Genomic DNA, 72,089 nt, shown 5'->3' with positions numbered 1-72,089 from the left:
GTCACCCACGCACTCATCACCAGCAGACTAGACTACAGCAACGCCCTCTAAGCCAAAATCAACAAAACCCTCCTGCGTAGACTCCGGACCATCCAAATCGCTGCAGCCAGACTCGTCCTCGGAACACTGCGCCACAAGCACATGACCCAACCCCTAAAACCTTCACTGGCTCCCAGTCGAGAAGAGGGTCACCATAAAACTCCTCACCCGCGCCTACAAGTCCCTACACAACATTGGACCCAAATACCTCAACAAGAGAGTATCCTTCAACATACCCAAAAGGAACCTCTGCTCCGCCGACCTCGCCCTGGTAGAGATCCCCTGAAATCTCATCCCACTACTCTAAATGCAGTCCAGTTCTATTAATCTCAGCCTTGACTCATCTAGGAAAGGCAGGACAGCTCAGATAAGTCCCCAGTACAGTTACCTGCTCCCCTGTAGGTATCGGGGGCATCCCCCTCAAGGGCAGCCTCCGCCCGGACTGTGGGAACTTCAGGGTAGATTTTCATTCACCCCCCTGCCTATTCTCTTGGCTTGAACCCGGGTCGCTATTTAAGGCTCCAGGTCCTTCTGATCACCCTTACCGGCCGCCATTGACCAAGTGGTCACGCATGCCCACTCTGGTAACCCAAGCATCTCCAGGTAAGACCTGATCTCAAATTCTTCCACAAGGCTGCTCCAGGTCATTACCTAGCAGACAATCTAGAGGCATGGTAGGATTCACAACCACCCTCCAGAGACCTTAAACCCCCCCCATTCAAAGGGAACCTTCACCACCTTACACTGGTGCTGAGTTGTCCACAGCAACTACTTGGTGGATGCCCCGGGGACTACTTGCTCCTCAGAGACCAAGTGACACTGGACTGAGGTCACACTGGCTCCAGTATCTTTGAGAGCCACTACCCTTCTCCCATTGATCGTCACCCAGGCGCTGTATTTCTCAGTATTAGCAGGCACCTGGTTTCCTGGGACCATCTCACTGTCCTCCCAGTGAGACAGGTGTACAATCAACCAATCGTGTTTTGATTGTACACCTGTCCTGATTTTTGGAATAAAGAAAACCACAACTATAAGAAACTTACGTCTGTGACTATTGATATCAGATATTTAGATTTATGTGGTGCACCTTTGCTTTTTTGTATGAATTTACTAAGTTCTTGATTGAACCTACACTGTGACAGTGGGTGTTAATCAGTGTGCACACATATTGCCCACACAAACTATCTAGGGCTTATTTTCTCCTTTTCCATAAAAATACCTTGGAGAAATTTGAGTTAGGTGCTGTAATTAGGAAGTTTCCACTGTCTCTCCTTTTGTTCACAGAGCATTGTGATACTGAGGGGTGAGGAAACTCGAGGCTCCACGTAGATGGAAGATCACAACCTGATCGGATCCTTTTCTAAAATGGTGACCAGAGGGCAAGCTGATCGCGGTGTGACATGCCTGTTGCACCGCGCATAGAAGACACTAACGGCTGGCTGATGGTGTGGGGACACCCGTGCGGCTCCTGGGTGAAAGCAGAACCTCGGATGGTTGAGAACTGCGGGGGCGCCGCAATGCGAGGCTGAACAATGCGGACAGAACGCACCTTCCGGGGAGGCACCCAGGCGACCTTGACATTCTGCACAGTGCGGCGCAGCTGAATAGACCTTGAGGAAGTAACGAGAAGAACCAGCAGGCGAGCGGACACCGGAGGCATTTCCCTGCGGTCCCTGGTGAGTGTTTGTGGTGCGGGCCTGAAGCCGGTGCTACGGAGGTGGGGGCGGGGGCAGGTCCACGGCGCTGCGCTGAAGGGGAGCGGGGGAGCGCGGCCAGCGACATCGGACAGTAGGACTAAACCTGGGAGTGGAGGGTGACGGGACACGGAAGAGTGAAGGACAGGGCCTACTCTGCCCAGATAACGAACGGGAGGGCCTTCGCTGGGGGCGTGTGAGCGCCCAACAGAGCATAGGCTCTCGCTGATCAATGGGCAGCACCCTGGCCGTGGGCGCACAAGAAATATAGGAAGTGTGATCGAGGCACTGGACTTCTACGAGGCAATACCAACAGGCCCGCGGCAGGAACTGAGCAGTGGCTGGTGGAGACAGTGTGAGCCAGACGGTAAACAAGGCCCACGAAGGTAGCACAGGGAATGGTGTTGAACGTGGCTGACTGGCGCCGCTCTGCAACTGGTAGCGGATTGTGCAGGGAGGAGGGCTGGTGCTCCTCGCTGTAGATGCAGAAATTGAAAGGCCTGGGGCTAACGGACAAAGGGGCCATGCAATATAATATTGCACCAGGTGGCGCAACCACCGGCCGATCACCCACACAGTCTCTAACTGAAGGTAACTACACGGAGAGGAGTTAATCAGTTGAGCAGTGGCACGCATAAGGATTCAAGATGAAGCCAAAGAATAGGAAGGAGAAGGCCGCAGGGCAGAACGAAGACCGTGATGAGGGTGGTGCATTGGAGGCCACGGCCTCGGAACAGAGACTAAATAAACGCTTGGATAAAATCCTGGAGGCTATAGCGGTGACAAAGGACTCCCTACACCAGGACATAGCGCAACTCGCAACGGGGTTGGGACTCCTGAGGGCAGACCATTCGAAGTTTGCAGACAGGGTGAAAGAGAATAAACTGGTCATTCAAGATTTGAAACCATCACTGGTGATGGTGGAACGCAAATTGGGTGGTGCGCTGGAATGCTTAGCTACTCTAGAGAAACGGGCCAAAGATTCCGAAATTCGAAATCGGCACAACAACGTCGAGGACAAGAGAAAGTCGGGCACTTAGCTATCGGACACAGACAGCACCAAGGGCCCGGAGGTCACGCGCGGAACAACTGACGGTATGCTAGACGAATAACCCTTCGTGCAGGACTCTCCTTATAATCTGTCTCTGGAGGCGCAGCCGCACCTGATGATATCTGTGAACACTATAACTATGACATATTTTCATGTGGGATCAAGGGACCAGGGGTGAAGGCGAAGGCTGTCACCTGTTGGGGCTGAACCACCCTCCCACAGCCCTTAAGGCAACCTGTAGTGGCTACTGCAGGATAGAATTGTGTGATTTGTTATGAAAGTTTGGATGGGGGCTAATAGTTTGTTATTGGGTCCTGTTCTTGTTTTGCGGCAAGTTAAGAATTGGGGCTTAAGCAGCATCGGTGTGGGCAGGCGAAACATAAAGGTGGAGAAGTTGGGGAACAATGACAATGGGGACTTTACCTGAATTGAAATGTCTTACATGGAACATACGTGGATTGCATACCATGACCAGACGCCATAGGGTGCATGCATATTTGGTGCGACGCGGGATCCAGATAGCGCTGCTTCAGGAGACCATCTCACCAAAGTAGAGTGCATTGCCTTACAGCAGAGATGGCAGGGCCAGGTGTTTGGCACGGCCTATTCTGAGTTTGCCTGGGGAACCCTGATATGGGTGAGGGCGGGGGTCCCTTTCCAGGCCACGAATCAGGTTGTTGACTCAGAAGGTAGATATGTAGCAGTAGAGGGAAGATTGTACAGAAGAGATGTGGTGCTCTGTAGTGTTTATGCTCCGAATGTAGATCAAGCCCGTTTCCTAGATAAAATATCAGGGACATTAGCGCATTATCTGGCGGGCCAGGTGATATTGGGAGGGGATTTCAATACAATTACTGATGTAACATTAGATAGGTCACATCCTCCACTGGCTGATTCTCCAGTCCGTAGGCTTGCTACACAGAGGTCGAACTGGCAAGACAGATGGGGACTCGCTGATGTATGGCGAGGGCACCACCCTGGTGATAGAGATTATTCCTTCTTCTCGGCACTCCATGAACTGCATGTTAGAATTGACACCATCTTGTGCAGTCATTCGATAGCTTCCCTGGCAACACACTCAGAATATTTGGCTAGAACCATTTCCGATCACAACCCCCAATTGGTGTCCTTTAAATGGCAACGCATGAGGACGGCGATCCCCACCTGGCGATTGCGACCGGAAACCCTTGAAGATCAAGCATTTTGCGCAGAAATTCGGCAGGGCATTGAACATTACTTCACCGAGAATAGGGGGACAGCAACTATCAGGGCAGTAGAATGGATGCATTTAAGGTAGTGTTGAGAGGGCTATGCATTAGTAAATATTCAGGCGAAAGAACGGTGGTACTTGCTGATGTACAAAAAGCAGAGGGCGCACTGAGGGACATAGAGAAGCAGAGACCAGAGCTGCCGGCTCTGCAAATGCAGCTACGAGAGGCTCAGGAACGAGTGGCTGCAGAGACAGAGAGATTGCGGAGTTATGATTATAGACAATATGTGGCGAAGGTCCATGCTGAAGGGGATAAGGTGGGCACACTCCTGGCGAGGTTAGCTAGCCCGACTCCTAGAGGTTGCTCAATTATGAGCGTAAGTACGGCAACGGGAGAACTGGTTTATTCCCAAACTGCAGTCCTCTTGCGCTTCTTAGACTATTATATGTCTCTTTATCGAAGTAGCCTGGAGGCTGCAGAGGCGGACATGGTAGCCTATCTGGCAGGGATTCAGCTCCCGCGACTGGATGAAGAGTGTGCTAAGACACTGGGTCAAAACATAACATTGTCGGAGATTAGGGGTGCGATCAAGCAAATGGCCCGGAATAAGACACCGGGAGTGGATGGCCTGCCAATAGAAATTTATGCAAAATATATAGAAGTTTTGGCACCTCACTTATTGGAGATCTATACGGAAGCAGCGGAGTTGGGTCACCTGCCTAGATCAATGAGAGAGGCGTTGATCGTTCCCCTTTTAAAGCCTGGGAAAGAGAAAAATGATGTGACTTCCTACAGACCGCTGTCAATGCTGATGGTGGACTATAAAATTCTGAGCCGCATATTGGCCACCAGCCTGCTACCGTACATGACCACGTTGATCCACGAGGATCAGGCTGGGTTTATCCCAACCAGGAATACCTCGACTAATATCCGTTGCCTGCTGCGGGTACTGGGGCACGACCTAGGGGCAGAACGGACGTCAGCCGTGCTATCAATAGATATAGAAAAGGCTTTTGATAGCCTGGAATGGCAGTACCTTCATAAGGTGCTGGAGAAGTTTGGTTTGGGTGCTCAATTTGGGCGTTGGACGAAAGTGTTATACTCCTCAGCGACTGCCAGGGTGCGACTGGGTACGGTGATATCTTCTGATTATCCTGTATGGAGAGGAAGGAGACAGGGATGTTCGCTATCCCCATTGTTGTTCGCTCTGGTGATTGAGCCTTTGGCAGCCCAGGCTAGGACAGGGATGGAATTTAGGGGCCTGGACTGATGTGGGTCTCCGCAATACATATTGTTATATGCGGACGACCTGTTGCTGTTCTTAGAGGACACAGAAATGGCGTTGCAGGGGGCGATCGGCATGTTGTCGAGGTTTGGGAACTATCGGGCCTTAGAGTTAATTGAAGTAAAACATGCCTTTTCCCGATACGAGCAGAGACGCCCCAACCACAGCCAGCTGGGGACATTATATGGGAGCGGTTGTGTTTCACCTATCTGGGAGTCCGTATTTATCACGGAGTTGCCGAGATGCTTGAAGGAAACATAGGACGCTGTATAAGAGCCCTGAGAGGTTGAATGGCATTCTGGACAGCTCTTTCCCTTTCGGTAGTGGGGAGAGTGGCACTGCTCAAAATGGAGGCCTTGCCCCGGCTGCTCTACTAATTCCGCACGCTGCCGATATGGATCCCTCAGCGGATATTTAGGGAATTAAACACACTAATCACGGAATTTTTATGGGGGCACGGAAGGCGACGGGTAGCATTAGCCACGCTGATGAGGCCTAAAGCGGAGGGGGCAATGGCAGTTCCGAATTTTGAACCTTATTATTTGGCAGCGCAACTGCAGATCCTTACACAAAATGTCGCAACAGAGTTCAGGGGCCCTGATCCGGCCCGAGGGGCCAGAATACAGAGACATGTTCTCTCGTATATAATAATGCAGCAGAAATTGGACGTACTGGAGCTAACATTGGAGGAGAAGACCTTAAGATTATGTTGGAACAGAAGCCAGAGGAGAGCAGGGGTAGCACATCCGTATGCCCCAGAAATTCCTCTGTGTATGCTGACGGCGCTGCCGCACGGTGGGGACTGGACCTCGCTCATGGACTGGAAAGAGTTAGGTATTCAGATGGTAGGCGATCTCTACGCAGATGGCGAGTTGTTGCCATTTCAGGTGTTGCAGGATCAATTTGGTATGCCTGATGGGAGTTTCCTATTGCATGCGGCTATCACAACGGCCATCCGGAAGCACTGGAAGACCGGGCAGACGGAACCACTAACCACCATGGCTTGCCAGTATGTAGTAATGGCGGCGGGAACATTCAAAGCAGTGACTTGCTTGCATTCTAGGATGTTAAATGAGGGCATGGCGCCACTGACGACACTGAAATTAAAGTGGGGCGATCCATACCGGACACAGCATTTCTACACCCTTTCCATGTCCTGAAGAGGACATGGAAAGGGTGTAGAAATGCTAGGTTTCAGCAAGTACATTATTTCATAGTGCACAGAGCATACCTCACCCCAGGGAAGATTCTGCAATATTTTCACACACAGGACGCAGCGTGCCCTAGATGCCTGATGCCTGATGCAGAATTGGATCATATGCTGTGGGACTGTCCGAAGCTGGGGAAGTACTGGTCTGAGGTGGGGGCGCTTCTTAATGAAGTTACAGACAGGCAGGTGGAATACGACATGGCGACGTGTCTGTTGCTCTGGTTTCCTCACACGACCAAAACGAAAATTACTAGCAAGTTTATTGACTTAGGCCTAATCCTAGCCCAGAGGGAAATAACCTGGCACTGGAAGTCGAGGGAGGGTCCATCTAGTAGGAGGTGGACAACTGAATTATATAAATCGGCCCGCAGTGAAAGTACTGTCAGACTAAGGCAAGCCACCCGAACAGCAAATGAGAAGAGTTTAGATATGGCAAGAGCATGGGAGACGTTAGTGCAGGCGCTAAGGAATACTCAGGGGGAAGTTGAAGAGTAGGGGGAATGAGCTGTATTAAAGTTCCATGGGTTGCAGCTGTAGATGAGTACAGATCCTTTAGGATTCTACTAACTATTAAAATATATGCTTGAACTATGCCCACACCAACAGCAGCAGGGGGGAGGGTTGTCTGAGGGGTTAGCTGGGGGTGGTACTGAAGACATATGGGATGATTACATGTATAACATGTCTTGTGTTGACCCTTATTTACCCAATAAAATATGTTTTCAACAAAAAAAGTTTGATTATGGTGCATACATTGGACCATAAGAGGCAAACTAGGAAGCAGTTGATAAGTGAGTATTAGCACCCTCATTGCAGACATTTTAATGCATTAAAATGCATTCCTGGAGGTTTTTTTTTTAAAACTCCTGCACATGAAAAGACGTCAGTTGTCCGAGAACAAGCATCACTCTCTGTATGTAGCACGAGGTACATCAGCAGTCCCGCACCAATCAAGACTTCAGAGAGAAAAATCATACAAGATGGAAAAAAAATGACTGTAGAACACGCACAGAACTGAAAGCATGGAATGGGGAAACAAAAGAAAATTACAGGAGAGAGGGCCCGATTCACAGAACTAACTTAAGACAAAATCCTAAACTTACTACTTTTGGTATTCACAGAAGTTAGGATTTTGTCTTAAGTTTGTCTTAAAACAGACTTAAGACAAAATCCTAACTTCTGTGAATACCAAAAGTAGTAAGTTTAGGATTTTGTCTTAAGTTAGTTCTGTGAATCAGGCCCAGAGAGTTTGATGAAAAATGCCCAACAAGAATTTATGCTATTGAACAAGATACAATTTTGCCAGGACCAGAGCTGTCAGATGAAAAACAATTTACAGTCAGAACCCGGAAGTTAATCATGTTAAGTTGGACTGGTGCCCATCATTTTAAGCCATACTGTGTTGTGCCGCCACAAACGGCGAGCCTTCTCATTCGCCAGACTTTCTACCTACATCTGTCGAGCTAAGGCAGTGTTCTAGAAGAAAAACCTCTCAAGTTATCAATACTTCTCTTCATTCCCAACAAGGCCATCTAAGTCCTTACAACACACTGCTTATTTTACTTTGGATTCCTGTAAAACTATTCACCAAGGTAAACTGATTAATAAGTATACGTTTTTAACTTATTTTTGCATCTTGCAGGAATTCACAAACGCATTACTGGAGGGCACACATCTATTTACTTACGCAGATTTCTTCGTCATCAGTTAAGACAAAACTGTATTAGTAAATTCCACTTTAAGGGTGAGAAATGGGCATCTCAAAGGCATGGTTACCCTTGAAAGATTTCGGGTGCCCACAAACATGCACATTTGAGAACATTATAAAACTCCTCTGTGACCTTTTTGCACCCTGGAAATGGTCAGAGAGTTACACTCCCCTTCTAGGAGACATCTGAGAATTTGAGTCGATAGCAAAAAAAACATAACAATGATGAGGCCTTTAAAATGTTGCATTTTGTAGAGTGGAATGGTATGTTAGTGCAGGCACACAGGCATCTATCTGGCAAACCCATTTAAGCATTTTCTATATGTCTCTGTTTGTGTCCGACATTGTTAGAAAACACTTACATTTTTTTTCTTTAAAGGAGAGTGGCCAGGTTAAAAAAAGGCAACGTTTTTCTCGTATCCTTTCTGAAGAGAGCGAATGAAAATTGCTTGAGTACAAAAGAACTGTAGCTTAAAAGCTGGAGTACAAGAACCCTTTCCTCATAGAGTGAAACAACAAAAAAACATTCTCAGTAGTATAATTTTATGTTGTTATAGAAATCTTATAGTATATCAAAAATTGCAAAAATTGCAAAAATCGAGGTCTCGTTCACATGCTTCTATTTTGTATCCCACATTGTTTTTATCTCTCAAGCAGACCTCTGTTTACTCTTTTTAATCGCAATAATGAGCCCCATTGCAGACAGAACACTGGAAAAATCAGAAGATTACACATTATATCAATGTTTCTCAATTAATTTCCTGTGGAAAATTCTAATGAGCATCAACATAATTTAAGTACCTAACACTCCATCTGAATTTCACATGGTAATTATCAAGTTTGTTATTCACAAGAACTGTTAAGTTTCATTGCATTCGAATAGTTTTCCTACCAAGTTAATCACACACAGGCTCAAGATTATTCTTCTGCTCTGCAATTGAGTGTTATATGACTATTTTAGCCTAGAGACTGAATAAATATTTTTTTTCTCTGCTCTCCCTGGCAACCGTACAAAGTTGCTATTATTGTTGTACAAAGTGATAAAATGGAGCAGATGATGTAAATGTAGTTTTCTCACCAACTTAATTGAAAGTATGGTTGCAGAAAGAAGTGGTGAGCATTGGAGACTGATAATGCTGTTTTTTCAGCTTACACATTGGGGCACTGCTGTCCAAGTCCCAACTGTGGGTTGCCATGAAAATACGTTAGAAAATTTACTCACCAGATATCTGAGGTAGGCGTTTATGACCTGTAAAGTGTTCTTATAAGGCTTGAATTGCGATGTGTGTGGGGAAATTAAGATATACTTTGTTAAGGTTCCCCTTTGGTGTAAAATTTGCGAGGGTCTTTTTGCGGCCAAAATATCACACAATTCGCAATGGACCTAAATGCAACCTATATAACATGATTAAAATTCTAATTTAAATAAATAGTAAACTTTGTTGTCCTCTTTTGATTCAGAACCAGCCCATTGGAATAAAGAACTTAAGGATTCGCCTCTATCTCCGATTAACTAAACACACTATAATCTGCACGTGATAAAGTGCGTAGAAAGTCTTGCCACAGGAATAAATAAGGTACATCTTTATTACAGAGCAGTTAGGATTAAAACTAAAAGCATATAGCTGGATATTAATATCTAAAAATGGGTACTTACTTATTTTTCAGCACTAGTGACTCGATACAAATGAAATTAAACCTGTCGCCATAGGAACCGAAGTGTTAAACTGTCAACCTGCCCATTGTTGTGTAAGTAGGAATGGCTATACTCCGTTATTTTATAGGTAAAGGTAACTTTAGCATGAGTGTAAAAGGCTGTTTATCTGTGTCTACATCTATTCTGCTTCTGGATCTCTTTCCTCTTGAAACTTTAGTGTCTAATATGGAACTGTTGGTAAAAAATCCTTTCAGCAAAACTATTACTTTTAGAAATGCAACAATAAGGGATATAGTCTAAGTGACGGTCTCTAACTTAACCAATACAGAACAAGAATTATCAAATAGATACCTATGTGTCTGTAAAGCAACAAATTAGATAGTCTGGCATTATGTATAATTAGGTCGCTGTACGGAGATGATAAACATTGTATATATATGCATCTGTATTGAAACTGTTATAGACCCTAAAAATATAGAAATAGAAATTGCTTGTAAATAGATAAAATGATTATGTGTGTCTGAGCTGTTGATATATTTATATTTTCTCTGTTTTGTCTGTTTAGGTTATATCACCTGTTTTATTTATTTATAATATACGAATGACGGTCACCTGACGAAGGCCTTGGGCCGAAACGCGCGTAGTTCTATTCAACCGCATTGCCTTCATCAATTATTCCAACGACTGAATATCTCGTATATCACTGGGTTATTTTGCTTTTGTAATTGTGTTTATGTAATTTTTTCTGTCCTCACCTATTGTCCTTATTTGTAAATCAAAAATTTTTTTTGCATCTGTCTAAAGACTATATATTATATATCAATGTTCTTTTTAAATGTGAACAATGAATTAAGTAAGTAATTGAAATTTATGCAAATGACAAAAATAACAAACTAAATATACTAAAAACAAAACAAATAAATCGAAGAATTTTTGTATAAATTATTGTTTCAGCACACAGTTATTTGAATGTGTTGGAGGGTCTATTATTTTGTTTAGATAATGTTCTAGGGATTATCCATGCCCTTAGAGTTTGCTACACATTCTTTCTCTACATAGCTTATCTTCCCTACGAGTAGCAAACTTTGTACATTGTAGGGGCCCCCTTTTTTCTCATAGAGCATTGGAGACTGATAATGCTGTTTTTTCAGCTTACACATTGGGGCACTGCTGTCCAAGTCCCAACGTTACTTCTCTAACCTCTAAAGTCTTGTAAAATTTGCTAAACCGATAGTGGCATATTTAACTTTCCAGTAAAGTCATGGTATATGCCATAGGAAATACACAAATGGCAACAAAGTTAGTTATTACTTTTTTGAATTCAGCATTTAAAGGCCATTCACCAAGCTGGCTAGAAAAAAACATGTTTTCAGGCCCACTTGTATGACCCGACTACTGTAACTTAAATGCCTGCAGTTGGATACCTGTTCAAATAAACCTCTTTTTAAAACATGCTTTTAAATACTAAATAAGTTACTCCAAACAAGGCATTTTAGACCACTTGACAAAGTGATTAGTATTTAAAAGTGGAATAGGTAGAAATGAAAGGTTGTTATGTTCTTAAATTGACTATTGTCCAAAAGCTACATACTATATATGTGCTGTGACTTTTTTATGAGAAAAGCTAAAGAACAATAAAAATGCTTTTTCATAATCTTGGTTGAGAAAAGGTTCCAGAGTACATTTAATCATTGCATATGTTATAAATAAAAAATTTTAATTGTAAAGTTGGGTTCTTAATGAAGATTAAGGAAAACTGTTTTTTTAGAAAGTTATCCTTTCCCTGCATGAATATCCTACAAGTTGAGCATTAGCCTGCTTGAACTGCTCTGAGTAGGTGTGAAACTGCTCCTTGTGTTGGAACAACGGCTTAGGCCATTTTAGAAGGACAGCATGGGTGTCAGCTATGTAGCTGAGCTTTTGTTAGGAAGGGCCAATTGTCAGGGTCCAGGAACTTCATTAACCTTAAAGGGACCAGGATGAGGCCAACAATGAACCAGAAGCCTTCTAAACCCAATGAGCTGACCGGGTCAAAGGTTTTACCTTTGCACTTAGTCTTTATTTCTGGATGCCCAAATCCTCCAAGAGGGAAAGTTTGAAAACTATATCTGACGGAGTCCTTAAGTATCTAGGCTTGAGATTTGGCTAAAAAAGCGATTTAGATGAAATATGCGGACAAAACAAATCCCCATCAGTTGCCATTAATACGGGCACCTGGCAATTTTATTTATTTATTTATTTTCCAAGGTTTTACATAGCGCTACTGGACCCGGGGGTATCAGAGCGCTTTACATGATAGGTAAACAATTACAACAAAATAAAACAATATGCATTAAAGCATGAGTTACATAAAATAGGGTAATTGAATGAACTGGGGGGTAGGGGGGATGGAGATCAATAGGGGGGAGTGTCGAAGTTCAGAGGGAGAAGGGAGTGTAGAAAAGGGGAGAGGAAGAATGAGAGGCGGGGAAGGGGTTGAGAAGGAGGCGAGAATCAGGGAGGAAGGAGTGTAGAGACTCAGACACCAGTGAGGTTACGTTCCCCAATATTTGTTGTGAAGGAGTATTTTCAGTCTCTTTTTGAAGAGAGGGTAGGAGGGGTTGCATCGAAGAACTTTGGGGAGAGAGTTCCAGATCGTGGTAGCGTACCCAGATGCGGCGGTCCCAATCAGGCAAGAGCACCAGTAACCAACTAAGGTGACACAATGCCCAACAGAAGCAGAGGCACTGCTGGACAAAGAATTGTTGCCACTGAAATGATGTCCCAACGTGCGGTATACCACAGGTAGGTTTATCCATCTCCGTCCTCACAACAACTGCCGATCCCCGGAACCTCCAGTCCAACCCCCGTTCCGGGCTCCATGCAGGTAACCAGCAACCCCAACATTCCATCCCTACACATCTGCACTATACTGCCAGTATATTGAAGGGCCACTCTCCTGGATGGAAGTCTGTTTATGTTAATCTGTCCACTCTTGCTATGTGTGCATGAATTTAGTGTGCTTATGTGCATCATTGGGTGACCCTAGGCTCCTTCTTTGCAGTAAGTAACAATTATTGATAGCTTTGCAAAGGTGTTTAGTTAACCATTACATTCCAGTCAGATATTTGCGCATTGAAAAATCAGACCAAGTTAGAAAGAGTGAACAAATTCAAACATAAACTGGAGACTTGATTGTATGCTTCCTTTCTCCGAGCGCCCTCATATTGCTGCTGCACAATAAACATCTGATGCAGGTGTACTTGTATTTGTTGCAAATGTGCCAGTTGTGTTGGTTAACTTTCTTTGTGCCAAATAGTCTAACAATGATTCCCCTTAGTTGCACTTCCACTAATTGCTGCAATGTCTGAGTCACATAACCAGTTTGTTTCGGTGCTACTACCCTTACGTAATCATGAGTACCTCTGCTGCAAGCCAGTCCTGTTTACAAGCACTGTCGCCAGTATTGTGGTATTATTTGTATGTAATAGCAGTGCTTAATTTGAGCCAGGGCTTTCCGGTGCTCAGCACCGGCACCTACTTTTCAGCACCAATGCTTATAGCACAAATTAAAGACTCACTCATTTTCAAGGCACATGATTTTCCCTAGAATCACAGGAATTTTGAGCCATGCCGAGACTCAAACCTGGTTCCTCAGCTCCGCAAACGGCAGCTCTAGCCATTAGGCCAAGTCCTCTCCAGAATAATAAGTGCCAGGGTTCTAGTCAGGAGGCAGTTTGCACCAGCACATTTCTCCTGTTAGCTCTGCTTCCTGAGAAGAGCCCCGGCACTTTTTATTTTCCAAATTAACCACTGCGTAATAGTGTCGTCCATAGTACGTTATCATTGGCCAGTCATTCCTTGGGTGTAACATCAGTTCTGAGTCCTCTTGAATAGCTGCTTAGAAAGTTAACAGAAAGTTACATTAAAAAGGGGTTTCACTTTGTAATAGCTCGCCTCTGTCTAATTAATTACTGATGCATTGTCTGGATACGTGGCACTGACACTCCAGCAATGATATGCGTTTAGGACTTGCAATTTAATCTGTGTAGCACCGCTCTGACGTGTTAGCTTTGGATATTTTAGTTTCTTCAAATATAATTCTGCACAAGTATGAAAGAAGGCATGATAGAACTTGCTTGACATTAAATAAACTATGTGCTGTCATCAAAAGAGGGTAGCATTATTCACTACCTGAATGAAGAGCATAGACTCTCATTACATTTTTAAGTGCTATATATGGTACAGCATACACAGTCAGCAGCACACTGTCCGAGTTGCTCGTGACAAAGCGCAAGCTGGAGAGCAGAGCCATTACTTTTTTACATTACTTACACTGACCTGGAAATACAAGAAATACAGTTTCTCATGAGCATTGGTACATGCAACTTCCCTTAGGGCCATATGTATCAAGCCTTTTGTGAATCGCAAAGGCCGAAATTCGCAGAATTTCGGCCTTTGCGAATCGCAAAAGGCTATTTTGCATGATTTGATATGTATGAAACAATCGCATCTTAAGGAATCGCAAATACTTGTGATTTCTTAATTTGCCATAGCATTTAAGGAATCGCAATTTTGCGATTCCTTAAATTCTATGTATGATGCTTTGAAGAATTGCGATTTCAGGTTTAGAAATCGCAAATGACCACCAACTTGTAGTTGGTGGTAATTTGTGATTTCTTGTAAATATGCACAATTGTGCATTTGTGAGGGTGGCATATGACGCACATACATGCCCTTTGGGCATGTATGTGCGCCATATGCACACACATGTAATTTACAGGGGTGCAGCAGGGTGTCCTTGAGACACCCCTGCCCCCTTGCAATAATTCTCAAATTGCGATTAGCAAATTGCGAATTCGCAATTTGAGAACTATTTGGAAATCATTCCTATGGGCCTCCTGGCCCATAGGAATGCATTGGAAATTATTCCTTAATTGCGAATTCGCAAAATGCGAATTTGCAAAATTTTATTTTATGTATTTTACCAACGTGACAGCAAGGGGCAGCAGTGACATGAGGTATGGGGCAGTGCAGAGTAGTCGTCGCAAGAGTGTGCAGCAGCCGGGTAGGGGAGAAGAGTGGTGCAGCAATAAAGGATTCCCATAATAATGTGATTTAAACACAGATAAGATTTGATGGGGATGTGGAGGAGGAGAAGCAATATGCAAGAAGTATTTCTCTAAACAAATGGTTCTGTTTATCAAAAAGGAGAACAGGAAAACTATGCAGTGAAAATGTAAAAAGCCACTATTTGAATCCATTTTTTTTCAAAATTGTCTTCTCCCCCCACCCCCTTTGCACTTTGGGCACGCTTGCTCATTTTCTCCCCACCACTTTGAAAATCCACCAGCAGCCATTAGTGATGTCACTGAGTGCTTTCGGATGACAGGTGGCCAATTACACCATGCATGGTTGCCAGGAGTATAATGTGCCATGTCATCGCTGTAACAAATGAAACTTGAAATGTGGCTTTTGCATCCACTATGGGTTTAAATCCGTAATTAGTTATACACCGTTCATGTAATTACTATGAATAAGATTTTCTTTGTATTTCCTAAAATGGATGTTAGCTACAATAACTGTATGATTTCATGGATGGTTAATGTTAGACCTGGCCCTCTCTGCTGAGTCACTGCCAAACATTTTGTTTTTACCCTCCGTTTCTATGCTGAATTCTTTTTTGCTGGCCTTACGTCTCTGTGTTTCCACTGCTGACTAGTACTCACTCTCCTAAACATGGTTAAATTAGTTTATACGTGATTGTCACATTTAATTTACTTATGAGTTCCTTGTGGATTGGTATACCATATACCCAGGGCCCGTAAAAAAATGCTGCTAGTGGTCCTTCAGCACATATTGTGCCACCCACTTAGGTAGCCCCTTAAAACATGCCCCAGGTCTGCCACTGCTGCCTGAATGCAGTTTTAAACAGCTAGTTCGAATTAGCAATATAACTCCCCTTGCCAAGCGTTAAACTCCCCATTTATTGCACATGTCACCTCTAAGGTGGGTCCTAGGTAGCCCATAGGGAAGGATGCATTGTAAATATAAGGGTGGACATGTACTTTGAAGATTTACAAGTCCATGTAGTGAAAAACTCTTAAATGTGTTTTGAGTAACAGGTATGCATTTTATTTTTCGCATCAACAAAATTGGAATTAGGAATCCTTTTTAATGGTAAAGTCGGGTATTAAATCACAATTTAGAAAATGCCACTTTAAGAAAGTTAGCTCTTAGTCATGTGCTGCCTGCAGCCTCCTCTAGGACATATGACTGGGTGTAACTGACAGTTATACTTTGTGAATTCCTCCCACCAAGTCATAAAATAAAGGGATTAGGTGAACCTGAACGGTCTATCTTCTTCCAGGATGGGGGCAGAACAAGGTACAGCCTCACATACAACTGATTAGACTGTGCTCTGCCTTCACACAAAAGGGTTGTCACCTCAACATTGTCTCTACAGACAGCTTAGAGTCAGGACAGGGGAGTCAGGAAATTCCAAGCGCTTGAAAGCGAAACCTATAGAAACTGCTCCAAACTTCAAAGAAGGCACCAGGTATAAAAATAGGGCCCTCAGACCCACTCTTCAGTTCACTTCTGGGCCTGCGGGAGATCTCTCAAAGAACTGCCTGCTTCTGTGGCCTGCTGTGTACTAAACAAGACTGATTTGGTGCCCCTGCAGGATTGCATTTGCTGCTTGGAGCCCACTTTGTACCCTTAGAGGCCAGCCCTACCCTACTGTTTGAGCTCTGCATCTTCACCTGAACCCAGGACTACCAGCGTGACTTCAAGGGCTAGTTTGCAGGACTCAGATTCAGAGCCACAGGACATAAAATGCTCCCACCATCTTGAACCCCTAACTTGAACCAGCCTGAGTGAGTCCAAACCCATAAGTGGTTCAACACCAGTCGTAGACCCTCGGCTGTGGTGCTAAAGGGGCCCAAGTAGGCGAAATCCAAATCCTGGGGAACGTTTTTGGCTAAAAACTGCTCTGAGACCAAAGGGAGAACAAGAACCAACCTGCTTGTCAATCCACCCAAGGTGCCTCACCAGTGGGCCTAACTTCGTATCAGCTCGAGCTACGTTCTTCTCCCCAGCAGCAATTTATGTTCAGTGGTCCCTCACCAAAGGTGTATCTGACCTCCTGGGACTGTCTTTGGCTACAGCCTCCTGTCGCATCCTGCTGCAGATTTTCAATTTCCCCAAAAGGATGACTAACTCTAGAGGCTGCCCAATAATGAAGCGCCCTCCTCAGACACAATCTGCAGCCTTTTTTCCCTGCTGAACTCCATCCTCTCTGTGCTTTTTTCTTGAAAATTCTTCTACTTCTGAAGGTAAGTGCCGACATGGCCAAGTCCACTTTTTACATCCGACTGAAGTTCCATAATGGTCGGCCATTTTTTTGACTTTCCACTAGATGTCTGTGGTTGGTGCTTTTATCTTCTAGGTGCTAGCTTTTCCTAAAAACTTTAACATTTCATAACTCAGGTTCTACTGATTGGCGTTTTGTCATTTTGGTGTCAAATAATTTAATAAAATGTATTCTATTTTCCCAAATTGGAGCGGGAGTTTTCTTGTGTAAATACTATACGCATTGCCTCTAAGGTAAGTCGGACTGTTTTTTTTACCAAGCTACCCAGGATTAAGCGCAGGTTAATAGTGTGACTTTATGTACTCCACCCTGCCTGGGATTTTTGACTGTGATTGACAAGGGTCAACCAACCCCAGTACACCAACAACTCACTTTCTCACAGTCACTCATTAAAATGCTAAAGGGAGCTGAAGTGGCAGCACTTCTTAAGACATCACTGGGATGATCGTTTGCTTTTCCCATTTATAGGCCCTCCAAAGCCTAGTATTTGCTGCTTAGAGGTTTGCTGAATGGCAAGAATAGAAATTAGAGAGGGAATAACGTTTTTAGAGCTCTGTTTACTTTTTTTCTGATGCAGCCTCCATTAACAGTTATACCAGGTACCAAAGCCCATGACAGGGATTGCAGCTGCCATCCCTGGTGGCAGCCATGTTTGAATTCCAAGGTGTATATTCAATTTCTGTTTAAATATGAAGTATCACAAACGTTATGCGCTGTATGCTCATTCCTTTGTATACTGAACAAACACAAAGTGCACGTTTTACTTTAAATCCAGACACTGTTACTTCCAGGGATAAAACCACTGAACGGTTTAATGACATTTCTGTATTGATTTTCTTGACAAGCTCAAATAACACAGCCCTATTAATGGCTTGAAAGACACTCCTGGGGTCAGTTCGAATTTGTCTTCTTCAAGATAAGCAAACATGGTAATTACAGTATCGATGACTCTTCAGGTCAATAATATTTTTGTAAATATGACACCATTGCCTATTCTAATTAGTTATAATAGTAAATTTGTTTAACATTGATGACATATTTGTTAGCTATACTAATATATTTTTGTTAAATTATTAACTAAAGAACACTTGTCAATTCCTCCTACAGATAAAAATGTGTATATTTCTCGAGCAATGTAGTTCTTAAATGGATTGTGTTGCTGTTTGGATAGAATTAATTTGTCATGGACAAAACTCAATCAGCATGTGTGCTGCAAGACCAGTCATTATACAATTTCACAAAAATGACTTATTTTCTCATTCCAGGAACGCTACAGCCAAGCAACAGCTGCTTGTGTTTCAATACACTGCACCTGCATTGACTGCTATTTTCAATGGGAACGGTTTGACATTACCAATTTTCGAAGAACTTTAGCACTTACAGTAAAATTTCCTATATGTGCGATGTACATATTCATTAAAATGTTTGTGCATCCATTCAGCGTGATCAACGCAGATCATAAAGTATTGGAAAATTACCTAGCATTTAATTGTACAGAAAAATACGATTTTATGGGCATGAATATATGTTGTTGGCAGACTGCTGATCAAGGCTCGGTGCCCCTTTCCCACCAAATAATTAATTAATTGTGGGTTTGTAATGCGCTAGAATCGACTCCCGAAGGAGTATTTCTGCGCAGTAGACCGCTGGGAACCCGTCCTGGCTTTCCCTGTGAGATGGTCCCTACTGGGTATCTCCAAGGTGAAACCAGGCATCCCCGGCGTATGTGGGGGGCCGTTGTGGAGATGAGGCAAGCTAATGCCCAGAGTTGCCGAGTGTGATCCCTGGTTAGAGTAGGCACCGAGATGAGAATTATCGAGTCCGCTGACCCTGGTCCAAGACCCTGCAGCGTTGGGAATTGAACCCTGGTCCCTGGCCGTCTTCTGCTCTCGGGTCTGCCGCCTCTAATCAGTGAGCCACACCACTCCACCAATGCACTGATTTAGGAACATGCATGTGTTATACAGCCCCCATCTCTAACACCAGATTCACAGACAAACTTTTGGCAGGAAATGTGTTCAGGGTTCACCTTCAAATGCAAATGATGGATTCCTAAATTGATGAACACCTGTGCATTGAGTACAACATACCACAAGTAGACAGGCACTTGTGACCACTTGAGAAAGCAGTTTTAGGTTCACATGGAGGCTAAGGAAGATAAATGAAATCTTGAGACTTTAGAGTGAGTTTCTCCTCCCCCTTGCTTCCGCAGCAAATCACTCAAAAGAGGTGCTTCCACCAGGGAACATAATGGGGGAACACGACTTCCACATTCAGAACACACCAACAGTTTTCCCCATGTAAGGAGGGGAAGAGCAAGAGGCACACCTGCAATCTCCCTGCCAAGAGAGGCAATTGCACACTAGACCCCATTGATTTGTATAGGTCTGACATATGGAACCTACATATGCACAAGCAGCCGCGGTCTGTGCAGGTAAAAGCGGTGGGGCAGTGGCAAAATTAATTATTTAGTTAATTTCCCTTCTGCATCGTCCCTCGAAATCCCCCCCCCCCAACGCAGCCCCACCGCTGTTACCTGCACGGACAGCAGCTGTGCACACGTATGCTTCTAACCGCCATGCAGCTCCTCAATGGCTGACAATCTCTTTTATTGTCCCAACAGGGATTAAAATGGGAGTGTAGCCTCTCAATCCCAGCGGCTGATAGCCCGAGTTCTCAGACACCAGAATCTGTTCATCTCCACTTTAGAGTCAGAGAGGGCATTACCCTTTCATCTGTATGCTGGACTCCTTTTTCAAATCAAAAATTCTAGCTAAAAACTAGGCTTAGCAACGATTTTTTTATCGCTAAGCATCGCCGGAAATTATCGCTGAGATATCGTGCTATTAACTACGTTTACCTCCAAAACGATAATTTTTCCGGCGATAGCGTCAATATCGCAGAGAATACAGCGATATTCACGCATTAGCGACTAAATGTTCTTAGCCATGTTATCCACCTCCCATTGGATAACATGGCTAAGAACTGGTCTGGGCAGGTGTAAGTTTTGGCGATATTCGCGCTTAGCGCGAAAATTGCCATCGCTAAGCCTGCCTTGTTAATAGGCGTAAGCGACGTTAGCGACTGCTTTGAGTCGCTAACGGGTTGGGAACGCCTACTTTGCATGTCATTAGCGATAAATTATCGCAAACATGCAAAGCGGGCCCCAACCCCCTCGCTATCTCCTACAAGCTGTCGCTAACTGCTGTTAGCAACAGCTTGCTAATAGGGCAATAGAATTTTCGCTAAAGCAGCGAAAATTGCCTATCGCCCCCCCTTGATAATATGCCCCAAAGTGTAGTGCAGACCAGAACCACAAGTCGCAATACCCGTTTATCTCTATGACTACTAGCCCCCATCTGCACTGCAACAAACAAGTGACTGCAGTTTGAGTGTGTTGCCTGCCTCAGGGACATGAAATGTACTCAGAACTCCAGAGACCGACATCTTTTTAAAAGTAAACAAATCAAAATGAGGAGGAACTGGACCTCCTGGGACGTGACATGTTTCTTTCGTTGACCTCCAGCGCTGATCCACATTGAAGCTCTACAGAAGCAGGAGAACTGGGGGCTTATTTACAAGCCCCTTGCGCTGCCTGTGCATCACTTTTAAGATGGGAAAAAGTGATGTACGGCGACTCAAGGTGCTTGTTTTACGACAGCACTAATATTCCCAGTAAGCTGAACTGAACTGCCTTTTCTTCTCAAGGGATCAATTTTTCAGTTGAATAAAAATTACAAAGGATTGGGAAGTTGGGTCTCCTGAAAGAAAATACACCTCGATCTGACATCCAGCCTTCAGTTACCGTTCAGTTGAACTGGCAGAGTATCTGAGGATGTTATTCACCCGCTCTCCACCAACAAAGTGCCCAACTCAGAAGATCAGGAATACCCCTCATACCCTAGGATGATTGTTTTTAAAAAAAAGAATAAACTCAAATGAACTGCAGAAGACCAGTCTCTATAACCTCAACCCACCATCTGCATTTCAACTCTCCTCTATGTTCAAATCGGGAGGCATATTTTTCAAGCAGTTGCATCGCCCTGACGCAATGCAAATGAACGCAAGGGCGCTGTAACTACTAAGTAAGATTGATCAAGCCACGCAAGTGGAAGGCCACCTTGCACAACCCTGAGCGGCTTGATAAATCTAGAGTAATGCAACAAAACACAAATCACTGTGTTGCATTACTCTACCCCTGGGAGGAGTTCCATGGGTGGATCTTGGGTGTTCCCATGCATCCACTACATGGGTTGTGGCGCATTCACAGATATACCATTATTGGCAGACCTGGGAATGCGTCAAAATACAATGCCTCTCCAGGTGTGGTGTAACAAAGAAAAATATCTTTATTTCTCCTCTTTCTTTCCTCTCTTTTCTCTTTCTATGTGTGCTGCTTTCTGCATCACACATAGAAAGCAGAAAATGCCCCAGAAGTAATTATTTTGAGAGATGTCCCTTGCTGCCCAAAAAAATATCCTGCTTACAACACAGGCACCCTTGCACCATGGTGGAAAAGTGCCTGCTTTGGTGATAAGCAGTACATTGCGCACCAGTGCCGGGAAAAGGCAGAAATGGGGCATATAATGTTAATTTCGGAACATTCCTGCCCCTTTCCCTACCACGCAGCGCAGTGCAGCAAGGTGGCTTGCTGTGCGGCATGATCTCTCTATAAATGAGCCCCTGGGTGTGTAAAACCTACTCTACCTCCTCTAGGAGGGGACTTGAGTGAAACTTTTTTTTAATTTGGAAAAACTAAACATAATTGAAAGATAGTCTCAGAGGTTCCAACTGAGACATGAATATCCTTAGTTCAGTAGATGGCAAAGGTCCCTATATTGATTGCTTGGTCAATAGTATATGTGGCACTTGCCTTCTCGGGACACGCGATAGTCGCTGTATCCTTAAAACGTCTGAGTGTCCCTTCCCTCTTCTCTTGGGCTTGTCCTACTAGCAGGGGGTGAGTTCTCTTTGACCTGCACCCACTATTAACATTTCAGCCTCTCTAGGGTAATAGATCCTGAGTGTTACTGCATAATTGTCTTCCTATGAAAGTGCTGAAATGTTTCTTTGATTGAGTGTACAAAAATGGAAAGGGGAGCTGGGCCACATGTGCCTTAAGGCCTGCATGTATTTTATGATACTGCTGAGGCTCATGTGTGCCATAACCCATGCTGTTACATTTTATTAAGCAATTTGATGTTTAATTTTTATGCCAGCTTGAAGCCCACTAAAGGCTTACTATTATTGCACACTTACACACATTTTAATGAATCTTAGTCTTGTTATTCTCTGTTGCACACAGTACATTTTAAATACACATTCTAGGAAAGTGTAGCCTCTTTCTGAAGTTTGCTTGAGGAAATGAGGATTTTTGAAAGTAGTAGAATCAGCTCTTAGTAGATAACCAAGGTCTTCTATAATTCTTCCCACAAAATGATCTTGGAACCTGATCATTCAAACATATCTGTAAGTTTCTTTTCTGCCCCCTTGTTCTTGCCTCCATTTATTCACATTGAGAAAAACATGTATAAATGTAGCACCAAAATATATGTGTTGTACATGCTCCAATTGACTGAGGGAAAAGTGTTGGTCCATTCAAATGGCAAATGCCTTGCCTATTTCGAAAGCTTGCTGGCTATTTTTCTAGTAAACACTCGTTAGGCTTGCATGCACTACCCTGAGTGTAGACACATAGATAAGGCTTGAGCTACTAGCTCTCTGATGCCTCATTGTCTATTCCCCTGAAAATTAAACCACAAGAGAAAGGGAGGGAAGGCCAACAGGAGGTATTTTAGCTGGACATTTTTCCTAAGGTGGCCGATGGGTCTGGAGTTCAGCTGCCAGAACACACAACAATTAACCCCTTCCATGCTCATGACGGAACGGTTCCGTCATGAGCGTAAGGTGGCCTGTGCTTATGACGGAACCGTTCCGTCATGGTTCCATAGGCCCAATGGAACGTTCAGCACCGGGGCAAAATTCGCGCCGCACAGAAGGGGTTAAGTAGTGCCTGCAGGACCACCAACAGATGGAGCAGAAAGAGGTAATGTGTAGGGGGTGAGCACTACAATACTAATGACAGTGGGTAAAGTACCTGGCAGAGGAATGCCAGTATCCAAACTAAGTGCAATGGTTCGGTTTGGAATGCAAGTGTGTTCCATCTCAGCTAGGCATAGAGATAAGCTAGAATGCAGCTGCAGAATCACTATTAGAAAGTTTAAGATGGTAAATCAGGATGACTGGCCAGAAGGTATTTCAGTGATGCTTACACCCCACACATTCTGCTCCTAATATCCTCCTCCTATTCAGAGACTACCATGCAGGCAGTGGTAGATTTACAGTCAAACTGCCTTGGACCTATTCTGACTCAATGAGCATTAAGAAGCAATTCTCTAATATTAGAGAAAACCTATCACTGTTCTGTGAAAAATTGCAGTGTGTGAACAATGTGAACAAACCAAACTGGGTGATATCAGTTGTTACGCTTGGTGGTAACAAGTGAAATGAGAGATCGATTGGTAGAGAAGATTGCATTTCTAAGGTAGGATCTCAGTAATGATTGGGACCTGCCCATAGTAAAAGATGAATTTTTGAATGCTGCAGTGAATGTGTATACAATGAAAACTGATTGACCCAAGATTTTGAATTGAAAACAGAGTGAAGGAGATTATGTAGACAATATTCTTTGGAATTGCCACATCTGATGGAGATTGCTCAGCCAACTGCAGTTGCAGCACCTGTGCATGGGTTGTACCGAGTTGATAGCAATATGTATTAGATATTAAACCTGAACATTAGTGGAATTTGGTGACCGTTGTTGACCATTGTGTGGCTCTGAAGGAGGAAGAGAAGGACAGTTTTGAGTCCAAATTAATGTCTTTGAAGCTACAGAACATGGTGCAAAATGTGAAAGCAATAGATTGGAGAACCCATCAAACAGAGAACATTGGAGGGAACTAAGAGGAAGATAAGAAGGAGGCCAAGCGGGAAGGGGAATTGGGAGGGGCAAAGGAGAAGCCCCAGGTGTGGGAGTATAACTTTCATACTTTAGTCAACTTGGGCACTGGAAAAGAGACTGCTCAAATTCTGCTTAAAATGTGCAATTTCTGGCAGTCCTGCATGAATTTAAACAAGTTACACAGAGTTTGAACCATGAGTTTTAGGTCAGTCTGAGCCGTTCTGAAGAGACATTAATATCCTAATTTCAGTAAATCGTAAAGGTCTCTATGTTGTTTACTGGATCAATGATAAATGCATCACTTGCCTTATCAACACAGATGCTTGTTGATGTGTTCTGGAAACGTCTGAGCTTCCCTTAATACCTTTCTTGGCCTTGTCCATAGACACAGGCAGTATTTCTAACCAACATGTTCCCCATCACATCTCCGATCCTGTCTCTTTCTCCCTTATACCTGTTACTGTAAAGCATGCTGTAGTAATGACAGTCCACACGTGGTAGAATTCAAGAACCTTTATTAAGTTCTATTTAACACAGGTGCCCCCAGCTTGACAGGATCGTAACAACCAAACATTCTACAGCTGCCTTCAAGTGACAGCACGGGCCATACCAAGTGGGAAAGAGGCAAGGGGGGAACCAGAAGGAGTGGGTGAAACCAGGGGTCAGTTACAACACATGCTTTTCTGCTCAGTCCTACCTCAACAGCCAAACTGTTGGAGGGTAAAGTTTTGTGTGAACTTAATTGCACGGTGTTCTGTAACCCAGTTGTCTCTACCTCAATATGCTCCAGTACTGTGAGAATGAGGTGCTGGCTTTGCTCTACAGGAATATAAAGTATCAACCTGATATGAAGAGCAGTGTTACCGCCTGATTTGATCATTTTGCTTTCCCATGTGCCTTCCACATTGTGGTCCACAGTGGTCAATGTTGTCCGATATAAAAACTCCATAGACTCCCTTCAAGTTGTATTGTCATGAACACAAAAGTTTAGCCCATGGGGTACTAGCCAAGATGATAGAGACTAGAAACATTTTTTAGCCCTCTTTCTTGCCACTCTGTGATTACTGCTTCCCATTTTGTTGAAGCCCCTGATAACAAAGTAAATTAAAGAGCAACACTCTGATTGTTACTATCCCATATGCTATTGTTCCACTTCTTCTCCCTACCAAAACCTAACATCTTTCTGTCACAGATTGTCTAGGTTTGAGATTGTTACCCTTTGGTTCTCGTATTACTCTTGTAACACAATCCTATCCACACGCTATGTCCATCAACATTTGTGAATACGTTTTATCACTGTATTATGTTTGCATAATGAACACACATTGATGACAATAAAACTTCTTTTTAATAATTATAGTTGTTAGATGTTCTTGTATTCTTTATTTTTAGTAGGATTGCCCAGCCAACGCTTGTTTCGTTGTGGGTGATATCCCAATTGACTTCTTCAGAGCTACGAGAGAAATATACACTTGGGCTCAACCGAACCATAGTTAGATTGTGAATAAATGACAATTGTTAAAGAGCACACTCAGTGACTTTCAGGGTATACAAGTCACATAACAATTTGACTGTTTCCTGTACAAAAGGTTAAATATGAGCATATGTGTACCCATAAAATACAGTCCAAATGGTGATAGTGTTCTAGAAGTCTGTCTTATTCAACTTAGTTCCATTAAGTTGTTAAAAATCTATAATTGCTGGAGTCATTTTTCAAGGTCAGTTCTTGTGCTCAAAGCGATGTCAAGCTACGAGAAGGTAGAGTATTATGATTGGGTACCGGTGAAGCGGGAAGATAAGACCAAACGTACCCATCTTCAATTTATATTAGGCAAGGTGTGACATTCATGTTTATAGTGACCTTATACTATTCAGTTTTAGAGTAGGAGCCTTCATTCTGGTCTGCCCCCGACCTGTTGAGCAGGTGGATGATATCTGAGACGTTCTGAAAAAAACACAAAGGGTGCAAGAAGGTGCTTGTATCAATACTTGTTCTTGTTTTGTGAAGGGCCTTATTACTGCTCAACTTGGTTATCTTATACTCTTTTTTTTAAAATGTTTTTATTGATTTTTACATATTTATCCCCCCCCCCCCCCCCCGGACAGGCAGACTTTCTGTTCATTAACATCATGAACTTTTCGTTGTGTTTGACAAAAATAAATATACATTATAGAGAATTTGCAAAGTAAAATATATTCCCAGCATCACGAGAAAACCAATTAAAGCAGTAGCATGAATACATTACAGTATCAATAATAAATCAGTTTTGTAGAGCTTGCCAGTGTGTGAGAGGAGTCCAGATTTTCATACCCCTTTCACGTCGCCGTCTGCCTTTACGCTTATAAATAGCTGTCTCGATATTATGCACAGCTAAGAGCCTAGCTAGCCACTGTTGGAAAGTAGGTGGTAGCGGGTCTAGCCAAGCCGAGGCTAGGCATAGCCGCCAAACAGCCATAGCAACAAATATAAAATCGTGGCCGCTTTCAAGATTATCTGGATCCTCCACCCCAAGTACCATTACCTCTGGTGACAAGGCAACCTTTCTGTGAAGAACTGAAGTTAGAAACCTCTCTATACTTTGTATCAAAGGTATTAACACCGGGCAAGGGGCAAAGATATGGATGGAGTCTGCCTTAAATAGATTGCATCTCGGGCAGCAAGTCCCATTACTGGTTCCCTATTTTGCAATTTTATCGGGTGTATAGTAAAGAAAAAAACAGGTTTTATAAAATTGTGCCTGGAGTCTAGTCGAAATAAGAATGGTTTGAGCTAGCTGATAGGAGTACAAAAATCCTTCTTTAGAAATCTCGAGTTTACCTTGCCACCTCATTGCCGTTTTATCTAGATTATCCGGGAACCTGTCCAGCAATGACACATACACTCCACCTATTGACTGTTTCCTTGAATGTATAATTGTCTCCACTACAATAGATTGTTCCCAGAGTGTCCTTGCTCCAGATTTGTGAGTTAGGAAGTCCCTAATTTGGAGATATTTAAAAAAATCCCGCCAGTCTAAACCAAATTCTTCCTTCAGAACTTCAAACAATTTAATCCCCTGATTGGTATAAAAATCCCCAAGTTGTGTAATTCCTAAATTATACCATTTATTAACACAATTATCTTTAAAGATTGTTGGTGGAAGAGTTGGGTTGTTTAGTACTGGAGTGTAATATGAGAATCGTCCTATGCCTAGTACTTTTTTTACTGCCTTCCATACCTTAAAACAGCTATAGAGAGTCTTGAATTTGACCTTTTTGTGGTAACTGTCATGTATGTGTCTCCAAAAGTAGCCATAGAAGGAATTCCCCACCAATAGCTGAAAGATTGAAGCGGTATGTAGCTCTATGTTGTTCCCCCCTTGCAATAATTCCTTACTGTAAAGTAATACACATGACCAGTAATATCTCCTTAAATTGGGAAGTGCTAACCCACCTCTGTCCTTAGGAAGGGTAAGATATTTATATGCTCGACGGGGTTGAGCATATGACCATATAAATCTAGAAAAGGTACGTTCCATTGTTGTAAACCACTGATTAGAGAACTCTAGGCAAATTGCCCTGAATAAATATAATATTTTAGGAAAGTACACCATTTTAATTGCATTTGCTCTTCCGATGATGGACAGGTGAAGATTGTCTAACCGTCGTAGATCCTTTTGTATCCTGTTCAGCATTGGCTTAAGATTTATGTCCACTACTTCCTCTAGCTTTGAAGAGATTGTGACACCCAGGTATGTCGCTCCCTTCACCACCCTAGGGTCATCCATCACAATTTTTTGATTTAAAACAATTTGTGTCTTTCCTTGATTGAGCGCGTAGCCAGAGACCAGCCCAAATTTCCTAGCCTCGGCCTCAATGATCAACATTGCTACTATGGGGTCTGCGGTAACTATAGCAATATCATCAGCGTATGCTAATGTTTTTGTTGTATACCCCTGTGATATAATGGGGGTTATATGAATATTTTTCTCCAAATAACGAATAAAGGAATCTATATATATTGCGAAGAGCAATGGCGAGCAAGGGCACCCCTGACGTGTTCCCCTGGAGATGGCGATTTCCTTAGTTAGACTTCCATTGATAGATACAACAGCCCTAGGATTATTATACATTTTTTGTATCGCCTGAATAAACTTGTTTCGAAATCCCATCATCGCCATTGCTTTCCAGAGAAACTGCCAGGAGACCCTATCAAAGGCCTTCTCTGCATCCAAAAGGATCAGGGCCATAGGGTCTCCTGTAGTTTCTGTTCCATCAAAAAGTGTTATTACCCTCTGGATATGATTGATCGTTGACCTTCCAGGGTTATCTTATACTCAAGTCAGTGAGGGACCACTCACCTCCCCGCCGGTTCTACTTCCGTCCTAGCTGTGAATAAGGTGAATTCCGATCTTTCCTGTTGTGAATGATACTCGCCGCAGTGTACCTAGATCAATAATTATTAATTATGAAATTCCCAAAACCCCGGTTCCCTAGTTTGTAATGGTTTCAAATTCTATACCCCTTCAGGTTTATGAGTCTGTTATATCTTACCTAAACTTGTGCCCAATAGAGAATCGTGAAGTATTCTTTTTATTTTGGTTCACTTCTTAGTTATGGACGCCTAGGTGGTTGTCTTGTAGTCTGGATCTGAGGGTGGTTAAAATTACGCATTAGTCCCCATCCGTTACTGAGAGACTGCACCCCCCCTTCTAGGGGTCCCCCTTCTATTCAATGCTCTTACCTGAACGAGTACATCTCAGACCTCTGCTGTCTCCGTGCGTGTGTTCAGTGATGACCAGGAAGTTCCGAATAAGTCTCTCCAGGCCATTTTTGTATTCTCTGAGAATCTTATAAGTGCGAGAGCGTGAACCCAAACTTCCTGTGGGTTCCGTCCCTCCCCGGAAGTGGTTTTAGTTTTTAGTCTATGCTTGTTTTATACAAACTTTATTATTCTATGTGGTTCCTTGTCATCCACAATATTTAAATATGCAGGATCTCACTTAATCTTGTCTTAGTTAGTTCTGTGTTTATTTGTGGTTTCTAATATATTTATAAAAAATGTCCGTTCGTTTATAACCATGAATGTCGCCTCAGAGCGGGAAAATTTGTTTGTACTGACTGGGTTTTTGACATTTTAGTGTCATTTTATACAATAACTTACTCTAGCTTTCTAAATCAGTTTGTTGTTTTATTACTTAATTACTGTTTATGTGCTATGGAAATAATGTATGCATTGCCCCTAGATTAAGCCTGACTCCTTTGGGCCAAGCTACCAGAGAGTTTAGCACAGGTTTATTTAGTGAATTTTTCTGATCTCCCTGACAAGGATTGTATTTAATACTTGAGTGGGGCTCTCATGCCTCTTGTCCAATAACCCAGTGCCTTAAAGCAATTATTGCCACACATCCAAAGTTTTACCTGGGCCCATTTTGTCAGGAAAAACCTGGCCAATTTGTCCTAGAAAAATGGGCATAAAGATGCAAAACATTCAGTACTCAGATTCACAAACCTCATTAGTACATGATGTGCTTTAATCTGATCTGCAGGATTGTGAATGGGTGGCTAATGCTTCTCTTTGCATGTGCATCAACATGCAGCATCAGTAATTAGTGGGTGAGGTATTACCACCCAAAATTCAGGGCACTGGGAATCAAGCCCTTGTAATTCTGGGAATCAATGCTTTCGGTAAATTGGGCAACATTAAATTGGAATAGCAATACACTGGGTAATAGCAGCATCTTTTACTTGCAGCACTTAGGAATGGCAAAGGTGTGGTATGAAGCTCTTGGTAACTGCCATTAAATAATCAGATCATGAACTTTTGCATATTTAGCTTTTTTTCTATTTTAATAGATCCTACACGTCTTTTAATTATTATTTTCCCCTCAAAAATGACAATGAGGACTTTGCTTTTGAATGGCATTCGTTTTGTCTATATGGATGCACATAAAGTTCTAAATATTTCTTCGTGGTTCTGCAGGATTTTTCTAAAAACACACATCTTAAAAATGTGGAAAAGAGGATGTCAGGAACACTTAAAATGCAACATTGCCCGCTTTCTAAAAATGAATGCGAATTGGCTAGAGACAGGAGCATTATTGGATTTCACTGAGCAGCTCTGTGTTCTGGGCATGCCATGATGTTAGGGTTCAATGAGCAGAAGCGTGCTGTTACTAATGGTCCCTGAAGGGGTAGGTTAGGTGCAACTCCTGAAAGGAGAAAAACTTAACATCATTGTGTGCCCTTTTTGAAGCTAAATTGCTTCCTCTTACGGTTTTGCAATTCAACAGATTTGATGAACCTCAGTGCGGGTCACTTGCATCTACAGTAATTTTGTTAAATGGGTCATTTGGCAAAATAAATTTCACATGATTTCCTTCATCTCTGCACTCTGCGGTCATGCAGCAAAATGTAAGTGGAGGAGAGACCGAAGCAGAGCTAAGAAAAAACACTGTGGGGAATTCCATGCTTTTCAGAACAATGGGGAAAAACATATCTGCAGTTATGTGTTACCCTCTGATGTATTGTGGGAGTACTGTCTCATTGATGGGCCATATATGCCAGGTTTAACATCTTGCATGCTTTTTCAAAGTACTAAAATGGAATATAAGTGCATTGAGGATACATGGGCATTTTAGTCTTCTAGATGCTTTGACATGGCTTGTCACAAATGTTTCAGAGTAATGTATTATGTATGAAGCCCATGAAGCAATCAAAAGGAAAATGATGCAAAAACATGTGTTTTGAAGATTATGATTTTTTACTGACACTTTTTTTCTTAAAATGCATTTCAATTGAGAGCAGCAGTATATTATAAAGACTTACAACTCTCATTGACTCAGAAACAGATAATCCACCAGAAAACGGTGGATTCCCTGTTCATAACTCAAGAGGGATAACAAACACATATTGGGGCTGATTACGAACACGGGCGGAGTTGCCTACGCCCGACATCGTCTCGATCATGGGACTGAGGACACCCGGTCGGCGGTCCCGGCCAGCCCATTAGGTTGCGACAGAACACTGTTCAGTTGCAGTCCTACATTTTAAAATGGGAGCATGCATTCTGGTGGTAAACTGGACAAAAGGCATGCTTCCATTGTAAAATGGGAGGTGCAATTCATCCCTGTACTCCGTGGCAGGCACCTCAAGATCAACGGTGTGCACCAAAGGGGGCCCTACTAGTTCCGGCAGCCTTTCTGTGTCGGACAGGCTGGCACTGAAAGGCTGCTGAAACCCTACATTGTAAACCCTACAGTGGAAAGAGCCACCCTTGGGATTACTGGGCACATTTACATCGACCCGATGGGCTGTCCAAGCCCTCTGGAAGCCAGCCTAAATGACCAGTCGGATTCCTTTCCAACCCCTTCCATTGTAACAAGGTGGTGAAAAAGAAATCCGACCAGCATTTTACAGTGTGGTCAGAAAGGCTCCGACTCTTGGTCAGAGCCTTTTCCGATTGCATCGTAATAGGCCCCACAATATCCTGTAGATGAGCCATGCCGCTGACGGGGACCCATCAAAGTCCAAAGTGGACTCGGATAAAAGTGTTTGTGGAAAAGCCACTCAGTTGGTTACATGTCATTATTTCTTCCACCACGGTTTCATAATTTTTTCATTTTTCAATTGCCATCATACTATTGTTTCGGAATTGTATTTTTTTTAAACATGTTTTCATTGTTCTTTCTATATTTTCTATTTTGTGTTTTGTTTACATTTATTATTTATTGTCTGAATGATTAGGTGTAAACCCTAACCTTTTTTGTTTTGTCATTTTTTCTTTCACAATAAACCCAAAGACACACACAATTATTTTGTTTTCACTATAAAAAAACAAAGGTTACAATTATCATTAAAAGTCTAGACATCAATATGTGCATTTTAAAATATCCAATTTATATAGAAATTGTTGATAGCTCTCCATCACAGCTCTTTAAGGTCAGCATGTACACAGAAATCCACAGGTAAAAAATGTATTTTATGGAGAAGCTTTACTTTTTTGGCAACCACAAGCACACAAAATGACATCCTGGAGAGAGTTTTTCCTTGTTTGCGATTAGCAACATCAAGTTGCAGATCGCCTTCGTGGAAAATAAACCTCCCAGCAAGATTCTCTCGGGGAGGTCAGGTTTCTCATTGCGAGTGGTCGCAAATGCTTGCGACTGCTCGGAATGAGAAATTACCAGTCCGCGTTGAGAAAGCTGCAGCTCGAGTAAAAATCACCTCGAGCGGCAGCAAACTACAGCTTGCACTGTGCAAGATGCCCTTTTCAATGATTGCAGAGTGCCGGATGCTTGTCCGCACTGTGCAATCATTTAAAACGGCGTCTTGCACAGAGTGAACAGGGTACTACGCAGTTCGCGTACTGCTATGCGTAGTTCGCGTAGTGCGAAGTGCACTTCACGTAGCTACGCGTACCGCTACTTCGCGAACTATGCCCAGGGTTAGTTATGTTTAAAACGTTAGCCAATCAGTCCGAACAACAGCTACCTTGTTATGATAACCTTGGAAGCTTTAGCACTCACTGTGCAGACTAGGGTCGCGATGTGAGTCTAGGGATGCAGAAAACAAGCCAGTCTCATGTAAAGATTCACGCAGCCTAACTTACAAAAACAGCTATATGCAGTGCCGTGTGCAAAAGCAGCAAAAGGTAAAATTACGTTTAAACTTCTAATAAGCCTATGCTAACATAGCAATGTGCGCAAACTAGGCCCAGCCCTCACTACACTCTAACATCACTTTAACTGTACTATATCAGTGAATTTAAAAAGAAATTGTATGTAGTATAAGATCTTATTAAGACACTTAGAAATAACATCAATTTCTAGGGTTTTTTCCTAATTTTCAGCCAAGTGCTCCACTGCACGTGGCTTACAGTTGTGTGCAGTGGTTGTCGTTTAGTTCCTAATAGTTCCTAGTCGCGTTTTGGATGACCTAAACTGAGGACTTGGTGTCCCAACTGCTTCCGGACGCCCCCACAAGATAGGTGACCCCTAAGACCAGCTATCTCTACAGTGCCACTACCACCCCCTTGTGTTCTACAGTGGTGTAGGTAGTTTCTGGCAACCACTGAACATGACAACCCTGATTCCTCAGGGATCATAAAAAACAGTACAGTACTTTTCGCTGAGACACTCTGTAGTAACCTGTATTGTATTTAGCTTGTTACTTTCTCCCTAGCTGATCCCCCAGTGTGAATGTGATGCAAGTGTGAATGTGATGCATGGAATGTTGGTATGATGGACATGAATGGAATGTTTGGGTACCTGGATACTTGAGTGTGTTGGTTGGAATATGGGCTGAGCAGCAGGCAGACTGCTCCTGGTGGGAATGCATCACACAAACTTTACGTCTTGTAACTGCAACCTTAGAAACCTTCTGAAAACGACATCCTGGCCATGGACGTCATTAATACAGACTTGTGCTTACTTTCTCACAGAAAATACACAGGAATGGTGATTAGGGTATTTGAATAAGTATTTTTTGGTCCAGCAACACCCTGGTGTAAAACATATGTGCTGCGGCAATCAGCAGACAGAAGTATACAAAAGGGATTGCTAGTTCCAACAATGTAAATAGTAGATACATTTCTACCATAGTGCTAATGAGATGAACAGAAGCAGTTCAGATAAAAACAGTAGCAATTTCATATTCCCAAAATGTGCGCCCTCAGTAACTTGCCTAAATGTACCTAGCCTAACCTGAATGTGTAGGTGTAAATGTGTATAGCTATGTGTATCCATAGCCAAGAAACCCCTAGGGAATAACTAACCCCCTCACCTTTTGGTTGGAATGAAGGGCCCTGTCTCTGCATCAAGGATGACAACCCGCAAGGGATGTCAGAATTCTGCGTGTCAAAGATTGCAGCATGCAGGACCCCGTCTCAGCCTGAAAGGAATTCTCCTATAATTGGTAGAGGGGAGTAAGGGTCTCTTATGCTAAAGTGGTCACTCCAGGGTTTTTTCTACAATCAATATATTTTTTTAAACAATCATGGATGTTTTGAAACCAATTATAAATGTTTTGAAAACAATCACTGATGCTTTTCTAAACAAATGTGATCATGCACAGCTGGCCAAGGATGAAAAGAAAGTGGCGACCCTTATACACAATAATTCTACTGTTCCTAGAGACATATTTATGTATGTGAGGTACAGGGATTATGATAGAGTACCGAGAGCCTGGTGTTGAAAAGACAGGAGCATGCTACTACGTAAAAGGTCACCTGTTTAGAATCATTATTGTTGTGTGTATGGGACAAATGTAAGTAATAGGGTATACATAATAGGACTAGCCTAAAAGACATGACACCCACTCCTCATCAAAAGGTCAACAAGGTGAGCTACACAATGATAAAGCTTAAGACCATTAAAAGCAAAAAAATCATTTACAATAAAAAATACTAAAAGCTTTTCTAAAAGCCTTTAAATAATTTACATAAACGAAAAGTCATTTTTCCCTATAAAAGCATTCAAAAGGTCCTCTAGACTTGTATATGTTGTGATTATTGCACTGAGCACCGTGAAAGCCATGAAGCTCAGTTAGAGGGGAGAAGAAAAAATAAAACAAAGTCACACTCGATCTTTAAGTTGGTAAATGTTTTAAAAAGTTGCTAAACAGTTCTCAGCACGGAAGAGGCCAAATTGTTAATGAATCCTGCGCTGTAGACTCAAATTCGTTAAACATCGTAACCACAGATGGCAGCCCCTCGAGAACTTCCAGTATCATATTGAGTGAGCCAAGATGTCCATCTCTGGTTCCCACGGCCAGGGAAGAATTAGAAGCCTGCATGCCTGCTATAGATGCATGAACCTCTGCAGCAGAGCGGATATCTCTTCCAACAGGAGTGGAAGCATCCCTTGGAGGCTCAAGAAATGCCATCATCAATATGGGAATACACTGTGGACAACTGCACGTGTGGGCCTGCAAAGGCACGAGTAGCACTTCTCAGTCAGGCAGCAGAACCGATAGAAGTGTTAGACACAGGTCCAAAATGCAGCAGAATACGCAGAAGAGGCAACAGAACACAGGCAGGACACAGTCTAGTGAGACCGTTTGAAAGACAGGAACCAATGCTCAATCAGCTCTCTAAGTCGAGGGGTAATCATTTAGAACACCAAGCACTCACAACAACGTCATTCCAGCAGTGTTCTCTACATTTTTTGAGGGATTGCAACAGGAGTTTTAAGGCTGGAATTACTCCGAAGATGGTCTGAAAGGTTGTTGGGCGACCTGATCCAAGTTGCCTAAATAACTGTAAGATCCCACTCGTATCAGACATGTTAAAGATACGATAAGCCACTTCTCCAAAATGGATTGGGTAGTTCCTAAGGACCAGGGCCTGTATCTCTGCTGAAAACCTTGCATCCTGGAGATCATAAGTCTCTCGGGCTGAAGTTAAGGCCACATTTTGTTGAAACAACATGGCTTTCAGTCTGCTCAGTGAATCAAACTGTATACTGGAAACATTAAATGAAGACCACAATGGTGCCTCCCTAACTGTGCGAGCTGGGGGACACAGTACTTACTTACAGCAAACAACCCTGCAGTTTACTGTGACTAGATATGCTATGCTTGGTGCAATTCCACAACAGCCTTAATCATTCAGCACTAAATAACGTCCTTTCAAAAGTAATTAAAAAAAAGATGAATCACTGCAGCTGGGGAGCACTTCAATTAGCAAGATAATTTTGTATTTGGCGCATTACATGTTCCATGAAGTGACACTTAATTGTACACTAAAGTACCACGTAAAGCCTTCCCGCAGTCAGTACTACTTAAGAAAACTAGAGAACTTATTTCTGCACCTATATCTATACGGTAGCTCCCAGGATTCCTGAATGAAACTTTCACCTAAGACTTCATACCTGCCTGCTTGGATGTACCTAAGGCAGTATTGGAACTGAAATATCATGATTGGCAGTGTGCTATAGCCACAAATAAACTATTCAGTAGACAGTGGCTCAGCTACTGTGAATGGTAACTTCTCAAATTTTTCAATGAGAAGCATGGTGTACTTTGCGTGTGCGTGCCATAGTCAACTGTCTATCAATCAGATTGTAAACCGAAACAAAATTGTTCTGTTAATGTATCACCATGGCATTGATCCTGAACGTAATTTTTGCAGTGTCCAGCTTAAAAGCATAATGGAGTGCACTTGAGATTGCCCATGTTGTAGGATAAACAAATCTTGTACCATTATGTCAATTGCTGAGGACACAATGTTGACCAGTGAATAAATAGGTGAAGAAAGTGTGGTCATACCCATGTCTACTACAGCCAGGGCCATTTCTAGGTTAATCCTATCAACCTCACATAATCTCTAAGCAGCATCCTGTTGGGAGACTTTCCACAGTTCAATGTAGATAGCGTACAAGAAGAGTTTCTAATGTGGTTTCTTGGGACCTAACAAGAAATGCCTAATATCCATGTTGTCAGCTAGAAGGAAATAGTGCTGTTTCACCCGTTGTAGCATTGAGGTGTTTAGCCATTCTAGGCACAATTTCCCAACACTATAAGATGTCACTACCCCTGAGTACATAGCGTGGGTCAGGCCTTTGGATACTACACCCTTTGTGGTACCCCTGAATCTTGATTGACACCTATTTGTGATGATAGGCCAAACCAACCATTCCTTCTAATTGGGAGCTGATGAATTGTATGGACCATTCTGCATCATTGTACCCAGTACCTCCTCACTAATCAGTGTGTCATTTGATATACCTTCAATAGGTATGTGTGAGGGGAAACAAGGTGCGTTTAGGTCTTTTAGTTTTGCAAACCTGTAGCAGGTTGTTTGTTACATTGTTCTGTTCAGGAATATTATTTGTACAGGTATGAGGCAAGCTCTAAACAAAGACACTGTTCCCTGAACCTGCCAATCCTTCGTCCATCAGATGGATTTTGTGTCTATTGTGTCCCTCTAATAGTCGAAACCTTGAATAAACAGTTGGGAGAAGAAAGAAGTTGAATATATGAGCTTGGTATTTGTCAGCATCATATTCGTTGCAGTTGCATTCATTTGTGTGAGCTTATAATAGCATTACATTGGGTCTGATGTATTCAGCCCTGAAACGTATGCAACTTTCTTTGCGAATGTGGCAGAACTACTTGTTGTGGTGTCAGGCAATGTTCCCATTGATGGTACTTGTTTACAGTGTGTGGAACACTATCTGTGCAAAAAGTGATGACCATAGTGCTGGTAACAATACATACTGTTGAAGTCAGGTGTATCTTGATACAATTCCCTATAAAAAAAATACAGCAGATTGTTCTAAATCTGATAACATAGAATTTACAGTCTCAATGTCCTAATCATCAGAGTGTTCTCTGGGTAATGAAATCATTCATTGAAATTTTCAACACTTGTGGAATGTTCAAATGTTTGGTGGGACCAAATACATCATGTGAAACCCTATCCCGATCTATACCATCCGGTAATGGAACTGCTAAAATGTTTACTAGCCCCTTCCATGCTCATGACGAGCTCAGCTCGTCATGAAGCACACTCGAGCTGTGCTTTGAACAAGGTGAGCTCGTCATGAAATAATGCCTTTCGAGCTTTTCCAGCACAGGAGGGGAAAAGCCATAGCATGGAAGGTGCTAGGGACAAGTTTCTTTGTTCACAGTATGATGATGTATGTGGTTTCAAGAAAATGTTCACGGGTTTTACTGCAGAGTGTTGTGGGAGGTAATGTCTATTTAGTAGTAGGAAATAGACAGCTACTATACCAATCCAAATTAACAGGAACAGGATCCCTAACGCAAACCAAAGATGCAGCCAAGGGGACACAAAGTACGTTTTTTTCAGCCAGAGGTAGAATTGTCGAAATTGTTCTTTCTTGGAATTGGGTGGCATTTGCTCTGGTTCACTTGGATCTGGAGAAAAGTCCCTGAAGTTGATGAATTAGCCAAATGCAGTTCGATCTGTCTTTGGGAGCTCAGCAGTGTTTGTAGAACTGGTATTTGCTTCTTGTGAAGGCACGTTGATGTAAACTTTATTATTGGGCCAAATTGAAATTTGCGTTTCATTTTAATTTGGATGTTGTTCAATTTCAACAGGTGTAATTCGCACTCTGTTATTGGCTACTCCGGCATCTTGCACAGAAGATTCTAGGAACGTTAGTAGTCTTTCCATCTGAACTTCCTGTGTAGTATTGAGAGGAGATCAGCGGCTTCTCAGGACTCCATGTGGCCTGCTGTTGAGAATCAGCCAAATAGTGTGGTTTGATCAGATCTATCGAGACAAAACTTTTTTTCTTTTTTGCTGGCAAGAGGCGGAAGAAGTATAGCTCATGTTTCTTGAACCGCCAGGGCAGGTAAGGTATTCTGTAGGATGGCCCAAAGTCCTTCTTTTCCCCAATCTTTTCTCTGACCAGGTCCCCAATCCTTGGGACCCAGACAGGTCTTGCTGGAACCAGTTTAGCTTCCCCAGTGGCAGTGCCTTTTAATTAGACGTTGCTTTGTAATGCCCAGAATTCACTGAGTTCCTGTAAAACAGCCAGACGCTCATTCAATTGAAATGGTTTTACATCCGCCACTGTGCTGGCACAATTGAGGTCAGGTACCCACATTTATTTATTTATTTATTGGGCTTTTAAAGCGCGACAGCTACCCAAAAAGGGTTTACCGGTGCTAAGAGATATTTAACAACATGAGCAAAACGAAAGACTCTGGGGAGAGGTGGAACGAAAGACTCTTGTCCCAAACAGGATCTCATAGGGGTACGTCCTCCCAAGGATTTTCTTGGCATATTATTCAGTGGCCTCTGGATCCCATATATGTGATTGATCAAACTACAGCCCCCACCTAATACCCTTGTTGTTAAGGATTGCTTAAGGTCCTGGTTCTTCCTCTTCACCACCAAATTTCCCTTGGGATGATAGGGAGAGGAGTACCGCAATGCCACACCCGTATTTACCATGGCTTCCTTGTAAGCCCTAGAGCTAAATGCTGGGCCATGGTTGGAATGTAATGTGCCAATTGCGTATGTCCTGATGAAGACCCACAAATCTTTCATAACAGTTTAAGCGTCAGCTGAGCACTGAGGCCAAACCCATAAAAATCTAGAGCATGAATCCACTGCCCCCAAGATATACTTGTAAGCCCTGTCTGAATTTAAGGGGCCGCAGTGATCCAAAGAGACACAGGTGAGAGGTCTGTCTGAGAAGAGTAATGGTGTTGTGTTGTCCATGCTACAGTGGAAACTTTCATCTGTTGACAGATGTCGCACTTTAAGACATAATCCTTTGTTTTCTTAGACAAACTTGACCACCAAAATCGCTGCTTTCGTAATGAAACTGTAGCGGTGACTCCTGTGTGTGCAGAGCCCAGACCCTCATGTGCAGCTAGTATTAAACCTAATCTGTGACCAGTGTTTTGTATAACTCTATCTCCCACTCCTGAAATTTGAGCATACAGTCTGCTCCGGGTATCTAATTTATATGAATATTTGAATGGAAAGCCCTTCTGAATGGCAGGACCATTCTTTGAGGCATTGACAGCTATCAGTATGTTTCCATCTAGCCTCATGCTAGAATGAGTAATTGCAGCAATGGCAGCAGTTTGCAATGTCGCCTTGGAGGCTTCAACAGCCAGTGAATTCCCTTCAACATGTACATCAACACGCTGATGACTCAAGGTGTGAATAACTTGAGCCCGTGACAGGCATGCTTTCAGTTCTTCCACTTCTTCCCATTACAAATGTATGTTTAATTGTGCAACCTTTGGAATCTCTAAACCCACTCTGACCCTAGTAATGAAGACATTTATTGTAATACTGCGCACAGTAAAATGAATCGCACACTATCAGTGTGGAGAATTCCAGATCCGTATACTGTACTGCCAATTGTGCTGTACAATATACAAAATATTGCATAGTCGTATTGCTGGGAAGGAACTTACCATCCCGCATACGTCCTTTCACTATCGCACATGCAGCGCTATACTGCTGTTCACATCTTATGGCAGGCTGAGCAAATCCATCATTGTAAATTATGTAATCATATTTTTCTAGAGGCAAGATTAATCTTGGGAGAGGGTATTCTTGTTCATACTGCAGAAATGATTGCGTTTTTAATGTAGAATCATATCTGTAATCTACATCTGTTGCAGTGAGAGAATTAGCCCATTGTATCCATTGTGGTGCAATGCTTTTGCATTTGGAATGCTCGCTTTGGTAACAGTTTCTGAAGTTGGTACCGGGGTCACAGCAATTATGTCTTTCCCCTGTTCTAGTGCTCTTTCTCCCACTACAGCAGTCTGTACTGTGGTCAATATTTTTTCTGTTGCAGCAAATAACATTTCAGCATATGTGTATAAATGTGAATTGTGTACAATTGAAACTGTCTCACCTTCATTGAAGGTAAGTATTCAATTCAATTCAATTCAGATAATTTATATAGTGCGCTACATACCCAGAGGGTCTCAAGGCGCTTAGGGAGGGGTGGGGAATTATTTGTCGAATATCCAGGTTTTAAGTTGCTTTCTGAATGCTAGGTGGTTTTGAGTGAGGCGAAGGTGAATGGGAAGTGAGTTCCAGGTTTTAGCCGCCAGGTAGGAGAAGGATCTTCCTCCCATGGTGGTTTTGTTGATGCAAGGTACAGCAGCCAGGGCTTGGTTGGAGGAGCGTAGCTGGCGGGAGGGGGTGTAGAAGGAAAGTCGTGTGTTGAGGCATTCGGGTCCAAGTTCGTAAAGTGCTTTGTGTGCGTGGGTTAGGAGGCGGAATGTTATCCTCTTATTGACGGGGAGCCAGTGGAGGTTTTTCAGGTGACCAGAAATGTGGTCATTACGCGGGATGTCTAGTATGAGTCTGGCTGAAGCGTTCTGGATGTGTTGGAGTTTTTTCTGAAGTTTTGCGGTGGTACCGGCGTATAGGGTGTTTCCGTAGTCCAGTCGGCTTGTAACCAGTGCGTGGGTGACCGTTTTTCTGGTTTCGGTGGGGATCCAGCGAAATGTTTTTTTGAGCATGCGAAGAATGTTGAAGCAAGAAGATGAAACGGCATTGACTTGTCTGGTCATCGAGAGTGAGGAGTCCAGAATGACGCCTAGGTTCCGTGCGTGGTCCGTCGGGATGGGTGCTTTTCCGAGGGACTCTGGCCACCAAGAGTTATCCCAGGCAGAGGGGGAGGTGCCTAAGATAAGGACTTCTGTTTTGTCGGAATTCAGTTTCAGACGGCTGTGCTTCATCCACTCGGCTACTTTTTTCATTCCTTCATGCAGGTTGGTTTTGGCGGTGTTAGGGTCTTTGGTGAGTGAGAGGATCAGTTGAGTATCATCAGCGTAGGAGATGATGTTGAGGTTGTGTTGGCGTGCGATGGCGGCGAGGGGGCTCATGTATACGTTGAAGAGGGTGGGACTGAGTGAGGATCCTTGTGGCACGCCGCAAATGACTTCAGTGGCCTCTGACTTGAATGGTGGGAGGCGGACTCTCTGGGTTCTTCCGGCAAGGAACGAGGTAATCCATTCCAGTGCTTTTCCTTGGATTCCGATGTTTCTGAGGCGTTGTAACAGGGTACTATGACAGACTGTGTCGAAGGCTGCGGAGAGGTCAAGGAGGATGAGGGCGACTGTGTCTCCATTGTCCAGTAGAGTTCGAATGTCGTCTGTTGCTGCGATGAGTGCGGTCTCAGTGCTGTGTTTGGCTCGGAAGCCGGACTGTGATGAGTGGAGGGATTTGTTGGTTTTGAGGAAGGCGGCGAGCTGGTTGTTGACAGCTTTCTCGATGACTTTGGCCGGGAATGGAAGGAGCGAGATGGGGCGGTAGTTTTTTAGTTCGGTGGGGTCCGCTGTGGGTTTTTTCAGAAGGGCGCTGAGTTCGGCGTGTTTCCAGCTTTCCGGGAAGGTGGCGGAGTTGAGGGAGCAGTTGATGACGTCTCGGAGGTGTGGTGCTATGATGGAATCTGCTTTGTTGAAGATGTGGTGAGGGCATGGGTCTGTGGGGGATCCTGAGTGGATGGAGTTCATCAGGCGGATGGTGTCCTCAGTGGAGATTGGGTTCCAGTCATTAAGGATGTTCAAGGGGGGTGAAGGTACGGCGGAAGGTTGGGTGGGTTGGTCCCCGGGTTGGTAGTCGAAGCTGTTGTGGATGTCTGCGATTTTGTCATGGAGGAACAAAGCTAGGGAGTCGCAAAGGGCTTGAGAGGAGTGATGTCGTTGGAGTTGGCAGTGGGGTTGGTAAACTCTTTGACGATTTTGAATAATTCCTTGCTGTTGTGTGCGTTGTTGTCAAGTCGGTCTTTGAAGGCGGCTTTCTTGGCAGTCCGGATCAGTTGGTGCTGTATGCGGGTGGCGTTTTTGAAGGCATCCCTGGGGCTGGTGTTTGGGTCTTTTTTCCAGGCCTTCTCAAGGGAGCGAGTTTCTTGGATTTCTTAAGATCATCGTTGAACCAGGGGGCGTTTTCCTGATGAACCGGGGATAACCCAGATCACCAAGTTAGTGGTATTTACTCGTGTGTGCAAATGTTGAGATGCTATAATGTCAGCCTGAACTGAACAAAGAGCCTTCGTATATTGCTGTGTCCACTGATGTGGTGTGAAATCAGGTCTGATAAAGTCATAGAAAGGTTTAACTCTTGCTGCATAATGTAGAATGTATGTTCCACTAAAATGTAAAAATCCTAAAATGAATTGCAAAACCTTTGAGAGTCTTAGGAGGTTGGAGCAGCACAAACTTTTCTAAAAAGTTGGCTGCCAGACTCTTGCCCTGCCTTGACAGCTCATATCCCAAAAACAGGACATCGAGATGGGCAATTTTAGATTTCTTAAAATTTAATTTGTAGCCCAAATTGACAAATCCCACAATTACGTTGTTCACCCAGCTCAAGATTTCAAGCACCTCATTGTCTGTCAGATAGATGTCATCGACATAGGACACAGCCTCCTTGTAGCATGTTTGTTATAATTCTGACACTCTTGCAGTGAATAGTCCTGGGCTGTTCCTATATCCTTGAGACAAATGACAAAGCTTTCGCTGAGTACCAAGCGCAGATAATGCTGTCAATATCTGCTTTCTGGAGCTATATTTTTTCAGTAGAATTCCATTTGAGATATCTAATGTTGTTTTGTATTTGTTCTGCACAATGTTATTCATTAATGCGGCACTCTGTGCAAATGTTTGTGTGCATGTGTTCAAAAGTCAGTAATCTAAAACTAGACGATATGTGTTGTCAAATTTCATTACTGGAAACAAAGGATTGTTCATCGGGGAGGTGCCAGTCCCATTACACCCTGGTACACCCAGTTGTTCTAGAATTTCTTTGGCCCGTCTTTTTGCATCGTCCTTTATTGGGTACTGTCTCTGTGGATTTGGAGGAGATTTTAATGGGATTTTGTGGTGGGTAGAATCCATGCCCCACACTCCATGGTTGCGATATAATGGCAGAGCTAGCGCTAGCGCTCACTTCTGCACATATGACTGTTTTAGAGATTCTGGAAAAAGGTCGGAGAAAGCAGGCAAAATTACACTTTCCCCTTTTGGACACTCCATCATGAACTCTTGTGGCCAATCTTTTTCTACTAGCAGTAGGGTATATCCATTTGTTAAGTTAACCCAAAAGAGACCTTTAACCTTTCTTGAGATGTCCCCCTCTATTTGGAGTGTAATTTCATACAGTCTATGTGGGACACTAACTCTAGCATCAGGTGTTTCCACAGTGATTTGCTCATTCAATACTGCTGTCACCATAGAATCCTTTGGGTTCTGGTGAGCTATTTCTACTTCTGCCTCACTGTCTAGCATCGTCAGAGCCAATTCCCTGTTCAGAAGCTGAGTCCTCAGTAACCTGGTCATGTCTAATTTTTAAGCCAGCTACTTTCTTCTTTATGAATTGAGTTTTTGATTTAAGTTGCTCTTCCTGTTTGATAATATAATCTGAAGTGCAATGTGTTTCCCTTTTTATCTTTGGTCGATCTTCTTGCTTTTGTTCTGATCGCCCATCCCTCTCTGAATTTTTGATGAACCCTGAAAAGAACAAAAGGAATGTGTATCAGTGTCTGAAACCTGTCAGCTTTCCTAATGTTATCACAATTCCTAATGTTATACCTCTTTTCAGAATACTCCTGCTGGGGAGCCTCACGCCTTGATCATAAATTCTTTTCTGAATTAATATTTTTTGAATTGTTGTTTTCCCATATCTTTTTAGAAGAAGCAGGTGCCTGTTTCAAGTTGTCTTTGTTGGGACTACCCGCTATTTGTGGCTTACCGGCTTTGGTTCCAAAATTATCTCTACCTAAGGCAACATATGTTTCTTCGATAATTTTTGGTGAGTCTTGTTCCCTTTTAATAGGAGCTATTTCTCTTAGTCGGCTGTGTATGGCCAATGCTGCTGCCTCCCCTTTTATCTTAATCAGCATTTTTGCCAAGGCTTGAGCAAAATTACCCATCAGTTTCATTCCGAAGTCCAGGGCAGGTCCTGCCTCGTAATCATTCTGTATCTGCTTCAATACATAAGGAACAACTGCTAAGGAAAGGGTACAGTGTATTCTGACATAAACAGCAGCAAAGATTGTTCCCCACGTGGTACAATCCTCAATTGAGGGAACCATCCCCATTTCTCAAGCAAATGGTTAAAATTCTATGTTTTTCCTGTGGATCTATGTGGGAAAATACTGCTTCCAGCTGTGCAATTTTTTGTGCTATCCATAATGTGCTCCCATTTGGAAGGAATTGTCTCTATTACTGATTTCAGTGTCTGTGGGTTAATTATAGGTGTGGTCTTATGTGGACCAACTGGAGCATTTCTCGCAGGTTGTACTGTTGATGTTCGCATGACGAACTGGACAATGTGTCTGTATAGCCTAACTATGTCTTTGTAGATTGCACAGATTTTATCCACTAGTAGATTAGCTATCTCAGGATGTGGAGTGTATGTCGCTAAGACCAGCCTAGTTGCTCCTTCTATGCTGAGGAGACCGAGTCTCACGCCAGATGTTATGTGTGGAAGGGCACCTTTAAACCAGTTTCTGTGTTGCTGGTACGTTAACGGGACTTCAATGTCTTTGTATGGAACGTATTCATCTGGTGGTTCAACTACAATGTATGTGTGGAACAATTTAGTCACCGGATCTGCAGGTGGGAACTGAACCCTAGAATAGAATACCTCTGATCCGAACACCTTGTGCGCCTCAATCACAAAGGTAATAGAATCACCTGTTAAGGGTACGCCGTGTTCTGATAATATCTTAGTTACTGCATGTCTGCAGTTCTCTGTGATGTTGGGAGCATTTACAAATATGTCTTCCCCTTAGCTATTTGCGGGGTCAGCCTTTTTAGAAGAGAAGAGTACGTTTAAGAGGTAGGGGTTTTCACAATATGGGGAACCTTTTATCCTTACATGCTTGATAAACCTTCAGCCAATACACAGAGTATATCTGCTCGGCTGAGGTGGATTCTCCTTCCCACTTCAGACGTCTCTGAAAGGTGTGTTAGTAGGGGTTTTCTGAGAAAGCACGACTGAAGTACTCAGATTTTCACTGTTAATATAAGAACCAAACCAACATTGACTGTGCCATTTCATGTAGTTCCTATGATTCCCCCAGGACCTGCACGTTCTGGATGATTTAAACTGAGGGCTTGGTGTCCAAACCACTTCCGGACATCCCCACTGGATATGTCACACTTTAGAACAGCTAGCTCTACAGTGCCACTACCAACCCACTACACCAGTGTATTCTACAGTGGTGTAGGTAGTTTCTGGCAACCACTGAACATGACAACCCTGATTCCTCAGGGTTCACGGAAAACACTAGAGTCCTTTTCGCTCAGACACTTGTGCTTGCTTTCTATCAGAAAATACACAGGATGGCGATTAGGACATTTCCAAAAAGTATTTATTGGTCTAGGGACAACCTGGTGTAAAACATATGTACTGCAATAATCAGGCGACAGAAGCATACAAAAGAGATTTCTAGGACCAATATCGCAAAAAGTAGATACAATTCTGCCATAGTGCTAATAAGATGAACAGAAGCAGTTCAGATAAAAACAGCAGCAGTTGCATATTCCTTAAATGCGCGCCCCTAAGCAATTTGCCTAAATGACCCTAGACTAACCTAGATGTTTAGGTGTATATGTATATAGCTATGTGTATCTGTAGCCAAGAAACGCCATGGGAAGAACCAGCCCCCTCACCTGATGGTTAGGAATGATGGACCCCGTCTCTGCGTCGAGGATGACAACCCGCAAGGGACGGTGTGTGTCGAAGATTTCAGAATGCAGGATCCCGTCTCAGCTTGGAAGGAATTATCCTCTAATTTGTATGGGGGAGTGAGGGTCTTTTATAGTAAAGTGACAACTCCCGTGTTTTTTTTAGAATTAATATGTTTTTAATACACTCAAGAATGTTTTGAAAATAATCATAAATATTTTGAAAATAATCACCAATGCTTTTCTAAATAAATGTAATCATGCACAGCTGCCCGTTGGCCAAGGATGAATAAAAAGTGGTGACCCTTATACAGAATAATTCTACTGTGCCTGGGGACATGTTTATGTATGTCAGGTACAGGGATTATGATAGAGTACCGAGAGCCTGGTGTTCAAGAGATATGAGCAAGCTACTAGGCAAAAGTCAATTGTTTAGAATTGTTATTGTTGTGTAGATGGGACAAATGTATGTAATAGGGTATAGATGATAGGACTAGCCTAAAAGACGAAATGGGGGACTGGTAGCAGGGTTTGGCTTCAGCCAGGACCAGCACAAACCTCCTCATGTGCAGCAAATCCCCTGCTGTGCACAGACTTCAGCTGTGCTCACCATGGCATTGGCAGTAAGGTGTGGTCCACTGCAAAACCTCCACCCAATGCCCCTTGAGCACCCTGTGTGTAGCTGGGGGTTGGCCGCATGGCCAGGCCCAAGGCCACACATTGTGGCCAAACCCCAGAGTTGTCCATCACCATGCTACACATAGCCAAAGTGTGGGGATGGCCGTAGGGCCTGGTCTCTGACCAGGCCCTCTGTCCAAATCCCCATCACATGCAGCAAGAACCCTGCTGTGCATAGCCTTTGGTCTGACCCCATGGCCAAACTCTCCACTACATAGGGCATGGACATGTGCAGCTGGTAGTTGGCTGCAGGGCATCGTGAGAGGTTAGGTCTTGTTCTCAACTCCTTGTGGATATCCAAACCCTGTGTGCATTGATTAATTGGCCCCATAGGCAGACAAACTCTGCTATGCATGGCCTTTAGTCTTGCGCTGTGGAGGTTTGGCTGCGAGGCTTGTACCTAAATGCCCGATGTGGCTAACCCTTGACTGCACCCCCCGTACTGAAAATGCTGAAGTGAGAAAAACCTTCTTTGGCCAATCAGAGGGTTCTGTTATTTTAAAATGTCCATACTGCGGGACTCCTGTGGTACCAACTGTCCAGATATCACTATTTTTAAACCCTTCATGACAAAGTTGGCAAGTGTTAATTTGTTCCAGGCATGGCATCTTCCATTGTAGGATAATAGATTAGAAAATAAGGGAAGTGCACTAATAGCCTTGGTCCTGTTGTCCAGTAGGAAGAATGATCCTAAACTGAACAGGATATGGCAAGTATGCCACTCTGCTGCATATAGTAGAAAACACATATGTTTTTCACCAGTTTCAGTACACCATGATTCTGCAGAATTTGGTGAAGGACCACAGCAAGGTGTTCCATCTTGTATTTTTTCTTTCTTTACTTTTTGCACTTATCTTTTTATTACAAGTTAAAGTGAAGATTTTGCCATCATTAAAAATAAAGATAGACAAGATAGAAAGTGAAAAGACCTCAACATATTCTAAATGAAAAAAAGAAAAACTGTTAAATGTAATACCATTTTTAATTGTGGAAAAACTAGAACTTCTTATCAGTATGGCACAGCATTTATTGTTCAAATGGGTGTTTTAAAAAAAATACTAACATACATATAAATTCAGTTTGGAATAGGAGAAGAATATTAGATTCTAAGGCCTGATTTTACTATGCAGTGCAGCAAGGGAAGTTGCTGTGCTTTGTTGTATGAAAGGAATAGAGCGAAACTGTGCCAAATTTACAAAGAAATGGTGCAGTACTGCTCTTCTGTAGTACTGACACAATTGCGGCAGGTTTGCACCAATGCAGACACCCTTGCGTTATGCTGAAGGAGAGCCTGTGTTGTGGTCTGGATAGTTATTCTGCAGTAAGTCATACATTACTCACTAAAACTAGCCTTGGAGGAGCATTTGAGGAGTATTCCTCTTTGCATGTGTCCTGCAGAATGTAGCACACCTATGAAGAGAAAGTAAGGATGCAAAATCAAGATAATCTTTCCAATTTGCCACCTTCAGGTAGTTGCTCCATTTGGCACAAACCCATGTTTTCCAGACTTTGTAAATATGGGTTTGCATCAAAATACATTAGTGTAACTCCCATGCTGAACCCAAATAATGCCTACTTGATTCAAGGTAACGCAAGGTGGCATTATGCGCTGCTTTGCATAATTTTTAATTAAAAAAAAAATCCCTCATATAGAAATGGAAATTGGGCTTTAAATGGCTTTGTAAATCACATGCACCAAAATTAAATGTGACTCAAATCGATGCAAAATCTTAGTAAATCTAGTCCTAAATATATGCTCTTGTTGAAGCAGGATCTGATCATCTAAAAGGAGAACAGCAAGGCTTGGCAATCACAAACAGCTTAAGTTTAATTAAACAATAATGGCCAGGAATAGTAGCCACATATCTTAATGTTGCATGCTGTAATTCAATTTGCATTAGGTACATGGCATGCTTTCTACTGTACAGTGGGTGCAACAAGGTGAAGCTCGTCTACCTTTGGGCAGCAAATACTGGTACAGTGGGCAATAAATTGCGTGTTTAGATACTTGATCCCACTCTAATAGAAGGGCCATGAATACAAACAAGATGTCACAAATTGAGGCAGTCCAGGTGGCAAAGTGTGTCATGTGTGTTATTTAGGGACACTGTTGCTACAAGGCTTTGTTTGGGCTTCATCTGATTAATGCAACTGCCGGCTGCTCTGGGTGGCCAAATGCAGGCCCTCTGCTGTGCATTTATTTGTTTTTATGAGTGTGTGCATCGGACCATTTTCTTTAGGTATTATATCCTGGGGCCATATGTGATTCACTGCTGCAATCTTCCACTTGCGTTTGAGGCTTGTTCTATATCTGGTGTCTACATCATAGGAAGCACTAGGGGTGAATGGAGGGCAGCTGTGTTATATTCATCTGATAAAGGATCACTCTGAAATTGTAAGAAGTGTTTTATGGTGAATTTGGGTAGTGCAGGCAACAATTGTTCTGTTGTATGCTGGACTCTAAAGAGTGTGATCTTTCTATAAATTGACCCAATGCTAACGTGCCTACTGCAGGAAGATCCTTTTGACTACTGTTAGTGCATTTAACCCTAGACTGTATGTAGCAGTGGTCGACTATCCATTACGATTGATTTAGGGCTTATCCGCTGCTCTGTGGTTGGAACCCACACCTAACCCATCCTGTGGCAGTCCTCAGTTTACATGGTCTTTGCCAGTATTAGGCGTGGGTTGGTCACAATCTTCGACTATGTGGTCAATCACCTCTGCACTGTCAAGGGCCATGGCCATGAGATGGCCAGCTGCAGAGGGCTGGTTACAGAACCTCATCAGACCGTGTACTTGACTCCTGCTTTGCATTGCAAAATTGTATAAAATGCAGTGACATAAAAACATATTTTACTGAGAAATGTTTAAGTGAAGTGTTTACTTTAATTAGAAGAAATTGAGTCATTATGACAGTCGCAGAACACTGCAGAGTTGGATCATTGTCCATTGTTTATTATGCCTGCTGGGATAGTTATGAGTCTCAGAAGGCAGAGAAAATCAAAATGAAATGGAGTTTGACTAATTGGGTAGATATGGTTAGGAATAGCATAATTAAATCGGTGGGAATTGGGAATATTGATCATGTCAGAGATGGCCCCAGGGCAACATCCCAGGTTATAATGGGGAGACATGAGGTTAGGAAAGCTAAAGACGGTGTACAGGTACCTGTTGGTACTGAGATGGTAGAGTGAAAGAAAAATGGTGCAGCGGAAGGGATTCATGTAAAGGGTGGCCTTTGTTAAACAGATGGAGTTCAATGGAAAACTCCTCCTCTGATCCCCTTGTTTAATGCCATTTGTCCTCTCCATGACTGAAAATTAGAATCCATTGTTTCATAATAGGTACCACCTTTTCACCCACGGTCCTCTACACCACGTCTGTTTCTCCCAGGTCCCATTGTAAAAGACCAGTCCTCAATCTCAGGAACTAACCCATCACTAAACTGCTTGCAGCATCTTCAATTCAAGAGTGCCTTCACTTTTCTAGGTGACATGTAATAGGGCACTTCATCCCCAATTAACTCCTTCTTGCTAACAGTAATTTCACTTTGTGTACCTGAGTTTGAAACACCCCCTTCCGAATTATAAACTGCAAATCCAAACACTGGCCATCTCAACAATATTTTGGCATTTCATGGCTCCTCTGTAAATAGATTCTCCACCAATGACAGAACCATTGCTTTGAAGCCGAGACATAGAAAATCACCTAACCTGTATGATGCACCCTTTGTAATAGACACTGAATAATGCTTTCAACACAAACAAGACCCCTAGAAGTCATCCAGAATGCTTCAAGAAGATCTGGATGAAATTTGAATTTCAATTGGAAGAGTAGCATCATTTCCAAATGTTGCATTACTCTAAATTTTTGAAATTTCCAAACATTTTGCTGTATGAAATTTTGCATAATTTCTTACATACAATAGGTTGATTTGTGCAGAAAATATCTCTCATGAGACATTTAATGCAAAACCCTTGTTTATTAAAACTGCATATTTGCGTGAAAAATTGCAAATAAGAGACCTGCACTTTCCAGCATCCATGGTATAGTTTACTCATGGGCCATTGCAAAGCACCATCACCCAAATCATAATTTCAATATTTCTCTAAAGCTGGTATCATCTTCAGCAGTCTTCCACTTGATATTTGATGATGTTAATGTATTATTACGTGCCTTATAATAAGTAGGGGTGGGCAAACTATTCAGTTCTGCCAAAGTAATTGGTGAATTTTGGTGACTCCTGTAATGCGGACTTCCGGCCAAATTCCACTCACATAAGAATGTTTTCTTATGTGAGTGCCAAAATGGTAAGTTGGTGAGCTCGAGCAAGATTTGGTGTCCCTAAGGTGATTTGCACCTTGCAAAGAGGACGTCCGGCAAGTATTTTTCAACATGGGTGGTTGCAACCGTTTGTGGTCAAGAGGCTGTCGGGAGAGAAAATCTACTCAAGTGGAAGAAAATTACATAAGAAGCTGTGCCCTTTAGTGTGCCACATGGTGCCATTTGTGCTGATTTTTCCTCACAAAATTTGCTCCCTGCAGAAAATCACAGAGCAAACAGCTCAACATGCCTATTTCTGCCCATTGGAGAAACTCTGAGAAATTTCCATGAATACATTTGTAACTCCACAAATTCCACTGAGTCAAATTCCACCCAAGAAGTTAAAAGGATCTACATTTGTGCATTCTGAGGAATAGTTTTCAAGGTTTTTTGCATCGCCCTTGCCCTCTGCAAGGGGACGAAAGAGTGACACAAAACCTAAATGAGATTTATCAAGCCACACAAGGCCACCTTGCGCAGCTCTGAGTGGCTCAATAAATCTAGAGTAGTGCAAGGAAGTTCAAATTGCTGCCTTGCATTACTCTGCAGGAGGGACATGGGTGGAGCTAGGGTGTTACAATGCATCCACCCATGGATTCAGAAACATTCCCAGATTTACCAAAATTGGTAGATCTGGGAATGCATCAGAATTGTGGACTTCCCTGAAGAGACGTCGTGCTGACGGGCAATGTGGGCGAGCGGTGCCATTTAGATGTTAAACAGAGTTGGGCTGAGGGATGAGCCCTGGGGTACACCGCAGATGATCTAGATGGCTTCGGAGCAGAAAGGCGGAAGGCGGACGCTCTGTGTTCTACCAGAGAGGAAGGAGGTGGTCCAGTCCAGGGCCTTCTCTTGGATCCCGGCATTCTGGAGGCGTGTTCGTAGTATGTGGTGGCAGACCATGTCGAAGGCGGCTGACAGGTCCAGGAGGATGAGGGCTGCTGTTTCTCCATTGTCCAGCAGGGACTTGATGTCATCGGTGGCGGTGATGAGGGCAGTCTCAGTGCTGTCATTGCTGCGGAACCCATACTGGGAATGGTCCAGGATGTTGTTCTCCTCGAGGTAGTGGGTCAGTTGTTCGTTGACGGTCTTCTCGATGACCTTTGCCAGGAACAGGAGCAGGCAGATGGGCCAGAAGTTCTTGAGGTCCTTGGGGTCCACCTTGGGTTTCTTGAGTAAGGCGTTGATCTCGGCGTGCTTCCAGCTCTCCGGGAAGGTTGCTGTCTCAAAGGAGGTGTTGATGAAATTACGGAGATGGGGTGCGATGGATGTGCTGGCTTTGTTGAAGATGTGGTGTGGGCATGGGTCTGACGGAGATCCAGAGTGGATGGTGTTCATGATCTTGATGGTGTCATTGTCATTGATATTGGTCCAGGAGAGCAGGCAGTTGGTGCGGATGGTGGTCGTGGGGGCAGAGGTCTCAGTGGTTGTCGGGGTGGTCATGGCGTTGAAGCTGTCGTGGATGTCTGCGATCTTGCGGTGGAAGAAGGTGGCCAGCGAGTCGCACAGGTCTTGCGAGGGTGGGATGTCGTTGGTGTTGGAGCTGGGGTTGGAGAGTTCCTTCACGATGTTGAAGAGCTCTTTGCTGTTGTGCGCGTTATTGTCTAGGCGGTTTTTGAAGGAGGCCCTTTTGGCGGATCTGATGAGGTGATGGTGTCTGGGGTGGCGTTCTTGTGGGCTGCTTGGCTGTTCGGTGTTCGTTCACGTAGTGAGATCTTCTCCAGCTTTCTTCAGGTTTGCTTGGATGCCCGGAGGTCTTCAGTGAACCAGCTGGCTTTCTTGTTGGTTTGACTTTTGGAGGGTTTCTTGATCGGGACAAGGGTGTTGGTGCAGTCGTTGATCCACTTTCTGAGGTTGTGGGCGGCGGTTTCGGGGTCGGTGGGGTCGTCGGGTGGGCTCTGGGCGAAGGTGGTGGTTAGCTGATCTTCAGTGACTTTGCTCCAGTAGCGGCGAGGCATCTGTTGGGTGTGGTGGTGGGTAGTGGGTTTCTTGACAGTGAAGTGGATGCTGCGATGGTCGGTCCAGTGGAGTTTGGTGGTGTGGTTGAATGAGACGTGGGGGCTTGCGGAGAAGATGAGGTCAAGCGTGTGACCAGCAGAGTGGCTGAGTGTTGTGACGAGTTGTCTGAGTCCGAGGTTGGCTAGGTTGTCGATCAAGTGATGGAGTTCAATCAATCAATCATCGCATTTATATAGCGCACTACTTACCCAGAGGGTCTCAAGGCGCTGGGGGAGGGGGCTCTGCTACTGCTCGAACAACCAGGTCTTGAGTTGCTTCCTGAAGGCGAGGTGGTCCTGGGTCAGGCGGAGGTGGGTGGGGAGGGAGTTCCATGTCTAGGCGGCGAGGTAGGAGAAGGACCGTCCCCCTGTGGTGGCTCCATGGATGCGGGGGACGGCGGCGAGGGCGCGGCCGGTCGATCGAAGCTGGTGTTTGGGAGCGTAGAAGTTGAGGCGGCTGTTGAGGTATCCTGGGCCTTGGCTGTGTAGGGCTTTGTGTGCGTGGGTGAGGAGACGGAAGGTGATTCTCTTGTTGACCGGGAGCCAGTGCAGGTCTCTCAGGTGTCCGGAGATGTGGCTGCGACGGGGGATGTCTAGGATGAGTCGTGCTGTGGCGTTCCGGATCCGCTGGAGTCTCTTCTGTAGTTTGCCGGTGGTTCCGGCGTAGAGGGTGTTGCCGTAGTCCAGACAGCTGGTGACGAGGGCCTGGGTGACCGTCTTCCTGGTCTCGGTGGGGATCCACCGGAAGATCTTACGTAGCATGCGCAGGATGTTGAAGCACGACGAGGAGACGGCGTTGACTCGTCTGGTCATTGTTGTTCTCGAGGTGGAAGTTCAGGTCCCCGAGGAGGATGTAGTCCGTGGAGGTGAGGGCGTGTGTGCTGACGAAGTTGGCGATGGAGTCGCTGAACTGTGGTCGGGGTCTGGGGGATCTGTAGATGAGTGTTCCTCTGAGGGTGGTGTTGGGGTCGGTGTGGATCTGGAAGTGCAGGTGTTCGGCGGTGCTGAGGGTGTCGTCGGTGTTGGTCGAGACTCAGAGAGTGTTTCTGTGGATGATGGCGATTCCTCCTCCTGCTCCATTGGTGCGGTCCCAGCGGGTGATCTTGTAGCCTTCCGGGATGGCTATGGCTATGTCGGGTGCCGAGGTGGGGATCAGCCAGGTCTCCGTCAGGAAGGCGACGTCTGGGGAGGTTGAGGCGAGTAGGTCCCAGAGTTCAACTGTGTGATTGCGGGCGGAGCGGGTGTTGAGAAGGATGCATCTGAGGTGGTTTGGTTTTTTCCTGGTCGGCAGCATGGTGGGGCGAATGATTGTGAAGCTGCGGTTCCGGCAGGTGAAAGCTCTGTGGGTGCACTTTAGGGCGGCCAGGAAGCAGGTGTGTGATCGTCCGGTGTTGAGTGTGTGGAGGGTTCTGGCATCGTAGCAGTGTCAGGGCGTTTGTGGGGTCCGGGGGTCCTGGCGCTAGGAGCGGTCCAGGCGCAGATGGGGGTGCCTTAGGCGTGCCTTCGGCATGCCAGCGGCGTGGCCGCTACACGGCCTACATATGAGGGGATGTGGGAGGGAGGAGCAGCTGGGAGGTGGGAGCAGGGCATCGATCGGGATTGCAGGGGAGCGGGCCAAAGGGACGCAACAGCAGGAAAAATGGGCAGGGGCTGCAGGAGAACTGGGCACAGTAAAGAAAAACAAGTTTAGGCAAGAAAACAAGCACAGGCACAGGGGAATAAAAACAAGTCTGGGCAAGAAAGCAAGTACAGGCACATGGGAATAAAAACAAGTCTGGGCAAGAAAGCAAGTACAGGCACAGGGGAATAAAAACAAGCCTGGGCAAGAAAGCAAGTTAGGCACAGGGGAAAAATACAAGATTAGGCAAACACAATGCAGGCATAGCTGTGCAGCAGCATGGGGAGCGACCTGCATTCATGTGGTTCAGTGTGCCTTTTCTTGCTGTACCAATGCCAGTTAAAAGTCCTTGATATTATTTGTATCTGATAATAGTCATACCCAGTTCAAGTTTCAGAGGCTACAAAGATAACGTCACACACAAGTAAGTCTACATGTGTAAAGTTGCACATTTGAGTAACATTAGAACTTTGAGCTATTTAACAATTACAAGTGAAAAGTTACTCAAAAATGAAGACATAATATTTACCACCCCTTTGTAGGAAAGTGCCCCTTCTTACATGGTTACCCCCACATTTTGCCTAATGTTGATGTCTTTTGACTGAGTGTGCCCGGAGTTCCTTCCAACCAGGTACCCATGGCCAATGTTCTTTCCCTAAACTTGTACTGTTCCACAACTCAATTGGCAACTCTCTAGTCACATGTAAGTCCCTTATAAAAGGTACCATAGGTACCAAGGGCACTGTGACCAGTGAAGGCCTGTAAGGATGTAGCACTTACTGTACCTTTACACACACACACACACAGCCATTGCAGGCTGTGTGTCTCGGTGCAGAACAAAGTGAGGAGTCAACATGACACACATCCCTGTGTGCCATGTCTGCAAGCCACTGCCCTGGCAGGTAAGCCACCCATCTAGTTGGGTGCACTATACCAGTGGTGAGGGCACAGGGGCATAAGCCCTGTACCCCTAAAGTGCCTAATTACAGTCTTAGACATTCTAAGTGTAGTAATGCCATAAAGAGTATATGGTATGGGAGTTTGTCAGTACGAACTCGAGAGGACCATAAACGCCTTACTGAAAACTGGGAAGTGTGGTATCAAACGTCTCTGCATATTAAACTGAATATACGACGTTACCATGCATTCCATCACTCCGCATACCATTACCCCGCAATTTTAACAACGCAAATGCCATAACTCTGCAATATATAATAACGAAACCAACATAACAAAAAATGCATTTAAACACTGAAATGTACATTTTCCACGCATGTTTTCACAGCGCTGTCTATTGCCACGAAAATTTTGTATTAATATATTATTTGTTCAAATTTGTAAGTTAACCACTGGCACAGGATGTGTAAAAAAAGAGGGGTTTGGGTGGGTAAGTAATTTAAATAATACTCGAGCGCTTTTAAAAAAAATAAAGCGAATGGCATCCAAATTATTTCAATAATTTAAATATTTTTTTTTCAAATTAGTAAGTTAACTACTGGCACACGATGTCTGAAAAAATATAAAACAAAGGTGCTTCTTGATTGGATTCAAAGTTTTTATTACTTCATTTATATCGTAATTTTAAGTTTTTGCACGGCTTCGATATTTAACAGCATATCGAGAATGTGATAATCCATTTACACATGAACATTATGCTCCAATGCATTTCGGGCGTAGGCGCCCTTGATCACGGAGAGCTAAAAGAGGAAGCAGCCTAAGTTTAACAGCCCCTCACTTAAGAGCACGCTGATAGACTCCCAGTACCCTCGAACTCGGACACCTCCCCTCACCTACTTTCTTTCTCTGCTTCCTCTTTTAGCTCTCCGTGATCAAGGGCGCCTACGATATAAATGAAGTAATAAAAACTTTGAATCCAATCAAGAAGCACCTTTGTGTGATCTCAATTGGTGTGCTCCTCTAGGGGATGTTCTTGCGGGGCTCCGCATACACAACTATCCTGATATTTGAAGGTGTTCCGTGACGGATAACACCACCCTAAGTGAGCACCCATAACCTACAATACTCCATCTCTCATTGAGTAACTTCTTCAACTTGAGGTGTGCACCTCGTTATCTCCACTATTTGAAAAAATATAAAAACACAAGTCTAAGGAACTCCTTTTTAAAATTCTCAATAAATTTATTTTTGATAACGAATACACATTATTTCACTTTTTACGGTACTTTCACTCTCTATCAACATCAATAAATGAAAATAAATTCAAACTTACCTTCCAGCAGATCTCCCCTGCATCTGCCCCCGTTAAACTTGCTTTGTAAAGTAAAAATTAAATATGCTTTATCTTTTTCGTCAAAAAGAGTAATAAAGATAAAAAAAAGACTAATTTACGCATGTAATAGCAAATGTATACCTTGAAACGCGCTTCCTCATGGTTAATATTCTTCAGCCACTCCTGTGCAACGTTGAAGCATGGTCTATTGTGTTCATGGAAGTGAGTGTCTTCCATAAAATTCCAAAAGGTGATGGACATGTAATTTTAAGTTACTTTGACTCCTGAGCAAGGTTTATTTTTTGGTTCCACGCCGTCTCTACATTTTTCACAGAAGAATGTGACTGCAAGGTGAGGGTCATCCTAGATAAAATTTCCACGACTCCTGTGCAATTTCGCTGTGTCAATATTGTCGGCTCTGCCTGAAAGTCTCTTGCTAAAGTTTCCTTGAATCCAGAACAACATTTGAAGTGCAGGTCAGCTCCTTTTTTCATTTCTCTACTTTTTTTATATATGTGTCGTGACAGTAAGTCTCCTTTCAAAGTTTCAATTACAATTGCATTTCTTTTCCATTTTTTAAATATCTCTAGGTATTTAATATATATGCATTGTGACATCTGATTTACATTCCTGCGCCGAATTCAATTTTTGTTGTCATTGTTTGCGGGGTGAAAGTATATGCGGGGTAAAAGTATGCGGGGTAAAAATATGTGTAATAGTGTCAGATGCGTTATGAAGAGATGTGGGGTAAAAGGATTTGTTATAACGGATTTGTTGTCAAGGACGTTTACCCATTAAACCCACACTGATGTCAGTATGGGATTTATGAAAAATTGACTAAGAGGTCATCTTAGAGGTGCCCCCTGAAAAACGACCTAAATCTAGTGTCCTGGCTGGGTGGCTGTACGCAGCTGCCACCACCAGACATGTTTCTGGACTCCTGGGTCGAGAGCCTGCCACTCAGCGGGTCTTGAAACAAAGTACATCCTGGGACGAGGTGCCAAGCCTCCTCCCCCAGGATGGACACGAAGGGGAAGTTTCAAAGGCTTGCCACCTTTTTGAGCTACCTCAGCCATTTGCTTCTCCCAGCAACTGGCCCCCACTGGTTCTGGTCCCCACTTTGGGCAAGAGAATCGGAGGGAATGCTAAAGTTAGGAGGAGAGTTGTACCCACCTTTGCTAACCCCACCCCTCAAGTGGGGGAGGCGAGGTGAAGCCCTTCTCTCAGTACCCGCCATCTTGCTGATGGGGGACCCAGCCAACCAGAGTGAGGTTTATACCCCCCCACTGGAGGATGGCATAATAGGGGGTGTACCCACCCCAAGGAAGGGGGACCTATTGGTCCTGACCTGTACCTATCTGTAACACCCCTACATCTCTAAATTTAGTATTTAGGGGCAACCCAGAACCTCAGACCAGAGCCAACAAGAAGAAGATGAAGGACTGAAAAACTGTGTTGAAAGAAGAAGAGGACAGCCACTGACTTGGCCCTAGCCCTACTGGCCTGTCCTGACCTCAGACTCCTCCAGCAGAATCTCGGTGTGTCCTGCAGCAAGAAGCCCTCAAAAGCCCAGGGGACCTGCTCTGCCTTCGCAACCAAACAGTCTCGGTTTCCCGTGAGCACCAGACTTGCTCAAAACCAACCAACTCTGACTCCGATTCCATGAGTCTCCAACACACCGCTTCCAGTGCCCCAAACCTGAGTGACCCAATATCCTCAGGAGCTCCCCCTGGTGATCCTAACCTAGATCCCAGTGTCCCCTGAACCTTTACAAACTCCTAAACCAAATCTGTAGCCAACAACTGGAGGATCCCCTCAATCGTGACCGAAGGCGACCTCCTGACCAACTCCATAACCAAAGTGGTCCAGAAAGACCAACCAAGACCGTCAGACTGTCTCTGGACACTTGCGGTCACAGTGCAACTCGAGTGCCCATCTGACTGAATCCTACACACAGACCCGTAAATCCAGTTCTGTCTTCTCAGGACTAAATGTGGCTCATGAGTAAATTTTAAATCTGTACTGAGCTTGCAAAACACAGTATCCCCATTTCCTTCCCACATGAAATCCACCAGCCTAGTATCTAGAGATACCTGGCTGTGTAACTGAAAAGTAATTCTGACTATTTGCAAAAACAAAGTAATTATTCTGTAAACTGATTCACTGCATTCAAATTGTATTTACACTTCATATGCTTGCAAACTATTTTTATGCTTACTGGTACCAGGCCTGCTAGGTTCTAGAAAATAAACATACTTAAACAATACTGTTATACAAAACAAATTGGTCAGAGTTCAGTCCTTGAGCATGTGAAATCATTTAGTGTAATCATTTCTTGCCTGAGGGTATACAATAAATGCTTAGTCCTACCCTCTGATAAGGCATTACTGCTTGCCCAAACTACCACAAATAGAGAGTAAGGTACTATCTACTTTAACATCTGCCTACATTTAGGGATCTACTGGACTCTGTGCACACTATACCTTACTTTGGTGTAATATTTCCAAGCCAGCTTCGTACACCCTTGAAAGTCAGTAAAATCATCAAATATGACTGTAAATTTACTACTAATAGTCATTTTGTGACCGTTTTTTAGGTTAAGCACACTTGGCAGACACTTCCGCAATTGGGGCAGAAATCTCCCTATGGAAAAGGAAAGGGGAATTAATAACAGTTTATTAAAGGTTTCTTTCAAATGTGTATGTTACATTTCATATATGTTCATCAAATGTAAAAATATTTTTCTTTAAATGTTACAGTAATAATAATAATAATAATAATAATATTTATTGTATAGTTAGTAAAAACCATTACAGTACTATAAACTAGATTTTAAATAACATTTTTAATTAATTTAAGTAAATTCAAATTAGTGTGTGAAATATGCTTTTAAAAAAATTAAACCAATCTAATGTAAAATGCTAGTATTTATTATGTATTACAAATTTCATAATATGTATACAATTACTTTATTTTAATTTAATTACTTTAAAAAATCAAGGTACATTTATATTTAAATTGAAAAAAGTCATAATATTATTTGAAATAAAACGTATATTTATCTATAGCATATTTTGATTTCGTAACATTAAAAACAGTGTATAAATTAAAAGAAAAAATAAATTAGTCCATTTATTGTTACAGTACCAGTGGTTGGTGACAGCTCTGAGCTGGAGTACATTTACATGTGTTGTGGCTTCTTTTTTTGCCTGTAGTAACTATAGAAGTGAAGTTTGTGGACAGCAATGAACTTACCTATTTGTGACAGGGAGAATGTAACAACCCCTCCTTAACGCCCCCTTAATCATAATTTAGTCATAGAAAGTACCCAATTTCAGGGCACACAACATATAGAAGAGGCATAGACAACTTCCTGTAGGCTGTAAATAGCATGTTGTAGTATCTTAGTAGTACTATTGTAGCACTACTAAAAGTACTACAAAATGAAGTTTGTGCATAACTTGCAGTCCCTTTTAGGATGCCAATAAAAAGGTTCCAAATTCTCATTTTGATGGCCTGAATGGTTGATCATTCCCCTTGTAGCAGGTTCTCACTTACATATAGCAACAAAAAACTTAAGTTATACATTTTCTTTACTACCTCTATTGATCTATGTTTAATCTAGTCTCCTCAAATTTCTTACAGCAGCCAATTTACACACCTCTATGTACCCCTGAAATGCACGTTGCAACTACAAATCACGGATTAACTCCATTAATATCTACTATAGGTACCGGTCAAATGCTGCATTATGATCTACATATGCCATGCATAGATGTTTAGCTTTAATGTTTACCATATTTGGCAGCTAGTATTTTCAGTAAAAGATAATCAACTATTTCACCCTTGGGTAATATTTCTGAAACAATCCTAGCTCATCTTTTAGTAATACTTGAGATGATTTCACCCATTCTTTCAGATATCGTAATACATTTTTATAAATTGGGAAACTAATTCTTCCTCTTCATAGTCTGGCATTTTACGACTTTATATAAAGGTGACAATTCTGAGATGCAGAGGTTAAAAATGCTTTATTTAAAAGCAATCACAGACATGCTGATCTGTTGCTCCTATTCCTAATAGGTCACAAACTGCAACCAAACTCCATAATATTCATAAGGTAGGTTGAGGTTGATTTGCGATCAACTAGTAATTGCAATTAAAAAAAAAATTCATACATTTGGAATAGCAATTTCCTGATTGCGATTGGCCGAAAATTATAATTTGGAAAATACTTTCCCCAATGTTAGTACATGTGGCCCTTAATTATTTCCTCAATTCCTTTTTAGAGTTGGAGAAGATATTTTTTTAGCTCTTTGTATGTCATTTTCTTTATTAATGGCCTTTATACCATCAAGGTTGATATTTAACCGCTGTGGGTTCAAACTGTATAGCTGTGTAATGTATTTGACCCACAACACTCCTTCTACAGGACTAACTGCATATTTTTTCCTATTTCCTAAAGTATTTACCTTGAATTTCTCAAAAATAGAGTTCTGTTCTTTTTTCCACAAGAGAGCTTGTCACCTCTCTCCACTTTTTTTTTTAGTTTCCATTTATCCTCTAAATTTGCTCCTATATTGTTTCCAGTATTTATTTTATTATGAGAATAATTTTCACTTTATTCGTAGTTTGAATGCTTCTAGGATAGGATTACTCAAGGTGATCGTTGCTTTTTGCATTGGAATAAGCACACCGTGCTGTTTCCTATTTTTCCACCATTATTTCCTTCAGGAAATTATTTTATTATACTAGTATTTCACTCAGAAATGTATCTTTTGTTAGCTTTGAACATAACCTTTAAAGACTGATTTTGTTGATAGAATTGTCCATATTATCTCAATATTTTTCTCATTTATCAACTTTTGAGCATTATGGCATATTTTACTTTTTCAAGCCAGTGTAGTGTGGTGTGGTCTTTCATCACTAACCAGTTGAATACCCACTGATGAATACAAGCCTCAGCAAGGCCTGCGAATGCAAAGGGGTTCGCCCTTCTGTGCACGGAGTCCTCAGACTACACAAAGAAATTGGCACGGAAATTGGAAATACAAAAACATAGTTTATTAAACCGTTAATGGTGGTACTACAGCCCACACAACACTCTGCAGTATTGTACAAGGTAGCACAAAGAACTCAGACATGCGGTCCCCTTTTATACACAAGGAAGGGGCTCATAAGTAGGCGGTTACAACTCAAAACATGATTTACAACCATATATGGACATTTCTTGAACATGATCGATACATGGGTGGAGTTAACGGTTCTTGAGACCCGCCGAAAGCACATTCCAATCTGAGACAGATGTGACTCCTACTGAGCATGCGCTAGACGCACAAGGAACTATTTATAGCCTGTTGCTGGGCAAACTCTAGGGGTGACAATCAGTGAGGTAGGACTTGCCTCGTGGCGAGCACATGGCAATGTATGGCACACAAGAATGATGTCAGAAAACAAAATGGAGTCTGGCCGTATATTAAGTATAAGCGGGAAAACTAGAACAAAGACACGATAGCATGTCTTCAGTGAATGCTTAATATTATCGCTGTTTTATTTACAACACCCACTATCATGATCATTATGAGTTTGAAATTCTCTGAGGTAACAAAATCAATCAGCAACAATTTCTTACCATTGTTATATGTGTTTTAGGCTGGTGATCACCAGTCATGCTACCAGGTACAATAGCAAGAATAAAACATTAGCACAATATGGCTAGTTTTTCCCTCTTATGTTTGATTAGACTTTTTACTTGGGTAGGAATATTAAGAGCTTTCCCAATGCCTTTCTGAAATGTATCCTCTATGGACAATGTGGGAATGCTATTCCCCAACAATGCAAATAGAGACCTGGGGTATTTTTTATTTTCGGTACTAACCAGGTAACATTTCTAAATAATGGAAATATCATAGACTTGGTGAAATATAAATAGTACTATTTGTTCATCCAAAAGTTTATACCCTCGTCCAATGTTTTAATGACTCAAACCAGAAATAAGTGCAATAATGAATTCCATATCCTTGATGAATATTCTTTTCTTGTTTACTATAACATTTTACAGCAACTAGCAGCATCATTCCATTTGAGGGTCGGCTGTATCTTCCCTTCTGTGCTTTGAACTCCTTTCCCCGCTAGCTCTTCATTTTCTGGTTCCATGTGTCTTGCAACATGATTATTAGTATTTGATTGTGCGTCAAATAAAAATCACTTGCTTTGGCCAAGTGATTTATCATTGATTGCCATAGTGATCAAATACCTTTCATATGTATCTTTCGCCCTGAGCAAAAATGATTTTTCTTCAGTGTAAATTAATCTCTTTGATTTTGCTCTTTTTATAAATATTCTAGGGTCCCTATAAAATGTAGGCAAAGCATTAGTCATCTCCTTTTTTATTACTATTTCCACTACATTACTTTCTTTTCTTTAGGTCTGTTATATTGAAATGTTTAACTTCAATTGTTGTCTTTTATTTTGCATATGTAATATTCCAGGGCCACTATTTTGTCAAACACCCTTAATCTTTGTTTTACAATCTCATGAGAATTAAAGTTTGAAACTGTATTATTCAAAATGTAGCTGTTCTCTTTGGGATCAATATTAAATCCTTACACTTAGACTACATTTTCATTAACCTTTTTACAGCATGTATGATTGAGAAGATTTTTATAGCAATTGAGATAGTATCAATCATCAGTATCTGCAAATATTTCCACAAATTGTGGTATTTTCCTAGAATGATTGCTAGGTGGCTGACCGATTGGGATCTTCTTGTCAACTTTCTTTTTTCCTTAGTACTTCTTTACTTTCCACTATATTATTAGGGAACAGAATTTTATCCATATTATTATACCTCTCCCAAATTTCTCCATGTATTTGATTGATTTTATTAGCGGACTCCTTATCTCCTATTTTTGTTTTATTCATATTATTGTCGGTATGAATAGGTTTCAAAGACAGTGTTTAGTCATTTTTGTAAGATTTTAATTATTCAAACACAATAAATAAAAAGGCAAACTTGCTGTCTGTGTATCTTTCATTCCTGTTAGAATACGGCAAAGAAAAAATCCAAGTTGATTGTGCTGTAATATATTAGTTGATCAATATTTTGTTCCTTTTTACAAAAAAATCCAGTACCCATTCTTCTTTTTATTCTTTTGTCTTAAAAATTGAGAGTTTTTCCATATTTATGTTTTCTTGTGTTGCTGTATTGCTGTATATGGAGTAATATCTTCCTTGCTTTCTTCCTTGCTGTGTTCCTAAACCACTTTCTTAAGCATTGACTTATTATTCCTTAGATCATATATATGATCTCTCACAATCTCCTTTATCAGTTTGCAGCTCCTTGTTTTCTTGTCATTTTCCTATTTGATTTTTCCCCATTTTCTTGCTTAGAGATTTTTGATCTACTACTTTCCAAAGAATTTCATGATTAGAATCATTGACAATTTTTTGAAGGAGTTCCAGAATTGATTCTAATTTATTTTGAATCGCAGCATAAAGTCATTTATCCAGGTATTAATCACAAGCTGCATTAGTTCTCTATTTTCTCGAACCCTCCTATTATTTTGTTTAGGTGTGTAAAAGTTTTAAAACAAGGTAGTACAATGTTAGTGAATGGGAGAGATAGGCCTTACAAGAGTGAACAATTAGTTTAGGAGTTTTTCACTGGTAGGACTTGAAAAATTAAAACCATCCTCCCTTTGATATACAAAGCTCCCTCCCAATTAAACCGTAGGACCTATTTAGGGGTGACTTATATGTATTAAAAAGAAAGGTATAGATCTAGCAACTGGTTTATTTTGCCAAGTCGAAATGGCAGTTTAAAACTGTGCTATAGGTTGCAGAAGCAGGCCTGAGTCAAGGTTTAAAAATCTACTTTAGTGGGGGATGTGAGCTTCAGGCCCACTAGTAACATTTAGTATGGTTCTATAGAGGGTGTGAACCTCTCCCCCTGGTCACATGTGGCACCAAATGCTAGTGATACACAAGTAAATTAAATGTGCCAGTTAGTTGTATGCCAATTTTACCATGTTTCAATGAGAGAGCACAAACACTTTAGATATAGTTAGAAGTGGTAAAGAGCAAAGAGCCTAAATGCTGGCTCAGAAGTAGAAGGCAAAAATCTGCGAGAGACCCTCTAAAGAGGGCTCAGTCAAACACCACTCTGGCAGACTTTCAACCTGGTCCAAAAGTATAGGAAATGGAAACAGTGGTTGCTCTGAGCCTTGCATCACTGGTGGACTGAGCCCTATGAAGTGAAAGAGCGTAAGGGGGAGGTTACCTCCAGACCGCCAGGAACACTTTGAGGATCCTGCATGTCAATCACCTCAAGCCCCACCATGAGAGGTCAGATGTCATCATGTTCTTGGTGACCTATAGAAGTGACAAGGACAAGTGTGAACCTCTCCTCTCCTCAAGAGCAGGATGGTTCATAAACCTCTCCCTCACTTAGGGGCCCCTTAGGATGTAGGGCGGATCGCTACTGCCCGCATGGAGGTGGCAATCCGCCCTACATCCTAGCCCACCCCCACCCATTTCCCCCTGCCATATTAGTATGACGGGGGACCGCGGCGGACGGGAAGACCATCTTCCACTTTTCCGCCCGGTCGACATGTCGGTTTCATATGGTGGCGGTGTCTGCCAGACACCGCCATCCATATCAGGATGCAGGCGAGAGGGAGCCTTTCTGTGGTGGCATTGCTGCCACGGAAAGGCATGCGGTTATTGAGGTTGAGGGCCCGTTGCAGGCCCCCAGGATCTTGGGGGGGCACATAGGGGGTACCTATGGTACCCCCTACATGTGCATGCACAAAATGGCAGTCATCGTGTTGTGCCTGCCACGTTGTGCATGCACATGCACTACATGCATTTTTGGCATTGCGATGGACAGTGCTGAAAGCACCGCCTGCTACAATTTTTAAAAATGCATGATGCGCCCACCAGTGTGGCGGGCGCATCCTAATGTCACTCACGGGACCCCCGCACATATGACTTTGTCTGGCCGCCCTCCTAATGATGCCCCTAGACTCCAAACCAGAATGCAGAGAGACTGCTGCAAGTTGCTGGAGTAGTTGTCCTCGATGTTCTCTTTTCTCCTGTATAACCTTTATTTCATTTCAGAATCCCATTACACAAAAAACACTGGCAGCCTACATGTGTTTCGTCCGGAAGAACTTTTTCAAGGCTGCAAACAATTATAATACACATTAACAAGATTTTTTTTACAAAAATACAATATACATATATAATTAAAATGGTTAATTGGCAGAAGCCCAAAATCTTAGACTTGTGCCCATCTGCTCCAAGAAAACAAGGCTAGCGCTGTGACAGACAAAATAGATTATTGCACCAAAGAGAAAAAGTCATCGATCCAAATCATTGAGGTTGTGCTTTCCAGAAGTAATATAGACCTGGTGTTTGCACTACCCTAATAGAAATTTTAAAAGAAAAAAGAAGATAAAAAATGCGTACAAAGGTACGTGAAGAATCTCTGCTATACCGTGACATGTCCACAAAAAGAAAAATAATATTAGAAAAATAACGTAAAAACCAAAAGATCCACTACCATTCCCATAACCGATGTAGGATAAGGATTGCCAATCCCTATAACATGCTGTGCTGGCTAAGTTAGATAATATGTTATATCATACCTAATAGAAACTGCAGAACAAGTAGTACATCCAAATCCATGTATTGGAGGTAATCATAACTGCGTAACAGTTTTAGATCATTGTTATAACCTAGTAGATAAACACAAATAAGACGTACGATAAACACTCCTTATCTGCTATATATAGTCAGTGAAGGTGGGATGATGAAGGACATGTTCAAGGACGAACATGCGAAGTCCCAAGGAAAGCCCAACTATGGACTAACCTGAATAACAGCTTGTTTCTGTAGTATCAATCAAGAGAAATTCCCCAGTATAACGAGAATTCGTAATAAAAAGCACAATAATTGTCCGTTCGCATGGTTAGTATATGGTGAACTCCTGTTAGAACAGGACAAATAAACCTCTATGGTAAGCCATACATATCCATCAGGTAGGAGAATTAAAAAGTACAGCTGCGTTAGCCATTGTACATATACATTTTCGCTGAATGTACTGTCACTACAGTGCTCTGTAAAGGCAAAAACAGTTCTGAGTGGGGTAAAGTTCTGATCGCAATTGGAAATAACCAAACTGCGATTTCCAAACCACTGCATCCAAATAGAAGAGAACAACAGAAGAGGAGGAGCCCACTTTACGTCAAAGTGGATAGTTTCAAATTATTGGGCCCAGTATTTCTTTGGGCCACTCTGGCAGTAATTAAGAAACCCACATGTAGTCCCCCACCATATATAAAAAATTGTCCAACACAGAAGTATCTGCTGACCGGCACATAGTAACATATCACATCATATAGGGGGGACTTCCCTATTGTTCCTAGAGACCCCTAACTCTCTTAGCACAGGCCTCAAAAGACGGATGAACCAGCACTAACATGTTGTGTTTGAGATGTATCGCTATGCGTGCTATGTAGAACAAGTTCCGTCAGTAATCATCTGGTTCCAGCAACACCATCTCAACACAATCCACTATACAGCTCTGATAGGCCTGTAATGCAATTTCAGAATTATATAAATGATCAGTCTCTAGTTCCCAGCAGTGAATCAAAAGAGGACAGACAAATCACATCAGTGTAAACTCGTTTTACCTGTAGTGTAGGGAACCTGCAAGTATCCTGTCCCGCTACCTCAATTCCACCAAAATGGTCTTGTTAAGCCTGCAAATTAATGGCAGGCACCCATAAAAATATATGTATAAGCAGTCCCTCATTAACAACATAATAACACAAGCACAAGCTCGTTTTTATCTGCAAAAATACCTGTACCAGCTGCGGCTCTGTCCGCATCCTGACCTGATACAGAGAAATGCCGCCGGAAAGCCTACATTTTAAATTATGTATGCGTAGTCATAGCCAGGAAAAGGGGAATAAAACAGGTGTCCCTCAATATGGGCGCCTCTTGGAAAGGTGAAATATACCAGGAAAGTTGGCAGTGCAGTGGAGATCAATATAGAACAGGGATATATTCGCATAAAACTAAAGCATCCCTCAATACGGGTGCCATATTCAAAACGTAGAAAATGAAGCAAGCGGCATGGAGACGGACAGTATAGTTGAGAATAATGTGATAAAAGAATGTAGAGAACAAAGATGTAATGTGATGCACACTGCCGGTGATATTGTAATACCAGGTGAAAATATTCAACACCTATATGAAGAAAAGAACGTGTCCCTAAGAAATTCGGGGTGTTCCATGTATATGTGCCGTATTGTGGGGAGACCGCACTAGATCTTCAAAATGTGCGGACCTCATAAGAAAGAGAACCCATTGTAAAAATGAGGTTGCAGATATTGGCAATATTTTTGACTTTCAATAAAAAGACTAAGACTAAGAGCCATTTGTAGGTAAACTATGAATACTGATTCCTTAATACCGAATATTACCGATTCGGTATTAAGGAATCGGAAAATTAGATGTACGTAAAGAATCGGTAAAATTTACCGATTCGCTAAAATTCGGTAAAAATACCGATTCCAAAGGAATCGGTAAAAAAAAAAAAACACCAATACCGAATCGGAATTACAGAATCCATTACCGAATCGGTAAATACCGATTCGGTAATTCAAAAATTCGGCATTTGATGAATCAGCCAATCCTGTGTCATTCAATTACCTCCCAAACAGGAAGTGGCCACACACAGCCAGCTGCACTGAACCTGGAGCTGACTGTGAGTCAGGCAGGTGAGCTGAAGATCCAGGAGCAACAGAGCCTCACAGCTACAAACCAAAAAAAAGAAACATTGGAAACGGCAAGCCAGGAGAGAGAAGGAGGAAACTGAAAGGAAAAGGAAGCTGAAGTTCAGCGAGAAGGAGCTGGAGGTACTAATTCAGGATGTGAGTCAGGACCATGACAAGATATTTTTGGGAAGCAGTCCCTCCATGTGCCTGAGTCTCAGAAGAGACAGATCTGGAGTGGGGTACGGAGTAAAATCAATGCAATTGGTTTCACCCAGCATTCCATTGAGGACTTCAAGAAGAGCTGGTACGACCTCAGGAAGATGGCGAAGGCAAGAATGGCTGAGAGGCAGAAGCAGGCTGGCAAAACTGGCGGAGGGAAGAACACATCACCTGCACCAACACCACTGGAACTGATGGTAGAGTCCACCCTCCAGCCGGAGAGTGTGAGTGGCATGGGGGACGCAGACAGCTCTGCCAGAGCTGCAAGGAAACAAGATAAGATGTATGCCCAGCATGCTGTGCTACCACCTCCCCAACCCCAATCCCCATAGTGGCATAGGGGCTCCCACTCCACTCCATGTCTTACTCATTACCTGCTATGCATTGTGGGAGATGTAGTCCTAGGGAACTGATGTATAGGACAGTCAGCCTAGCAAACACAATAGCATGTGAAAGTAATTAGCAAGCTCAGAACAGTCACTGTGATCTGTAGGCATGATGTTTAATGCAATGCAAATGCAGCCAGAGAAGTGAGTATATCTACATTCTGTCATTACAGGCGAGACATCTTGCAGTGCTGCAGAGGGGAGAAGACCATAGACAGCAAGGCCAGAAGGAAGGCAATGATGATGAAGAGAGTCTGCCTGCAGGGCACACAAGCTCCGCACAACCACCACCACCAACTACTCCTTCACAGACATCACCAGAGCGCCAGGGAACGTCGCCATCTCCTCATACTCAATCCCCACTGCAACAATCACCAACACCACCACAGTCAGGCAGGAGGCATGCCGTGGCCAGCCTCCAGCAGATGGAGGAGACGGAGGAGGATGGCACAGGGGGCCAACAGTCTCCAGCCCATGAGGAGGGCAACATAGTGAGGGCTGGTACTCCATCTGATGGCGCCCACACTTCATCAAGACACCGCAGGGCAAGGCCAGCCAGTCCTCAAGGCTCCGAACAGGGTGAAAGTGTCTTTGCTGGACTGGAAGGCAACATGCTCAAGGTCCAGCGCCTGCAATGGAGGGAGATGCGATCATTGCACAGAGAGGTGGCCCACATGACCAAACACATGTACTGGATAGAAAAGGGCATTAGTTCAATGGGCGACAACATGTCTGAGGGAATGAGGGAAATTACAACCTCTGTGGACAACCTCTGCTGCCAGTTGGAGCAGGACCGTCTTTGTAGGCGCAGGGAGAGGCAGAGACTCAAGGCCTATACCAAGGCAGTGAACCAGCTGGCCACTGCTACCTCCCTAATGTGTCGAAGGTCTATCGACATGCAGGGGGAGATGGCGCATTGTAGCAGGGACGTGGCCAGGGGCATCGTCGCAATGACCTCTGCATTGGAACTGATGCAGAATGTGAAGGTGGCCACAATGGGAGGGGGGGGGGCAGCGAGGAGGCTACCAGCCGTGGAAGCATTATGCCCTCTCCCACCGAAGGCAGGAGGCGCAGCGAACGCCACAGCGCTGCCCAGGAACATTCAGACACTATAGACAGTGTGGCCAGGGAATGTGGATATGCAGCGCGTGGGCGCAGAAAATAGGTCCTACTGCTATTTTGCAATCATTAGATGGGTGATGTAACCCATGTGTTTATGGACACTGCTTTCAATCCTGGTGGTGTGCTGATTAAACACCATTACACAAAAACTGTTACTGACTCTGTCTTGTTACTCACTCAGAAATAGTTAGACGTTATCTCGGCCCGTCGGTGTCTCCCATCCTGCTCTACTGCAACACCAGCTGTGCAGGGCTCTGGCTGGGGATTGTCCTCGCCCTCGTCCTCAGAGTCAGTTAGTTCCACTGCTGTTCCATTTTTTGTGGCTAGATTATGTAGCATTGGACATGTTGCAATTATTTTGCAACATTTGATGGGGCTGTACTGAAGTGCACCTCCACTTTTGTGGAGGCAACAGAATCTGCTTTTAAACAGTCCAAAGGTGCGCTCCACCACGTTGCGTGTGCTATTATGGGCCACATTGTATCTCCTCTCCCTTGGGGTGGATGGGTTAAGATACGGTGTGAGTAGGTAAGACCGGAGGGCAAATGCGCTGTCACCTAAATGCAAAAGAAAGTGCCATTAATTTGTGTCACCAATAGGTTGAGCCAAGGTATACATCTGGGTGTGTAACATTGATTTACCTAGAAGGTATCCTTCTCCAAATTCACCAGCAGCCAGACGTGTATGGATACCACTGTTCCTGAATATGTACGAGTCGTGAGTACTCCCTGGGAATTTGGCCACAATGTCAGTTATGATGAACTTAGCATCACATATCACCTGCACATTTATGGAGTGGGTGGATTTGCGGTTGCAGTAAATGTATTCTGTTGCTGCAGGTCAGCAGATTGGTTTGTGGGTCCCATCGAAGCAGCCAATGACGTGTGGGAACTGCGCCAGTTGGTAGAAATCCAGCTTGGTCTTCTGCAGCTCCGCCTGTGTACTGGGGAATGTTATGTAGTGATGCATTTGGTCCATCATGGCATCCAGGAAGGTGTTGAAAAAACGGGATAGACAGCTCTGTGACACACCAGCTACTGCGGCTATCACACCCTGATAACTTCCTGATGCCAGGAGGTGCAGGCAACAGAGCACCTGTACATGAGTTGGTATTGCATGCGCCCTTCGTGTCTAAAGCTCAAGATATGGTTTCAGGTCCCATATGAGGTCAAGGATGGTGTGTGGGTGCAGCCTGTACCTCACATGGATTTCTGGTTCAGTCAATTAGAACAATGTGACACGCAGTCTGTACACCCGCTCTTCCCGTCTCCAAATCCTCATTCCTACTGCTCTCAAACCTAGCCGCCTTGCTATGAGGTAAAGGCCCGCCATTGTGTTCACACTGTTTGATTTTGGGGCAGTTTTTAAGCACTGCACCTGATTACCACCTGCTCAGGATCAGTGGTAAATACTGAATCGTTAATACCGAATT

This window comes from Lissotriton vulgaris, unplaced genomic scaffold (genome assembly GCF_964263255.1).
Source record: "Lissotriton vulgaris unplaced genomic scaffold, aLisVul1.2 SCAFFOLD_466, whole genome shotgun sequence".
In the NCBI taxonomy this organism is placed as follows: Eukaryota; Metazoa; Chordata; class Amphibia; order Caudata; family Salamandridae; genus Lissotriton; species Lissotriton vulgaris.
This window is presented reverse-complemented; position numbering follows the sequence as displayed.